Below are 70,575 nucleotides of genomic sequence, written 5' to 3'. Positions count from 1 at the left end.
AATAGCAACTAATATGCAGAGAGGTACCTTAAGAGCCTTCAAGAATTTGGAAGTACCACTCTGAGCAATAGTTCCAAGGCAGTCTATAAGTTCTTCCTTTGTCATTCCAATACCAGTATCACTACATTATTCACATCAATCTCTTTAAGTAATCATTCTTATATAACTAACCGTTAATACTCAAAAGAGAATTAAATCATTACGTAATGGTGATGGTGCCGTTATCAGGATCAGGCTTGATACGGATCTCAAGGTCACCACCATCTCCAAGCAAGGCAGGCTCCGTCACACTCAAGAACCTCAGCTTATCCAACGCATCACTTGCGTTACTGTAAACATACCACAAAACACACAATCAAAATCATATTTTTTTTACAGAAACACACACACAATCCAATTCTGAAAACGAATCCATTAACTCACCTTACAAGCTCCCTGAGGAACACCTCCTTGTGACTGTACAAGCTATGAACAATCAAATCCAACAACCTGCTAACCTGCGAACGAGATTCAAATCCAAAGTCTCAAACTTTATCCATTTCGAGACATGCCCACAAGTAAAAGATCGAAACTTTTTTTTTTTGAGGGAGCTAACCTCGGCTTGGTACTCGAACTTCTCGCCGGACCCTTCTTCATCAGTCGTCTCTTTCTCCGCCACGGCGGCGTCGCACTTGACGGCGAAGCGGTTACATCTCTTCTCCAGATTCCAGCTGCAGGAAACGCCGGTTCTTAGACTGCCGCCGCGAGGGAGAAACGAGGTTCTGAGATGAGAGAGGCGAGGTTGGTTTGCTGGAGTGAATGGAACAGAGGTCAAAGGGGTCGTGTAGAGGCTTCTACTCAGAGCAGGGGCCATTTTAGATACACAGAGAGAGAGAGAGAGAGGTTTGAAGATCTCAAACTCTTATCTGTAGGGAGAAGAGTTGTGAAAAAGTTGAAGGAGAAAACCCTACTCGAGGTTTAAGAAGCGTTTACCAGAAGAAGGGTGTTTCGAGAGTGTGAGAGCATTATCCGTTCGTTTCGCACGCGCCTCTTGGTCACATAAAGAAAAATTAGAAATACGGTGGTAGTCACGCTCTTACGGTGCGAGTATAAGGTGACTGACATGTAGAAAGCCTATTGGGCCTTGTATGTTTAAAGAAACTGGGTCTGACTCTGAACTATGCTATGATCCGAAAAACTGAACCAAATCCGAAAACGAAAAAACTATTCGAAATTTAAATCGAAACATGTATATATCTAAATGGATCAAAAATTTAATATCTAAATGATTTAGGTCAACTCCAACAAAACATCAAATATCTAAATGGTTCAGGTCAGTCAAACTCCAACAAAACACTAAAATAAACTTTATATCACCAAATTTGGTGTAATGTGGTATAACACTATTCATTACAAAAAAATATTTTAAATATATATTTTATTATATTTCATTTAATAATATAGTTCAATTACTATTAAATTTATAAGAAAATTTGCCACAAATATCACATTCATAGTATCATTTTTCATGTTTACACTAACCATTTTTACCATTATTTTTAATAAAAGGTAAAAAATATTTATACCCCTAGGGTTAACTAATCTAGACTTAGAGTTTAGAGTTGAATGGTGGATAGGATTTTTGGAATGTAAAAGTTAGGATTTAATAAATATATAAATAAATACTTAAAAATATAAAAAAAAAATTAAAAATAGTTTCAAACATAATTTCCGATTTTCAAAAAGAAATTTTGAAGAAAAAAAATTCAAACAAAAAAAATTATAAAAAAAATCAAATTTGAAAAAGTATAATTCGAAAACATAAAAAATTATTTTCTTATTTATTATTTATTATATATATATAGAGAACAATGGTATAAACGTCTTTTGCCACTTAATAAATAATGTACTTTTGAAAATATCTACTTAGTAGTGGTAAAGATGAATAATGCTACCTTGAAAATGGTAAACATGAAATTCCCTCTACTTTATATTACAAATCAAATAGTTTATTAAGTTTTGTGTATTATTATAAAAATATATGAGAATTATAATCAATTTTTAAAAAATATTATCAAAATTTTCTAAGTTTTTATCGGGTCAACCTGTGCAAGTTCACGGGTTAATGGCAGGATTTTTGGTTTAATCAGATTTTTAATTAATAGGTTTTCATTAAATCTAAATTTGTGGAAACATATCAGTTGGTAGAATCATGATAGAATGTTACATGAAGAATATAAGCCCGTCCATATTATATACGGCCACCACTTTACTGGTCCAATTGAAGGTCCGAATCAGATATGAAAACAATGCGTATATCTTAATTCGTCAATAAACTACACATGTACTCCTACTAAAATGAGTTAAATAATTTTCAAAAATAAATTTTTTTTTCGTACCATTTAAATGTTTCACGATTGGTTTCAGTTTTTTCGTTCTAGAAATATAGGATTTGCTTGATTATTTATGAAATTCAGTTCAATTTAGGTTTCGTTTTTTTTTTCCAGTTTGCTACAGTTTAGTTCACGGTTTCGGATAAATGTACAAAAATCTATACACTATATATATTATGTAGAAATTCATTTTTAAACAAATCTATACACTATATATATTATGTAGAAATTCATTTTTTAAAAATATATTAAATTTTGAAAACAAATCTGCGCTTTCCAAGCGCGGATCAAAATCTAGTTTGGTGTTATTGTTGGAAATGCTCTTAGAATTGAATTTGATTTCAACTAAGGGCATGACTGGTTCAAACGCAGCGGTTGCAGTTGCGGGAGTTTGCGGATGCGGGTGGTTGTGGTTTCTAGCGGTTTTAAGAGATTTGTACGATTGGTTCAGCGGTTAGAAATTGGTGCGTTTGCGGGATACTTATGACTGGTTAACTACCAAATACAGCAGCGGTTAAAAAATAAATTAAAAATATTTACATTTTATATAATTATAAAAAATATCAAAAATCATAATATTATAATAAATATGAAAATTATATTTAGAAAGTTATAGTTTAAATTTTTAATATTATAGAAAATATTTTTATTTTAAAATTTTATAATATTAATTAAAATATAATAGATATAATTTAGTATTTTTATAATTCTAATTTAAAATTTTTATTGAATATTTTTATTTTTGTATTTATATGGTTTTTGAAAAAAAAAGAAAAAAAAATATCCTCCCGCAGCCGCAAATGCTAGCTGGAAGCAGCTTTTGATTTTAAGAGGTTCTGAGCGGTTTAAAACGATTTGTAGCGGTTTGTGTGATTGTTTCGAAACGCTGTCAGCCGCTAGCAACTGCAAAAGCTGTGTTTGCAGGTGGTAGCGGGGAAACAAGTCAGACCCTAAAATATATTTTGGATATGCATAAAAGATCTAAATCACAGTAATTTATTTTAAACTGAACCGAATACGTAAAGAGCTGAACTAAATTCGAACTAAAATTCATAATATTCTAACGAGGCAAAAAAAAAACTCTAGTTCTAAATATCTGTAATTCAAATAGACCTGAACTTGACTGAACGACACTACTCCCCCTAGCCTGAACAATAGGGTTTGATTAATATTATATTAAATGTTTTTGTAAATGAAATACTCTGGATGTAGAGTATGAGACGTTTACACTGAGGGACACTTTTTCTCTTTTGTTAACGTCTGAAGACACATTGTGTAGATGAGGCACAATATTGGGACAGCTGTCTTTTCGTTGGACATTAAGGCCCTCCGCGCGAGTTTGGAAAGAGAATGTTACCTTTAAGGAACCAAACCAGATAACACTCTGGTTGGAATAAATGCAGAAGGTGAAAAAGTAAAAGTAGGTATATGAGTTTTAGGGTCTCTTGTTTGGGCCGTTGATTTTTTTGGTGAAACAAGATCTAATGGTTCAGAAGAGGCGTATAGTTTTGGCTCTAATAAATGTTTTTCTTTAACGTATAGTTTTTGTTTGTGAGAGTAGTGTGATGTCATGTGAACCACACGGCTTTAACCCTTTCACTGATAGATTTTTCTTTCGGTTTTTAAACAAAAATGTATCTGAACAAAATCTAATTGTTTAATACGAAAATAAATACAAACATTTACAAAATGCAGAAACTTTCATCTTATACAAATCTCGTAAATACCCAGAACATGGAAGACAAAGGTGGGATCTTCATTGTTATCCATATCTCATCTGACCACCTCTTATCTGACCATTGCGCACTTGACCCTCCCCCCCCCCCACTCTCATGTCGACAGCCACCAGATCCACACAACTGCCGTCCACACCGATCACATCCACACGTCACGACATCAACAATATCAACACAACCACTGACCATGAGAACCCCGTCCACAACTCTTCCGACCACATCAACAATATCCACACACACATTGACCAAAAGAGCTACCATCACCTCCATTAATCACCACCTCCAGTATCTCATATCCCTCTATTACCACTTTCGTATCCACCACCGAGAGCTCCATCCACAACTCTTCCGGTCACATCAACAACATCAACACAACCACTGACTACGAGAACCCCGTCCACAACTCTTCCGCCCACATCAACAATATCCACACACATTGACCAAGAGAGCTACCATCACCTCCATTAGTCACCACCTCCAGTATCTCCTCTCCCTCTATTACCACTTTCGTATCCACCACCGAGAGCTCCATCCACAACTCTTCCGGTCACATCAACAACATCAACACAACCACTGACTACGAGATCCTCATCCACAATTCTTCCGACCACATCAACAATATCCACGCACACATTGACCAAGAGAGCCACCGTCACTTTCATAGGGTTTGGCCGAGAAAACAGAGTCAACTAGTTGTTCTAAGAAGCGGGGTCTAACTTTCCATGTGGAGTTTGTCTGTGAATCAAAGGAGGCGGAGAAGAACAGAGATCGATATCGAGATTGAGAACTAATCGGCAAGAGCGTTGAAGACTACGCGGCGGCGGTCGGGGCCAAGGAACGATCCAGATACTGAAATCGAGAGGTGGAACACGGTAATACGATGTCGAGAGAGACGAATCAAGAAGATTTAGAGCGGCATCGAAAGTATCTTTCTCAGATTACAAATTTGTCGCACGGGAGAAAGGGGGTAGGGTTTCGTCGTTTCATAGTTTTCTCAGATTAGGGATTTTGTTTGAAAGAGGAACCGACGCCAAAGAGATAAAGTGATGTTATATTTTGATTTTTAATTTATCTTATTTGTCTAGGTAGATAGTGTAACGAAATGAGATGTCTTATAGTTAGAGGTTATGTTGGTAATTTTGTTAGGGTGATGTGTCTTGTATGTCCAATATGTCTCTTAGTGTAATTGACAACTTAGAATGTGTCTCATAGGGTAAAAATTTCGTAGAGTATTATCGTCTGTGTGGAAATGTGGAGAACTACAACATTAATTCTAAAAAAGATACACAATTTTAAGTTATGGAAATTACCGAAATTATAGGTGTACATCCATTACATATTAACTTATTTAATTAAATACTAGAGTCTGATTGGTTTTTGGGCGTGAAAGTTTGATTTTTACTTTTTATAAATGGCGTAGTGACATTTTAAACACATAAATTATTTGTCTAATTCTAGGTTTTTACGAACTTACCCGGACATAGAAGAATCCGATTCGAACTCATCTAGAAATTTATTATATTCGAACATAATTTAATTTTAAAATTAAAAAAAAATATCCGAAAAATTGATATATACTCGAACGTGTACCTCAATTATGTAAAAAAATATTTTTTTGTTAACCGGTTTGAATTCTCGTCACGAATATAACATTTTTATTCAAATTTGTGAAATTATTAAGGTTAACACGTAAAACAAATGATGAATTATTATGGTAATGCAATTAATGAAGTTGAATTAATTAGAAAATACAGTTTATAATTAGTTAAAAAGGAACGAAAATCTGTAAGAATTTATTTAAAAATAGACAAGTGTTATTTTGTATCTATTCTATTAAAAGAGAATCATTATGAAAAAAAATCTACTTATGAAAGGTTGTTAGACCATTTCATTTACTAGCAATATATTTGGTCTTACCATAATATTTGACTAACAATATCTAACCTAAAATTTCTCTAACAATAATTTATTACACCACATCTTTTTGAACATAACAAAGTTATACAACAAATAAAATTTTATTTATTAGACCATATCACACGACAATGATATACACAATATAGTTTTTATACTTTATTATACTCTTTTCTAAACATACAATATAGTTTATATACTTTATTACACTCTTTTCTAAACATCTATATAGTTCCAAAAATTTACAAAATCAAATTTAATACAAACACTTTAACAAACCATATGTAAAAAAATAAAACTATATATTTTACGTTAAATTATTTTTTTATAGTTTAAAATAAAATTTGTTATTTAATACAAGATTAAAAATTATTAAAAAATTTACAAATCTATACTACTAAATTAGCCAAAATCAACCAAGCAAATCTTAAGGCTCACAAGTTCAACAAATGTAACTCTTATAAAATGCACACAAAATATAACGTGAGAGAGTAGGCATGGGCATCGGGTCTTCTGGTTGGGTATGGATAGGTTCCTTTCGATCTAAGTATTTAAAATTTTCTGGTTCGGATTCGGGTTGATTTCTTTGGGATCAAGGTCCATAATTCAAATACCTACAAAATACCTATAGTTTTTGAGTACGTAACGGTCCAAATTGGCTTGGGGTTTTTAGGACTCGAAAAATATTCGAAGTACCCAAAAATTAAAAAAATACTGAAACACAAAAAAATCCGAAAACACAAATAAATACCTGAAAAATATTTAAATTCCTAAAAAAACCCAAAGTTTACGGTAAATATGACACGAGGAACCTAAGATACCTAAAAACATTTCTTCATACCCAAAAAAATTTGAATTTTACCCGAAACTATAATCGGAAATCTGGATCCGAAACTTAAAAAAATATTCATAATACTGAAAACACATTCGAAATACCAAATACACATATGAAAAAATCAAATATACCTAATATACTTAAAACATTTAATATACTTTGAATACCCAACTGGGTCTCGGATAGGACTAGGAATCGAATAAAGACCGCAAGTCGACGAAAAAATCAAATATGTACTTTGCCCTAAATCCAAACCCAAACCACAACTATATTTCTTGATTGATTTTGGTTTGGTTTTTCGGATCCGGTGAAATATCTAAGACTAAAAAGAATTATATAATAGTGTACATACAAATATTATATAAACTAATATATTTTGAATACCCAACTGGATCTCGGATAGGACTAGGAATCGAACAAAGACCGCAAGTCGGAGAAAAAATCAAATATGTACTTTTCCCTAGATCAAAACCCAAACCACAACTATATTTCTTGGTTGATTTTGGTTTGGTTTTTCGGATCCGGTGAAATATCTAAGACTAAAAAGAGTTATATAATAGTGTACATACAAAATATTATATAAACAAATTCACAAATTATATAATTTTAAACAAGTGCCCTTCTTCGATATAATGACTTTGTAAGAGAATAATGTACGCCAATTCTAAAATACTAATTCACAAATTTTGTTTATAATCCAAAGAAGAACCCGCACTTTCGAAGCGCGGATCAAAATCTAGTTTAAGTTTTAATAGAATATATAGATTGATAAATAGATAGATGCGTTTATATTGACCAAAAAATATGTGTTTACCCGTGTCAAAAAAAAAAACAAAAAACATGCGTTTATATGTTGTACACTCCACTACATACACCAAGTTTTCTCCGTCTTCTACTTGTGTTTTATAAGTTGTCCCTTATTTATGACTATACAAAAATAAAACTAGTATATTAATGCAAAAAGTTTGACTTTTTAGAGATAAAGTTGTAATTTATGAATGATTGTCATCGAGTGAAACTATTAATATATGGTTAGTTGGTTACACGAACTTAGAACACATGGTCAATAATGATCTTCTATATTTTAATTATTATACTCTTCTCTTTCTTGTAATTGTACCCCTCCGCCTTAAATTAAGGAAAAAAAATTTAAAGAAATGAATTCATATAAAGGCTTATTTGTGTAATAACCGTAAAAAAGGGAAAATTATATTTTTAGTAAAAAAGTAGAGAGAGATAAGAAAAAAAAAAAAAAAGAGTGAGGGTGAGGTCGTGGTTATTTAGTGAATTATATTTTGTTTGTTGGTTATTTGGCTCAATTTCCCCTCATATAAACGTATAGACTTTTGAAGAAAAAATTGAGCTAGCCTAAATTATCTTCAACATTAGATATTCCATACCCCCGAACAGATCAGCGTCGATCCAACACTTTTTAATGCTCCATACAAATTTGTAACATGCTTTTTATATTTATATCTAATTTATACTATAAGAAATCATATTGAAACTTCATCAACTATATCAATGGTTAATAAAGATAATTTTATAAAATTAACTGTATAGCAATCTTAATCAATATATTATCATAAACATATGACTATAATTAATTATAATTTTATTAAAATCATTTGATTGTATTATATTTCACTCTTAAATTATTATTTAACAAATTTGTTTGTGTTTCAAAAAAAAAACAAATTTGTTTAATATACTAGGGTCGGTCCGCGCTACGCGCGGGATTTGGATTATGTGTTATTTCTATTTGAACAGAATTGTAAAAGAACGGTTTGTTAGGTATTATTTAGTTTCATGTTGTATTGATTATTTTACATTATGGGATATTTGAAAGAGATGGTGGACTTCACCTTGTTAGATATGTAAGTTCGAATGTATTTTGGGTTATTACGTTTGTTAATGTGGCCTTGTATGGACTTGATGAACGTATATAACGTTTTTAAGCGGCTGAATATGTTGTTGGGTCAATTTCTTTCTGGTTTTATTATCTTCTTCTCGGTTTAGTGATATCTTATCAACCAAACAATCAATGAAATTTATACTAATTTTAGTGAAACTTACTCCACATGTTTTCTTACTAATTTGCATATGTTTATATTTGTTTTAATCTTTTTTTATCCATACTGTTTAAGGATCCGATAAAAAATAAATGATAATCTTTTTATATTAACTTTTATTGCTTTTAAAATACTTCTTAATAACTGGAGAATAAATTTGATGTTTTGCATGCGAAATTGTAAGATTCTGAAGTTGGTTTGTTTTATATGATATTAAGGTTAAGTCTTTCTTATAGGCGGGCAAACAAATAAAAAATAATTAAAATATATTATATGTTAATATACGTGTAAGAATATTTGTTTTGTTCTAAACTAAAAATAATTTTAATCTTTACTATTTGTTTTTGTTGTTTTTATTAAAATTAAATGTTATAAAAATTATTTTTCATTAATGTAATTATTTTTACCTTTTTAATGTTAATTGTACCTTTATTATAAAAGTAAGTAAGGTACTTTTATTACAGCTGAAATTCAATGTATAAATCATAAATTATTTTCATTCTTTTATGTATATATATTTTTTAATCCACAGTTACTTTTCTTGTCTTTTATAGGTTTTTAAACCTATTGATGTAGATAATATAAAAATTAAAATTTTGTTTCTAAAGCTAGTTAAATAACATAACAATAAAAAAATTGATTATTTAAGAATATATACATTTTATTTAAAAAAAAAATCAAATAAACCATATCATCCAAGCTGGTTAAGATTATTAAAAAAATATTATTGTTAGTTTTTAGAGTATAATTGGTTGTTGTTTTATTTTTATTTGATTACCTTTTGAAAATGATCTTTGTACATTGGATTTATTATATATATATTTAGTTTATTATTTCCTTAATAATTACCATAATTTTTATTAGTAATTTTTTATGAAATATTGTTATCTTATTCATAATATTATATTTTTCAATAGATATATTGTGTACCACATTTTATGATCAAGTAATACTGACACTGAATAGCTATTTTGAACAGGATTTTGTAAAAATATATTATTATGAAATTAATTATCTATTATAGTCTTCTACTATAATATAAATTTATGAAAGTAGATTCAAACCAATATTACTTAATCACAATTTGCAGATGATGCTGCAAAAAGATTTGGAAAATGAATTTAAACCAATAATTCTTTTAGTTAAGTTCATAAAGAACATTGATAAGCAAAAATCAAAAAGAACTTTGATAAGCATATAAACCTTCGACCAACGGTGGTTGGATACGAAGAAGTCTTTAGGACGTAAATCATTGTATTGTTGTTTCTACACCCACTGGAAGTAGGTTCGAAAATTTCTTCTTTTTTTTTAAGTTGTAGTGGGTGCTTTTCTGATTCAATATACGAATTCGATGGTTCGTAAGATGTTGTAAACTTGCTCTGTGCAGCTAACATATCAATTGATGTAAAACAATTTCTTCCAAAGTAGCACTGTAACTGATAATTTTCTAATGACTTGAGTAGAAGAACATTCAGAGAAGAAGATTAAAGAAGAATCGTAGTCTAGAGACAATACTATATACAAGAACACAGAGACCAAATCCTTGTGTACACTTGTATGCTTTTTCTACATATGGCCTTATATATTAGTAAATATGATTGGACCCTACTTGCTGTTAAGACTCTTTTTATATTTAGACAAAGGTAGTTGTTGATGTTTCCAGTTTGTGAGAAAACTACACATCAAATCTAGCTTCTAATTCACCAAAGTACTGCAGATCTCTGGTTTTTTATATATCCTCTTTTGTGTCCTCTCTAAGTAGATGTACAACTGCAGCTGATACCCTCTTTTGCCTTAACCACCAGCTTGGCCTCTGCCTTAACCACCTCTCACAAAACCTCCATGTTGGTTTTGGCTGCCACTAAGTAAGATATAGTTAGATGATAAAAACCACCACTACGTTGATACGAAAGCGAGCTCAGTCAATAACACTTATATTGGTATGTATCTCACTTAAGGAGCTGCATCACTCCCTTGCCTCCAACTCTTTGTTGGCAATAATTAGTGGCTTGTTTAAGACCTTTTAAGTGCAATCATCAAAAGAATCAACCCTCAATCTCGACTATTCTCTTGTAAATGAATAAAGAAAAAAGACAAACATGTTGCAAGACTTACCCAATGGAAACAGCCAGGGAGATCAGAGATGGAGGAACTTGATGCTCCGTTACAAATGATGAACCTCAATCATTACCTTGTATGGGTTTTGAAGTTCATAAAAGCTTCAACTACTATCTCACTCTCCATACTTTTCGTGATGGACCAACATCGCCTAACAAAGCTTACAAACTCAATATACGTTTTTCTTGGTTATATATGAGTATACAATAACTAATAAAGGTATAGAGACATTCATTTCAATGAAGAAATAATACTGAGTAGTGGTGAGTAGATTCAAAAACCGAGCAACATCATCTGACATAACTCCATGCACAGTAGACTGCATACAATGTGATGATAAGCAGTGAATATTTAATGCTAGAAAAAACACTGCAATAGTTTGAACCTTTAGGTTTTGGAACAAACAAAGGAAGCGTTTTTACCTTTTATCAAAAGCCATTTCTTTGATTTCTCCATGTCTTTTTTTTCTATCTTCCTCATCATTTCTTTTATGGCCTCTACGTACGGTTCCACACCATCATACTTGTGCTTCTTCTGGGCCTGCTAAAAGACAAAAAATGGAAGTGATTTTGTAAGTTAAAATGTAGATACCAAAAACAAAAACGTTCGCAGCAGGAAAAGACAGAGAAAACAATATGTTCTTCAATTGGTGAATCGATGAGTAAACAATAAGCTTTCCTTACAGAAACTAAATGGTTGGATAAGTTGTGCAAAAGATCTCTACGAAAGCGTTCAGCTCCTTCCTCTATGCTTTCCTCTTTGGCAATCAAGACCTTGTTGGCAAGTTTTGTGTCTGTCTCTGCTGGATATACAACAAAAAAAAATACATATTTATAACACAAAACAGAAAGAACATCAATTAATTTGTTGCCTAAATCTCTCTGTAACTTTTTTTGGTTTTAGAGAAGATGGTTTTGAGAGGAGGAATGCTTATCTATTTATACTCTTAGTTAGACCGCCTCGCCGAGGAGAGATCGCATTCAAGGCTAGATCATGGGTGCTTGGATTAATAAGAGATTAAACACGATGAAGAAACAACTTGAAAGTTACAGAGAAACATGCGAAGATCAGAAGTCGCGGCCGAACATAGAAGAGAGACGAACCCTAATCTCTATCTGTCGCGTAAAGCCCATAAACACAGCGTAAGAAAGCTAACGAAATAAGCCCAAAAACACATTGTCTCGCGAATTAATGATACGGTGCGGATCGTGGAGAGACACGCGTCGCCTCTATACTGAGATAGTTTCCACGTGGCCTCACAGGAGAGTCACAAACATTTTTTTATAATAATAGATTTATTAATAAACGTACTTTGGTCAGTACCTGACATAATAAAGTTTTGGTACATTAGAAACGTTGATCCTGAGACCAAAATAAACAACAACAACAACCACAACAACAAGTAAACTTGTGTTTCTTCATAAGATTGTCGTTGAGTTAATTTAGTTCATTTAATCTCTCACCACATGGCAAATTTTTCTCTCCTGGAAACACCCAATCGCGTACATGAAATTCGCCAACTGAGTCGGATGAAATGGATCAAAGAAAATATGTGTATTTGGCATCTTACACGAGCTCGAATTGGCTCTGCAACCCGTCAATACACCTCCATCATAAACGCTAGGGCAACATGGGCTTGTCGAGTTCATTAGATTCGAACTAGCATGATTGCTCGAAGGTCCTCGAAGTCCCAACATGAAGTTGAAGTAATCTGAGTACAAGAAGGAAGTCTTTGAGAACTTTTGCTTCATATGACTCAGGCTTCTTCTTAGCTTGGCGTTGTAAAGGGCAACTGCTAGGTTTAAATCATCGTCACAGCTTCCACGTGGAACGGTATGAGCTATTATGTTTGGGTAACATCCTAATGGTTTAAGGTTGTTGATGAAAAACTTCCTTTCTCCTAAGCCATGCAATCTCTACAACAACCAAAAAAAAAAAAAATTTAGTAGAATGCATCTTTGTTAATGATGAAATTAAAAAAAATAGGCAGAAACTCAGACTACTCTATAGATTGATTTTAAAGCTGTGTTCGACAAAGTGTATGTGTTAAGCGGACGGTGATTCAAAAACGCTTATTTAGGAGCCTAAATTGCTAATTAGGTAGCAAGCTAAGTGTTTACAAATTATAAGAAATATCAAATCTATGTTATAATATATTAAACAATCTAATTTACAAATAATAACATTTATATTATATTATTTTCATAAATTCTATAAATAAGATATCAATTTTAACTTTTAAATAAGAAATAATTATATATTTATTTCAAAAAAAAATTATATATTATTATCATTTTAAACTGTTTAAAAGATGATATTCCCTAGGTTTCAAAATGATGTATGTTTTGTAATTTTCACACGTACAAAAAATATTTATTTTGATTATGAAAATATTTATTTTGTGATTAATTATTTCAATCAAAATTTAATAAATACGATCAATTTTTCAAAATTTGTAACTAAATTATTATCTAATAAAAAATATATAATATATATAAATAAAAATTTTAATTTTTTTTTTTAAATATGGATCATTTTGAAATAGAATGGCAGAAAGAATCTAATCTATTAAAACAGAAGTACAAATAGTAATTAGCCCTGACTTTTTAAAAAAATTACCATCTCATACCCCTGCATAAAACACGGCCGTTTGAAATGTATTACCATTAATAATAGTGTTCATCTCTCGGTTTAGTATCGTCTAAAAAGTCAAATCATATCCATCCAAAATTCAATTAAATACTTTTATATACTAACTGTGTACGTGTTTCAAAACTATTTTTTCTAGGTTTAGTGATGTTTAGACGTCAACAGAATCAAATTCAACCTTTAGAAAATTATGTTGACTACTTTTATACCAACTTCGTAAAACGTCCATTATATAATTATATATCATTATTATTCAAGCAGGCAATTATACAGTATCTAAGTTTAGTTTGAATAGATATAACTAAACCGATTAATGTTTTAGTTTCTATTTTTGTTACAGTTGTTTGTTTCTCGGTTTTTCTTCATATAGTATTTACAACCATTTTTGACAATAACTCTTTTTTTTGTTTTATATCCAAAATATATTGAAAATGCTAAAATTGATTATAAGAAGATATTTTCTGTCCACCAAATCTAAACTAATAAATTCATACCGCAATTAAATTACATGTATCATTTAAAAAAATCTTTCCTATTTTAAAGCAATCATGATAACTAAAAGGATAGCTTCATATTCTGTTATCAAACCTTGCAAATCACGTCTGTTCGTTGCCCCTGAAAGTGAATGTAATGTTATCTCAATCCAATTCCGATTAATTGACACACATTCCTAAAATCCCGTTTGACTTGCCTAAATAACGAATATACTCTTTTTATTCTTTTAGCAATAATAGAATGTATATTAAATTAATCACTAAACGAATATTATGTTTTATATGCATTCAAATCACAATTGGATATAGTTTAAAATATAACATTTCATCAAATACCTATCTATTTATTATGGAAAATTGCAATAAATACCACATTTATAGTATTATTTTTATGTTTACACTAACCATTTTTACCCTCGTTTTTAGTAAAGGGTAAAAGACATTTATACCCATAAGGTTAAGATTCTAATAAATATGGGTGGAGTTTTTGAAATGTGAAATTTAAGATTCTAATAAATATATAAATAAATACTAAAAATATAAAAAAATAAAAAAATAGTTTCAAACATAATTTTTGATTTTCAAAAAGAAATTTTAAAAAAAATCAAATTTGAAAAAGTATAATTCGGAAATTTTATTTATTTAAATAATTATTTATTATATATATAGAGAACAAGGGTATAAGAGTCTTTTATCAATTAATGAAAAATGTATTTTTGAAAATATCCCTTTAGTAGTGGTAAAGATGAATAATAGTACCATGAAAATGGTAAACATGAAATTCTCTCATTTATTATTAAGAACCAAAAAGTATATTCGACATAAATAATGAGTTATTATAATAAAGAAATAATATATAAACAAAAAAATAAATAATAGCTCAAAAATTAATAGATTAGATATCTTATTTCATTTCGAAACTATTATATACATATAAACAACTAAAACAAATGATAATTTAAAACAAATAATAAAATTGATGCATATAAACTATAAAATTATATTAAACATCTATTAAATATTGCGAAGGTGTAAATATACATTAAAAAATTAAAACAATTTTAAAGTTAAAAATATAAAAGTTAAAAAATATCCGTCAAGATCTAGTGTTGTTATATTAAAAAACTTTACACATAAATGCTCCCAAGTGGCCTAGGACGAGTTGTAAAACACTGGTTTGAAGTATTCAAAACATTACAATTAATTAATGTAGTGGCCAACAGGCCAAGTCAAAAGTGGTGAAAACATAAAGACTTTTCTTTACCTTAATTTGTATTAAGAACTCATGAAGAAGCTTGGTTGCGAAATCATTTGCATCGATTGTCTTATTATAGAAGAAAGAGTAGTCGTTAATTCCGATCGCAGTCATGAACAACGATTCAGCCAAGTGTTACTGAGCTCTGACTGCGTCTTAAACTTTTTCTTCAGATTCTTGTCAATGGTTTCTTTAAATAGATCGACTTGGACACTCATTGAGAGACATTTTCCCTTGTTCATTGAAGAATCATATAACACTCATTAGGTTTTTCCGAAACTGATATTGCAAAGATCGTTAGGTAGAATATTGAAACGTACCACTTGTTTTCCTGTACCAGGCAAAATCCCACAGCTAGCAGAAGCATAATTAATACCAGTTGAGGTATTGTTTTTCTGTTCTTCTGATAATTCCATATAAGCAGGAACCAAAGGAAGCCCATAATAAATAGCTGAAAAACATAAAAAGACATTTTGACAATTTTGACAAGTTTTAGATGTCAGTTTAAAATTTTAGCCAGCATTTTGTTTTCTTATTTTCTATACAATTTACAATCATATATCTTTCTGATTGCCACTATTTTGGTTATCAAAATTATACAATTTCTACAAATTACCAATCATATATAGTTTTAGATCCGATTTACTAAGTAGTACTTCCTCAGCTTCATATTAATAGATTTTTCCATCTTTTCACACATTAAAAACACATTAATTTTTAATCATAAATATATCATTTAAGTAACTATTAAGTTTATAATTTATTATTATTAAATAATAAAAATTATAGAAAATATAGATATAATATGGGCAAATCTCCAAAATAGCACCTATCTAAGTTTATATCACAAAAATAGCACTCAAAAACTAAAATGACCAAAATAACACCTTTCAAAGTTTATCCTTTGAAAATTTTAATTTTTTTATTTTTCAAAATTTGAAATCTTATCCCCAAAACCTCATTTCTCAACTCTAAACCCTAAACCCTAAACTCTAAACCTTAAACCCTAAACCATAAACCCTAAATCCTAAACTCTAAACCCTAAACTCTAAACTCTAAACCCTAAACCCTAAACCCTAAACCCTAAACCCTAAAATCTAAATCTTAAACCCTAAACTGTAAACCCTAAACCCTAAACCCTAAATCATAAACCCCACCCTTTAACTATAAACCCTAAGTTTGTGACTTTTGATAAAACATTAAGTGCTATTTTTGTGACTTTTGATCTTGAGTGGTAGTTTGGGAACAAAAACTTGATTCAGTGCTATTTTTGTCTTATTCTCGTATAATATTTGTGAAATATTTTTTTCTTTGAACATCTATCTTTTAAGATGAGAGCGTATTATTCTGCGTAATTAAATATTATCCTACCTATGAAACACTTACAACATAAACCATCCCTATACAGAGATAAATAAAACATTTTTATTGTTCTTACCAATGTAATCAGCAATTGTTTTGCCATTGCTAAAACGGCCAGTGGGTTTGCCTCCTTCAAAGTCGGAACCGTGAGGAGGAAAATTTGATTTGGCTATCGTCTCAAGATGATTATTGTTCCCTGAATCAACCAACGAATCCCCTATAACATACAATGCTGGAAATTTCGCGCCAAAAAGCACAGTTTCTTGAGTTAGTGGCTTCGATTTGATGGTGGAAACATTGAGAAGACAGAGAAAAAGCAAAAGAAGGCATGGCTTTAGAGAAGAAGGCAAACTCATTTCTATCTTTTGTAGGTTTAGAGAAAATAAGAAAGAAGAGGAAATCAACCATGCAAGTATGAAAGCACGACGACGGAAAGTTTAGTTATAATTAAGCGATTTGGAAAGCATCATACAAGCTTTCTTTCACACATACTAGAAAATAAATAATAGAACATGGTAAAAACTAGGATTAAATATTGTTAACCACACCTACATATAAATTGAATAATAAACTATCGAAAATCTTGAAAATCTCATGACAACGAATAGGATACCCAAGTTTTATAATAAAACATCATACTCAGTACAGCTACATATAAATACAATCTTGCTTTCGTAAATTATTTGTTTATTCCTCTTAATTATGCTGGCAGTAATTATTGAGGAGATACGTATGCATGGAGGTTTTATTTATATATATATATTTTTTTTGATAAGTATGTGAATTTCATTATCATGGCAATGGTAATGACACAGAGGATACAATCAGGTTTTGAAACAAATCCTAATGCATCAAGGATGCTATCTAAAGCAGAGGTCTAAACAAAGCCCCAAAAAAAGTTAAAAAAAACATTGCAAGACAATAAAGGTTTAGCCATATCCCTAAGGAGATGAGTAAAGCTTAGCTAAGTAGGAGCTGTGTGAAGCCATCTATTTCCAGTTGAGTTTCACGTAGCCTTCGCACCGGACCCTGTAACGAAGAGTGAGCATCATAGGAGAAGAACAGCCGGAGAACAAACCGAGGAGCCGTGGTTTGTCCCGAAGGCGACCCCGAGAGGAGGACAGGCGAAGCGGGGTTGACCAAGTCCCGGTCCGGCCATCAACAACCAATAGAGTCCACTCCAGACGCTGCAAGAACTCCAGAAGATGACAAATCGACTTCCCAGAAGTCCTAAACCGAGCAAGAGAAGCGAGCATTGGAGGCACAGAGATGATACTACCTGAGACAAGCAGAGGTTTAAGCTCTCGACTCCTGTCCCCTCAAAGTAGCAAACACTCAAGAAGATTCAGCTTCAGATACAAGGAAGAGGCAGGACACACGAGAATCAAGAGATAGGGAGGAGACGACGGGAGAGACCAAACCAGATGAACAGAGGCAGCGACGCTCTACAAGCCGGCGAGCACTCCAAGCTGAGAACTGACCCAGATCCAGCAAATCAAATCTCAGTTCTACAACTGAAACGAAGCTTCCTGCGGAAAATCGACCATACACCACCACGCCAACACTCCGGAGGCGACGAGCACACACCCTCCGCCTGATTTGAAGCAAAGAGGGGATAGAGAAGCCGAAGAAACCGCAAAAGAAGAGGCAGAGAACACTAAGAGGGCCAGAGGGGTGGCGACCGACGGCTAGGTAAGGCACCGCCGGCCACCGGAGCAACAAACGGAAGGGAGAAACTCGCGGCGAGGTGATTTGTGGGAGAAAGAGTCGAGAGAAAACGTTCTCTCTCCTCTCTCTAACTTTCTATCACTACCAGTTCTTTTGTTTTATATATGCTGCTGCCTTATCATATCAAAGCACTTTATGGTAACAATAGTTTATTAATCAAGATGTATATACTTCTTTTTTGTAACTTATCAAGATGTATATACAATAATAAAGGATTGTATCTTCATCGATTGCTGAATAAAGTATATGACCCTATGTATGTAAAAAATATTTATATGTTCATCTGTTCAACAAAATTGTATTAACTATTTTTACTCTATAGTATTTGTATTTTGAAGACGTATAGAAAAAAAGATATATTTAAAATGGTCGAAAAAGCTTGGGCTAGTCTTTGCGTCTAAGTTCTAAATATACGTTTTCTAATGCTGCAGTAAATACACTGCAGGTTATTAGTCAAAAAAAGATACGTACTGCAGGTTAGCCATTAAATATTTACATCCACCCTATAATCTCATGTAAAATCAGCAATAAGAGTAAACTTGAGATATGGACCACGGAGCTACAATAAATGTTACTCCTCAACTATACTGATATAGTCATATCAAGTTATCAACTATATTGTTTAAGCTTAATCCTAAAAAAAATATGTGGGAATTTATGAATATTGTATGAGTAACATCACCTTATCCCGAAAATCGGAAGAGTAAAATAACATTAGACAAGAAAGGAAATGATTCTTGTCCGGTTGCTGGTTTTCAGATTCGTGTTAACTAGTATTCTACCCCTACGAAAAGAAAATGATCTCATCAACTTACGGTGTGTTTTTGCTATTCAGATAGCATTTAAACATAAATCACAAGAAGTATTATAGTAATTATAGTATGGTATCATCATAACTTTCATTTATCATTGCCAGAACAGAAATAAATAAATATCAATCTGAAGGAAACCAAACAAAAGTGCATGACAGTGTAAACATCATGGCTTCGTAAAAGAACTCTGATGCAGAGGATATCTACCAATGAGGATACAACATCTTACCCCGTAAAACTTCAGGGCACTATCAGCTCTCCATATTACGTGTACACATTGTATCATTGACTCATGTATCATGTCCATAGCTTGGTAAAGAGGACGATACCAGAAGATGTAAGCCCCAAGAACCCCAAAAATGAAGTAGATGATTGACATAAACCATATAGTGGGACCTGATTGCATCAAAATCAGATGAGGGAACATATTAGTGGACATAACAAAATCTGATCATTGGGTAAAAATAGTAACCTCGTCCTTTGATCAAAGCTACGGTTAAGTTACTGCCACTATATTTCAGAAGAGCCATGCTATCAATGTCCCTGCATAGTTCAATAGTTTAGTCTGTTAACATTGGACTGGACTCTTCGCAGATCCAATAAATGTTGCAGAGGTCAAAACTAAACAATACAAATGTTTATGCTAAATTTTTTACTCCGTCTTTTTCGAAAATGTTTCATATGAATATATTACACACCACCACCATTAATACCTGCAAATTCTGGAATCGCTTCAGCAAAATCTTGTTCTCCAAATCTCTCCAATATCACTGTACCAGTGTCAATCTTTTCCGGCGTGATTTTAAACTCACCGCCACAATCCATATCAATCTAAAAACTTGTCTATGCTGAACTTTAAGTATTAATCATGGCTATGAATAATAAAAGTTTTCAAATTGGCGCAGAAAAAATAGGTAGATATGAAGGAATCTAGATCAAAATTGAAATTTAGGAGAGATGGAAAGATCTTTTGTTTTGCTTCCTTGATAATGGAGAAGATAGATAAAAACTAAAGAAAAAAACAGAGCATAAATTTGTAGATAAAAAATCATATAAGAAAACAAACAGTTAGAGATCGTGATCAGGAACGTGGACGTAAAAAATTGCTGAAAATTTGGGATCGAAATATCTTTTGTTCTTGAATTTTTTCTGATTTTTCAAAAATATTTTTCAAATGTTAAAATCTGATTGATCAATTGACTTGTGCTTTAGTATATAAGTGAGTGAACATAAATTATTTGTCTAATTCTAGGTTTTTACGAACTTACCCGGACATAGAAGAATCCGATTCGAACTCCATCTAGAAATTTATTATATTCGAACATAGTTTAATTTTAAAATTAAAAAAAAAAATTAATATCTAAAAAATTAAGGTTGTGGTTATTTAGTGAATTATATTTTGTTTGTCGGTTATTTGACCCAATTTCCCCTCATATAATTAAACGTATAGACTTTTGAAGAAAAATTTGAGCTAGCCTAAATTATCTTCAACATTAGATATTCCATACCCCTGAACAGATCAGTGTCGATCCATCACTTTTTAATGCTCCATACAAATTTGTAACATGCTTTTTATATTTATATCTAATTTTATACTATAAGAAATCATATTGAAACTTCATCAACTATATCAATGGTTAATAAAGATAATTGGGAGAATTGCCAAGTGTGACTCAAAACTTGGAGTCAAACCCAAAACAATACCCCAACTTGGGTCAAAGGCAAAAGTAACCTAAAAGGCTATTGAAATTACAACTATCCCCTTGTGACCAAACAAAAAAACGGAATTCTTTTTACGTTTCTACCCCTCGCAAGTCGTCTGTTTAGACGACTTGAAAATAAGTCGTCCAGACGACTTAACTTAAAGTCGTCTGGACAGTTAGTCTTAAACATAATTTAAAAATTTTGTAAAAAATATTTTGATAAGTGAAAAATGGGAATTATGTAATTAACATATGTCTTAGGAGGTATAAATTAAGATATAACAAATTTCAATTGTTTTCAGCATAGATGAGTGAAAGTAGTGAGTCATGATATTCTTAAGTTTATGTTTCATCAACATATGTTGTAGTATTGTATGTGTTCTTAGGGTTAGATTTTGGAAAGCATTAAAACCGTTTTTGAAAATTTTTAAAATTACTTATGCGTGTTCATTTCTGTGTATAGTAAACACTATTTAAGTATAATTTGATTTTATAACGTGGTTAGTTAGTTAATCTAGTCATTTTAGTTTAGGGGTTCATTTTAGGGTCTAGGACGACTTAATATTTTGTCGTCTGAAAACAGACGACTAAATATTAAGTCGTCTGTTGTACATTATCAGCCAGAATAAGTCGTCTAAACCGGACCAAACCTTAAAGTTTACCAATGTAATTTTAAAGCTAACCGGATTATTTACCCAATATATAAGGTGATTTTTTTTTTTGTTTCATTTTTCGCGATATTCAGAAACCCTAACAGTTCTCTCTCAAAGGCGATTTCGAATTCCCACGATTTCCGAACAAACCATCGTTCTCAACATCGGCTATCTATCTCACTTCATTCTCACCGTTGTCGCCGCAGCTTCTTCTAACCCTAGCGCCGCCGATTCCTCTAAACCCTAGCGCCGCCGATTCCTCTAAACCCTAGCGCCGCCGCTTCCACTATTTCCGAACAAACCGTCGCCCTCGCCACCGTGGTCACCAACGTTCTAAACACTAGCGCCGCCGCTTCTTCTAAACCCTAGCGCCGCCGCTTCTTCTCTGTAAACCTTAGCGCCGTTTCTCTGTAAACCCTAACGCCGCTAAGTCATCAATCTCGAGGAAAAGATGAACATAAAACGTTGTCTCTATCAATTTACTCATTCTCACCGTTTCACGTTTATTTTTTCAGATCTATAACCGCAATGACGAGTACTCCAACTCCTTCTGCGACTGGAAGACTTGTAAGTAATTTAAGTCGTCTACTAAGTCGTCTGGACTTATATTGTTGTCTTTGATTATTTTGCAGACAAAAAGGATGGATATTCCAGAACTCCCCCGTAGGTTATACACATCAGGGGAAGAACCAGAAGCCCACAATAGCATTTCGTATCATACGGATAACAGCAAGTTGCATACTGCTCTTAGGAAAGCTCTTACTGATGACGAATTTGAAGAGCTCAAGGAGTCGAGTTTGGGAGTTTTCATCAAGTTCAAGGAGCAGGGATTTGGTTGGGCTTCAAGGCTGGTTCACTACATGCTCAGTTTCAAGCTGGACATTAAGAAGAAGTATGAGATGTGGTCTCTCGTTGGTCCAGAACCTTTGAGGTTTTCACTGTTAGAGTTTGAAAACCTCACTGGTCTAAACTGCGAGTACATCGAGGACCTTGAGACACCAAAATGTGACGTTACCCCAGAGATGGTTTCTTTCTGGGGGATGCTGGGAGTTCATCTGGAAGCTGGGCCAACTACTGATCAGATAATAGCAGCACTGCAGAGATGCGGGGATTGGTCCAGGGAAGATCGCAAGCGGCTCGCGTACCTCTCCATCTTCACTGGATTCATTGAAGGGAGAAAGTTTTCAACCGCTACACGATCTACTCTGGCAAGGCTAGTGATGGATTTAGAACGGTTTGAGAATTATCCATGGGGGAGAGTCGCATTTAAGGTGCTGATGGACTCTTTGTGGAACAAAGAAATTGCTGGCTGTTACACCGTGGATGGGTTTATACAAGTTCTTCAGGTCTGGACGTACACAGCTATGCCGGAATTGGGTGCTAGTATTGGTGGTCCCAGAGCAGACAGTCCGTCTCCACCGATACTGGCTTACGAGGGCAGCAGAGGCCGCAGATCAATGAAAGCTGCTATCTTGAGTCAGGTATTTACTTCAATCCAAAAGACTGCGCAGACGACTTATTATAAGTCGTCTGGAAGGTCGTCCAGCTGGACGACTTATCGGACGACTTAATTAAGTCGTCTGGAAAGTCTTCCATCTGGACGACTTATTAGACGACTTATTATAAGTCGTCTGGAAGGTCTTCCAGCTGGACGACTTAGTAGACGACTTATAATTAAGTCGTCTATTTAGTATTTTTTTTCAAATATCTAACTCGATTCTTCTATTTACTGCAGACCCGCGTGATCAACTTTGTTGAGAAGGACATTAGTGAAATGTGGCCAAAATGGGACTCTGAGGTTGAGGACCTGCCCGCGGAGAACATCATTAAAGTCATGTATGAGCGGAGACCGTGGAAGTGGACCATGGATTGCTGGGAAGTCACTGGTACTAAGGTCAATACAAAACCTAAGGTTGTGACTCCATCAAAGAAGGCCAAAGAGATGGTTGTGTTGGAGGAGGAGGAGGAGGAGGAGGAAGACAATCCAAGACCTCGGAAGAAAGCTCGTAAAGAGGCTCCTAAAGTGGCTAGTGAAGAGGCTAGAGAAGAGGCTAGAGGGGTGACCAGAGAGGAGTTGGAAATTATGTTCAAGGGCGTAGCTGACTGCATGAAAAAAGGGTTTAATAAGTGCATGAGGGAGTTTAGGAAGTTGTCCGATAGATTGGAAGCTGTGGAGAAGAAGGTTGGTGTCACCAATCAGGCTACCCCTCAAGATAAACAGCCTACCCCTCTTGCCAAAGAAACCGGGGGTAGAAACAAACAGGCTACCCCTCAAGATAAACAACCTACCCCTCTTGCCAAAGAAACCGGGGGTAGAAACAAACAGGCTACCCCTCATGCCAATGAAACCGTGGTTAGTAACCAGCCTCCTCCTCATCAAACCAAACAGCAGCCTCCTCCTCCTCAAAAGAAACAGCAGCAGCCTCCTCCTCCTCAAAAGAAACAGCCTCCTCCTCAAAAGAAACAGCCTCCTCAAATCAAAGAGGTTAGTATCAAATCCAGGGTTAACTAGTTGTCCAGACGACTGTAAAAGTTGTCTGGACGACTAGTTGACCCTGGACGACTTAAACGTAAGTTGTCTGGACGACTAGTTGACCACGGAAGACTTAATTTTAAGTCGTCCAGGTCCAACTAGTCGTCCAGACAACTTTTGTTTAAGTCGTCCAGAGTTAACTTGTGTGCAACTTTTATTGCAGAGATGGTTGCCGGAGGATACAGCAACCGAGGCGAACTCGGTAAATAAGACCTCCAAAGAGATTGTTGCTGTCACTTCCACCGATCACCAACCGAGCCTCGCTTCCACCGATCAACAACCGAGCCTCGCTTCCACCGAGCCAAGCGATCCAGTTTCAGAACCGAGCCTGGTTGTATTGGACAAGCGTGCAAAGAGTAAACGAGCGAAGAAACCTGCTCCCACTGTGAGATCTCCTTATACGGCAGAGAAAAAAAAGATAAAGTGGCAGCCTATAATCCATTTCCGCCAGTAAACAAAGATCGGTTGAAGGAACTCGCTGATTGGTTGAAAACTGATCCGTAAGTGATTGCTTTACCCATAATAGCTTGATTTAGTCGTCCAAAACTGATTGCTTTTTTTGTTTGCAGTCATTATTTAACTAAGACCGAGGACAAACCACGTACATCACCAACAAGGTGGTACCACTTCCTCCGGACAGCCAGAGGATGGCTGGAAGACTGCGTAAGTCTTCTGCACACGATTTAAGTCGTCTACAAAGTCGTCCAAGTAGACTACTTTCCAGACGACTTAAAGATAAATCGTCTGGAAAGTCGTCTACTTGGACGACCACGTAGACGACTTATATTTAAGTCGTCTGGTAACTTCTAACTTGTTATATTTAATATGCAGCATATAGATGCTTGGATTAATGTGCTAAGGCAGAGGTATCAGGAGAACCCACAAGCTTTCAGGAGCGAGCGAATGTGCTTCCTGGATCACAACTTTTCCCAGTCTTGGAGAGAGCAGTATCACCTCTTCAAAACATCGGAACCTGATCACAAAGGTTTAGGAAGAGTTCTACCTGGTGGGGCGTCGTATTTTTATGACGGATCAATACCTTCATTTTGCCAATCAAACAAGAAGTGGGGGGAGGACATTGATGATATCTATGCGCCAGTGAACTTGGACGACAAGCATTGGGTTGCTATTTGGATATCGATCCCTAAGAGGCACATAGTCGTCTGGGACAGCATACCTTCATCTAGTGTACCAGACGCATGGGATGCGATAATGGAGCCTTTTCTCCAGATGGTCCCTTATCTGCTTGTTGAGTGCGCAGCCACCGACGAAATACGGGTCAAATACGGGTTGGAGCCATACACATATGAGAGACCGCTGAAAGGTGTACCCACGGCCAACAATGGTGATTGTGGCGTGTACACTGTAAAGTACATTGAATGTCATGCTCTCGGTGTCTCCTTTGACCCTAAAGACTTTGCTAGGTGCAACGCAAAGAAAATGAGGGATAATATGGCGGTGGATATATGGAAGGAGCTTGTTGATCAGCATCTAAAAGAAAATGTGGATGGTGATAAGTTCGTGGGCTTGTATGATTAGATTAGTGTTTGTATTTGAACTTGTCTTTGTATTTGAATATATAAGTTGAACTTGTAAATATATAAGTTGTAAATATATAAGTTGTCTGGAAGATTAGTGTTTGTATTTGGACTTGTAAATATATAAGTTGTCTGGAAGAAATAAGTCGTCTGGAAGGTTTTCCAACTGGACGACTTACAAATAAGTCGTCTAGAAGGTTTGGACGACTTATTATAAGTCGTCTGGAAGGTTTTCCAACTGGACGACTTACAAATAAGTCGTCTAGAAGGTTTGGACGACTTGAAGGGATAGTAGAAGGTAGTCTAAAAATAAAATACACTTGAAGGGATAGTAGAAGGTCGTCTAAAAATAAAATACACTGGACGACTTAGTAGAAGGTCGTCTAAAAATAAAATACACTGGACGACTTAGTAGAAGGTCGTCTAAAAATAAAATACACTGGACGACTAAAAATTTAGTCGTCTGGACGGGTAATCAAGACTGGACGACTTAAATTTAGGTCGTCTGGACAACTAGTCAACTGGTTGTGTACATTGTGGTTTCGTATGGCCAGTTTCCTTGCAGTTTGAGCATCTCCGTGCCCTGTGTTTCTTCCTGGGTTTGTGTCCTCTCATCCTAGATAGCTCCAACCAAGATTGCCATCTTGATTTCTTCGGTCTCCCCCGACCACGCTTTAGTTCTGGAGGAAAGCATTCTCGTTCCTCAATATGTTGTGACACGATAGGATATATATTCTCTGAGTATCCTGCATACAGATAATTCTTTGAGTACAGTGGACATACAAGTGTGGAGATATGCAAACCAGCATGTATTCCAGCAGCTATAGCATGAGAGCAAGGTATTTTCTCCACTCCATAGACACCACAATCACACTTTGCATGTTCCAAATCAACCACACAGTCCATTTTGCCACCTTTGACAAAGAAATGCCATCCATCAATTGGTTCGACCGTCATCGTACCCGCTATCTCTTCTCGAACAGCAAGCAAGTATTCAACACCCCCGCTATGTTCAGTTGTGAGACTCAAAGCATCTTGTCTCCTTTTCCAATACCATTTTCCTAACTTCTGCCTTATGAACTCCAGCAGGAACGTAATCGGAAATCCTCTTGCTCGCTTCAGTGCGGAATTAATAGATTCAGCAATGTTGCTTGTTTTTATGTTGAACCTGTTCCCCTTACAATAAACCCTTGACCATAGCCTGACGTCGGCTTTCTCCAAATACGTTGCAAGTTCCGGGTTTGCACTCCGTATCTCAGCCATGTACCGGTCAAAATCGTAAACCGTGTGAGCATAAGCAGCCCCTTTCACCAAGTACATGAGATGTTTCCCTTTAAACTTTTTGACAATGTTATCTTGAAGGTGATAATAACATATTCCTCGGGTTGCCCAAGGAAACACCTTATCACACGCACTTTTAATGGCCTTGTGCCGGTCGGAGACTATCACCAGAGGCTTGTCATGAGATATACAACTAGCCAATTTTGTGAAAAACCATTCCCAAGAAGGTATATCTTCCTCATCCACGATCCCAAAAGCCAATGGGAATATCTGAAAATTGCCATCTTGTGCGGCTGCAACTAACATAGTTCCTCCATACTTTCCACTTAGGTGAGTTCCATCCACCACAATGACCCTTCTCTGATACTTAAAACCTTTGATAGAAGCTCCAAAAGAGAGAAATAGATACTTAAATCTTTTCATAGAATCAAGTTCTATCGCCGTGATAGAATCAGGATTTGCAATGGAGATTTGCTCGAGATATGATGCCAGACGCGAATACCCTTCTTCTGCTGATCCTCTCACCAATCTTTGTGCATATAACAGTGCTCTGTATGAAGTGGTGTAATCAAGCGCCATGCCAAACATGTTCCTCATTGCATCAGTGATATGCTGCGGAGTTATCCCATCAATGATTCCAACACGATCAATGAAAAGACTACCTACATACTTCGGAGTACAGTGTCTCCGCTGAGCGATTCGGTCTCCCGCTGAGCATAAATGTTTTTCCACATACTTTGTTACCCAAAACGTGTTTGTCCCATGTTTGACACTCGCTCTGACCTTCCATCCACAATAGCTAACCGGACATGTTGCCACAACGAGAGTTTTCGTTGATTTGTATAATTTGAAAGAAAACTTACCCCTCACTGCTGCCAACCGCAGCTCTGAAAGCAGAGCACCCTTGCTAACAAAACTCTGGTTGACATAGATACTGGTACCATTCGATTTTCCTCCTTCAATAGCATTTGTCTTAGCATATGTCTTTTGGATTTCTTCAAAACAAATATTATCATCATCTTCCTCGTCCTCATCTGGAACCTTTCCATAAAGACTGTAATCCCCACCATTCTGATCCGTTTCACCAACAATAGAATTATCAGCATCCTCCTCCCCATTTTCCTCCTCCCCATCTTCTTCCCATTCACCAGCTTCATCATTATCACCAACATCTTCTTCCCATTCACCAGCTTCATCATTATCACCAACATCTTTTTCCCATTCACCAGCTTCATCAATATCCCTTTTCTCTGAAACCGTTTCGACCTTGCTGCGGCTTGATACACAAAGACATACTCTATGGGTTTTGAGTATCTCCAGCAAGTTTCGAACTTGTCTATCACTTGTAACATGAATGGGAAGACTGCCTGGAGCCATCATCATTTCTGCTGGTAATGAGTAGCTAATCTCCACACTCACTGTTCTCATGTCCAGGTTATAATCTTCTTGAGCCATTGCAACAAGTTCAGCATGTGTTGAATCTTCATTCAATAAAAACAATCTTCCTCCTTTGAGATCATCAACCACAAAATCCCAACGGAAATCTCTCAACAACCATTCTCCATACACTGCATGTAACTGAAAAATCATCTGCAAATATTCAAAATAAAACACATTAGTAAACATAGAGAAAAGGGAAATGAAGAAGTTCAATAAACATTGCCGCAGACGACTTAGCATTAAGTCGTCCAGAAGACTTAAAGGTAAGTCGTCTAAAGAGGTCACTTTTGCAATTGAAAATTAAAAGGGACGACTTAATTCTAAGTCGTCCGGCTTTGTTTGTTAAAAAAAAAACTTCAGACGACTTATATATAAGTCGTCTACGAGAAACGGGCTAGTTTTGCATTTGACCGAATCGTGTCAGATCTTTGACTATTTCTGGACGACTTATAATTCAGTCGTCTCTGGGAAAGTTAAAATTTCAATATTTTATGAAAACTTGACGACTTACGTGTAAGTCGTCCTAGGTTAGTTTTGTAATTGAAAAATAAAACTTCATAATTTAACTTTAACCAGACGACTTAATATAAAGTCGTCCCTCCAGAAGACTTAATTTAAAGTCGTCCGGGGAAAGCAAAGTCGTCCAGAATTTTTCCCAATTTTCTGGTCAAACCTTGCTTATCCCGGACGACCTTAAATTAAGTCGTTTAGCTGGACGACTTTCATCTAAGTCGTCTGGAGAAAGTTAAATTTCAAGTTTTATTTTTCAATTACAAAACTAACCTAGGACGACTTACACGTAAGTCGTCAAGTTTTCATAAAATATTGAAATTTTAACTTTCCCAGAGACGACTGAATTATAAGTCGTCCAGAAATAGTCAAAGATCTGACACGATTCGGTCAAATGCAAAACTAGCCCGTTTCTCGTAGACGACGTATATATAAGTCGTCTGAAGTGTTTTTTTTTAACAAACAAAGCTGGACGACTTAATTTAAGTCGTCCGTTTGACCAGAAGACTCATCAGTAAGTCTTCTACATACAGATGACTTACTAGTAAGTCTTCTACGCGAACAGATCTTGAAAAAAAATTCAAATTCGTACCTTAAACTAGGTGAGATGACTTCGTTTGCACACAGGGTCTTCTCCAACCACCCAGAACCTCAAACGAAAGCAACCGTAAGTCAAAACGAAAGAAATATGGCTCTGCAACCATAGCCCATATTTTGAATCAAAAGCTTGAGTTTTTTGGATGAATATAGAGAGAAAGTGAAAGAAATGTTGTTTTTAGTTCATAACAATTGAAACAGAGAGAGTGTAAAGAGATTTACGTGCATTAAAGGGCATTAAAAGCTCCAAACAGTTCGTACAAGGTTGTTGCCACTATTCATTGCAGTGGCAGTATTGTAAATACTTGAAGAAGATGAGGTTGAGACAGTAAAGAAGCCATTTTCGAAAAAAAAAAAAAAATGTTAATGGCATTTTCGTAGATAAAGTGCAGGTGTGGGGTTAAAATCTCAAAAAAAAAGAGTCAAAAGAAAAGGTTAGTTTTCTGTTTGACTCCAAGTTTTGAGTCACTTTTGCAAAAAGCCCAAGATAATTTTATAAAATTAACTGTATAGCAATCTTAATCAATATATTATCATAAACATATGACTATAATTAATTATAATTTTATTAAAATTATTTGATTGTATTATATTTCACTCTTAAATTATTATTTAACAAATTTGTTTGTGTTTCAAAAAAAAAACAAATTTGTTTAATATATTTATTAATAAACGTACGTTGGTCAGTACCTGACATAATAAGGTTTTGGTACATTAGAAACGTTGATCCTGAGACCAAAATAAACAACAACAACAACAACAGCAACGACAAGTAAACTCGTGTTTCTTCATAAGATTGTCATTGAGTTAATTTAGTTCATTTAATCTCTCACCACATGGCAAATTTTTCTCTCCTGGAAACACCAAATCGCGTACATGAAATTCGCCAACTGAGTCGGATGAAATGGATCAAAGAAAATATGTGTATCTGGCATCGTACACGAGCTCGAATTGGCGCTGCAAAACGTCAATACACCTCCATCATAAACGCTTGGGCAACATTGTGTGAAAAAGCTTAAGGTTTTGAGTGATTTTCCTTAAGAGATTAATAATAGAGATATTCTTATTATTTGAGATCATACAATTGAGATTTTCATATCACAATCATAAAACTCATAAGCTATACCACACATTGGTATCTTCTTATATAGAGATTAGATTACTCCTAAACTCTATGAACTTAACATATTTCATATTTCCTTTTCCTAATCCTTTTACTAAACCATAACTCGGTAGGATTAGGTCTTTAACTTATATCTCAAGTTTCTTTTTCTTTCAAGCTTAATCCAACATTCTCCCCCTTAAGCTTGAAATCCATTTTCAACAAGTCTTCATCAATACCTCTTATCTCCTTGAGCTTCAATTTCCCGAATGCTTTCATCACAATATCGCTTCTCTGTTCACTCTCGGTTGTATGCCGATGTAATTTTTGAAGCCATATAGCTTGTGTTGGACCAATTTTATTATAAGCCCAATGGGCTGTGTAATAAATTGGTTGTGTGAATAGAAAATCTTTTGCAAGCCTAATTGGTTGAGTAAAAGATTGATTTTATGTGAATGATTATGGGGATTATTGGACTCATTTTGCAAGCTCAATGGGCTGAGTAAATTTAATGGGTTAAGGTTTCAATAACTTAAAAAAAAAAAGGAGCCAACTTGGTGGCCAAGTTTAGCCACCTCGGTGGCCAAGTTTAGCCACCTCGGTGGCCAAGTCTAGCCACCTCGGTGGCCAAGTCTAGCCACCTCGGTGGCCAAGTCTAGTCACCTCGGTGGCCAAGTTTCTCTATAAATTCCACCATGATCTCTCCATAATCTTACATCTCACAACTCACACAATCATCTCTCTAACTACCACTTTCTCTCACTAGAAAAGAAAAAAAAAATACTCTTTAGATTTTATTCTTTAAAGTAAGTGTCTCGAGAGTATATCGTAGTAGTTAGTTCGTAGATTCTGTTTCGGGTGTTGCAAAACGGTCTCATCACGGTTGTATCCTGGGATTCAAAAATCGCATAAAACCGTCACACATTACGGGCAATTTATTGAGTTAAGGAAAGAGATCAAATCTCGACTCCGTGAATTCGTCTATTTCCTTACGATTTCTTAAACGTTGTAAGTCTTTATATTATCGTTTATATGCTTTTTGTTTCGTAATTTTCAATCAGGATTTTCGCGGTCCTACAATCTTAACTCAATAAATCCGCTTCATGCTTATCGCTTGAATCGGATTGAATATTGCGAACAATATTTTTAAAACGATTTTATAAAACAGTTTTACAAAAACATTTTTTAAATCAATCTGAAACGGTTCTAAGAACGCTCTTGAGCTATTCTTTAGAATGTTTTGGAATAAAAAGACGAATCATAATTAGAAAATGATTTACGCGACATTCTCTGAAAGGCTCGCGATCTCATTTTTCTAAAGAAAATAGCGTTTAAGAAGGCCTTTTGGCGAATTCTGAAAAACGACTATTAAAAAGTTCAAGAACGCTTTTGTGCGATTCTGAGAACAACTATGAAAAGTTCAAGAACGCTTTTGTGCGAATCTGAGAACAACTATTAAAAGTTCAAGAACGCTTTTGTGCGATTTTGAGAACAACTATTAAAAGCTCAAGAACGTTTTTAGCGATTCCAAGAATGATTATTATCGTTTAGGAACGCTTTACACGACTTCTGAGAATGCTTATTTGATTTGAGTTCTCAATAATTACTACCATTTGTATTTTGTGAACATATTCAATAATAACAATTGATGTCAATGACTTCAAGTCAATAAATAGGTTACTAAGTTTAAACTCATAAGATAAGTCTTGTAAAATATGAACAAATCTTAAAAGATTGAGTTCATTATAATTTTGAATAAATCTTTGAAGATTAAATTCATAATATTTTTTGGATAAATATTATAAGACAAAGCCTCTTAGTACCTTTGGATAAATCAAAATTTAATGATTGAGTCCAAATAACTATAATGGATAAATCCAAATATAAAGATTGCGTCCATATAGATAAATCTATATATAAAGATTGTGTCTAAATAATTATAAAATATTTACTTTTTGAATAAATCAAATCTATATTTAGATTGTGTTCAAATATTTTCTTTTGAATAAATCTAAATTTAAAGATGAAATATTGTGTTCAAATAATCATGAAATATTTTATCATACGAATATAACCAGTGAGACGACAAACTTATTGGGAATGGTCATCCACTTGGACCGTCTTCATGTGAAGATTTGTCTATGCCTAGTAAAATCACTACATAGGTCTATAGATAAATTGGAAATTTTCAGTAAAATCTATCTCTCATAAAAATTGACTTTCAAGTAAGTCAAATATGCAAATCACAAAACATATGATATTCACAATTGTGAACATAAAACGAAAGTGATTGAGCAAAAGAACAAAGAAAGCCTAATGTTCAAAAAGCTGACACACATCGTAGCAAGGCTGACGAATGTTGTAGCAATATTGGTTTATATAGAGATAATGTGAAATCTCAAACCAATTTGATAAAAACTAAAACACGAAGTGTAGTTTTGGGTCAATGTTCCATAACATAATGAAGTTGTGGAACAAAAGTTTTAAACTCTTAAAGGATGAATGCAAGCATGCATGATCCTGAATTAGCTCAGGAAGTGTGGGGGGAGTGTTGCTTACCACATTCAAACATTGGCAAAAAGCTATGTACTTTGAAAAGGTTATGTAAATTCATACAAATACCTCAAAGTGTGGGGGTGCTTAGTAAAAGTCCTTGTAAGTCTTTATATTATCGTCTATTTCCTTACGATTTCTTAAACGTTGTAAATCTTTATATTATCGTTTATATGCTTTTTGTTTCGTAATTTTTAATCAGGATTTTCGTGGTCCTACAGCTTGTTCCATAGCTTCAGTCCCTGCCATGTCTTCAGCTTCACATGACGGTAACACAACAGTCTCTTGTTTGCCTGAGCCCCACGTAATTGAACTTTCACCATCATGAAAGATATGTCCTGCCACGCTTTTGCCATCATCCGAGTTAATTCTATGACCGCTAACAATATCTCCAACAATTGGTATCTCAGCAGTTTCACGTATCTTCATTGCAGTTTCATGAAACTCTTCAAATATTTGCATATCTCGTCTTATCATCCTCACACACAAAGATAGCTCCGGTCTGGTCATCAAGTAGCCGACATTCCTCATGTATCTTGTAGCATTGCTGTCCTTTTCAATTTCAGACCTTGATAGCTTCAACCCATATTCCATCAGTGTACGTATCATAATGTAATTCTCCATTCCATTCTCTTCCAGATCAGACATGTCGAATTTCAACGCTATCTCCGTGATAAAGTCTTCAACGAAATTCTCCTCTTGTTTAAACCGCAGCTCAAGAATCACTTGATTCCGTTTGTTGCTCCAAGCTCTCGTTGCGTGTCCTAAACCATACGTCACGTTTCTTCCTTTTGCTTTGAATCGTTTGGTCTTGTATGGCCACTGTAGACCACTCTTCTTTACTCCATACAGAAGATCCGCTAAATTCCATGTCTCGTGTTTTATGATGGAATGTGTTTCATCTTCATAAGCTAGCATCAATGTCTTTAATTCACTTCCCTCTTGAAAGTGTCTTGGCTTATTATTTAAACTTAATAATAGCAACACATAATCTTCAAAGCTTTTACGTTTGTAGCTTTGTCTTCGTGGCCTTCTCAATGTCATCTCATCATCCGTCATTTTCTCCTTATCACCAAGAAACAGAGCATTATACGACGTCGTCGCAGCCTTGCTTCCGTTGTTTGAAGCTATGCTGAATATTACTCCGAAGAATAATTCTTCAGCGACCACTTGCCACCTCGAAAGAAACTTGTTGCCCTCGTCTTGTTCTAACGTTTTGGTGACGGTGAAAATTGTTACCGTTTTGGGAACAGGAACAAGATTGATCTTCCATGCTAGAAATATCCCAAAACTCGCTCCACCAGATCCTCTAGTCGCCCAAAACATATCTTCACCCGTAGAAGCTTGGTCGAGTAATTTACCATTGGCATCAACCATCTTTGCGTCTAACACGTTATCTCCACCAAGACCGTATTTCCTCATCATTGAACTGTACGCACCACTTGTTATATGCCCACATATGCCTAAGCTCGTGCACAAACCGGCCGGACCGCCATGGACTCTGCTCTTCTCTGTTTCTGTGTCAACGAGCTCCCGCTGTACCATTGATTTATTCGCCTCGAGATTTATGTGTCCCAACCTTGTGTGCTCTCTACTTGAGTCACTCTCCATCGCCAAAGATAAACATATAGGTTTATTTACTCCCATACGAACTTTGTATAACCGTTTCTTCGATCTTATAGCTCTGACCAATAGTTTGCCGTCACAATCATGCATGGTTAGATATTCATCTTTCAATCTCACATCACATCCTGATTCCGTTGCTTGTCTGAGACTGATTATGCTGCTCTTCAAGCCTGAATGAAATAGACATCGGCCATAGTTCTTATCTCTCCATTCTGGTCAATAAGCTCGATAGATCCTTTCCCTTTGATGTTGATACGCGAGTCATCACCAAACTTGATTTTTCCTGTAATAGACTCGTCGATTTTTGCAAAGTATCGTCGATTTCCAGTCATGTGATTAGTGGCTCCAGTATCAAGATACCACATATTATCTTCTCCATTAGACTCGTACTTGCTTGGCATCACTTTTCCTTCATTAAGATAGACCTCTTCATGCATCATAAGCTCGTCTGCTTCTTGAGTGTCAGCTTTATCTTGCTCTTGTGTCTCTTGTAGCTTGAGGAGTCGGTCTGGACAGGTAGAGGCGTAATGACCCATCTTGTCGCATCGAAAACACGTTACTCTCGACGTATCTGTTCCTCCATTATAGTAACCTCGACCTCTGCCCCTGTAGTACCGTCCTCCTCTTCCTCGATATCCTTTATAGTCCTCATGGTAATTATGAGCGGATTGCTGTTCCATATTAGAGTACATAAGCTTGCTTTGGTCCTCTTGATTATTATCTTCTTCTTGAACCCGTTCTTCATAAGCCATTAAACGTCCCATAATATCTTCAAAACTCGTGTTCTTAAGATCAAGGACTTGCTCAAGGGATGCTACAATGTGTATATATTTATTGCGAGGGAGGCTCTTAAGAAACTTTTTGACAATTTTTGATTCTTTAATCTCTTCTCCTAAGGCAAAGGATTTTGATGAAATTTCAGATAGCTTGCCGGCGAAGTCATCGATTTTCTCGGTGTCCTTCATCTTCAATCTATCAAATTCTGCCATTAAGGTTCGCAGTCTAGCTTCTTTTACTCTCTCCGCACCAACATGTCTATTTTTGATAGCATCCCAAACCTTTTTTGCTGTATCTAACTCTCCGACTTGTAGTACTAAGGTTTCGGGTATTGCTTGAAACAACAGAGCAATAGCCATGTCGTTTTTGTCATCCTCTTCCGTTGCCGTCTCTATAATACTCCACACCTTATGAACTTTAAGCATGTTCTTCATTCTAATGGCCCATACGGTGTAGTTTGTCGAGTTTAACATCGGACACTTGATATAAGATCGCTCTCCTACATTTGTCTTCATCATAACAAGTTCGTCTCCCATTGCTCGAGTTTGACGTTAGGTTTAAAGATCTTTTGATGAACAGTATTCGTCGTGAACAGTATCCGTCGATTAACAGTGCTTCGTTGATGAACAGTGTCCCGATATGAACAGTGATCTTGAGAACCTAAAGCTCTGATACCAAAGTTTCTATTGTGTCCAGATAGACCTGATGAATTTAAAACTTTAATGTCACCAAAACGTGTGAAGGTTGTAAAAATGTAATTTGGGCCACTCGGCAGCTTTCATATTTTCTTCTTTTACACAACTATACTGTGAACCTGAAATTTAACTAGTAAATTGAGTGGTTTATAGAATTTTAAGATTTTTTTGGGTCTTACATGATGATTTACAATTTGGGACAAAAAAAAAGAAGAAGAAGAAGAGGAATTACGATAGAGTCACCTCTCTTTGTCGAACGATTATTTGTCAGTGGCCAAGTGTTGTTATCATTCACATCAAATCATACACCGAACGAAGACCAAGTTGTATGATGATAACTCATATCCACAGCCAACGAAAAAAAGCATCAAAGTATCCTACGTCAATTTTTTTAATTGTATTGATAGGGAAATGTTAACCTTTTAAGACATTTTCCATTGCTTTATATATGAAACTTCACAACAAAAGATTCAGGAGACTGTTTACCCACGGAACAAGAAATCATGCTAGCATATATAAATGGTCAAAATTATTATAGATACTCGAATTTCTTTGTATATGAATATGATAATCGTGAACTATAGAAAATTCATATTAGTAGTAAAGTTGGGTTAATCGAGAAAGAGAGATACAATTTCACCATTAATTACAAACTAGTAACTTTGGTTTTGCATAGAACAAGTCAAATCTCCTCTTAAGATTGATTGGTCTTATATAGAAAGACAGTCCTTTAAACGATACAGAGTATAGATAAAAGAGAGAAGTTAATGATGAGAAAGGAACTGCCAATACATTCAAAAGCACTATGTATATAAGACGACCAGACAATACAAGGTAACATAGAAGATTTGTCGAATGCTAAAACATTAAAAGTTGTTCAATGAGAAAATTAAAGGAAAACCCCTCATACATCATCAGTCATCACACTTCTAAAAGGAAAACAAATGGTGAACTCACAAATAGTTTCTTGTTAGTGTAGTAATCGATCATATGAAATGTATTTGTAAACTAAACAAATACCCAAATATGAACATCCCCCTCCCCCCCATCAAAACGATGTACAGTATGCATTCACTTTCTTATGTATATAGTAATGATTTTGCATGGTTTTTCTCCCTTGTAATTTGAATCCAATAGTATGAAAATTATTTTAACATTATAATCATCAAAGAAGTATATCATAGATATGAACTTTAAAAATATGTAAATAGTATATTGGCTCTTGATAGTACATATGGAGAAGTACAACGTAAGAAAGTGGAATGTTTACTACGTTAGTTTGATGGACAAAGGGTCACAAACAGGGTCCCACTTCATATATACAAGCTTTGGTAACCTGAAGGGATAAATGGATAATGGATAATGGAAAATATGGGTCGATGATTATGATTGCCCATTTCGCTTTCTTCGCAGCATCCCTGGGACCACCACGCTTACGCTTTACCACTTTCTCTTGTCTCTCTCTCTCTCTCACTTGTCAAACCTCATAGATTGAGCTCAAACTAGTTAGGCTATTATGAACGCTGATACCAATAAAGACTTCTAACATTTCACGTTCAATCATAGTTCAACTATTGTCCTGCTATATTCCACCTTCTTGTTTCTACCATGTAGTTAAACTTGTAGTTGATGCCTCTCATATAACAGAATCATTTAGTAACGATCAAAACCAACAAAGACTAATATTATTTATAAGACAAGGCCAAGCCACAAGTACATAACAAAGGATAGAAAGAAAAAAGAACAAGAGAAAGGCGATACAGGGGCAAGAAAAACAAACAAACAAAGAGAAAGGTAGAAAGCAAATATTTACAAAAAGGGTGAAAAGATCATAAAAACAACCAAACCCCCCCCCCTCTTTCACCTTGCTGCTTGTGTCATAAGCCAAACCTTCCAAACGTAACTTTTTTATGTTTACTACTACCATAGAACGACGACAACAAGACTCCTCCAGTTTCATACTGCAGATCCTGCCTCTCTCCTACTATATATGGTTTCTCAAAACTGGCATGAAGTGCCAAGTCTCTGCCTCTTGCTCAACGTTGCCGTTTTGCGTTTCGCAAAAGCCGGTCCAAGCAACTCCTGGAACCTCTCCAAGAACAGAACCCACTCGTCTTCTTTCATGTCTGCTACTTTCACAAAACTTGCGCTCGCTTGAAGCTGTTCGTTTGCGCTTTTGTGACCAGACGATGTGTTCTCTGATTTGCCTCTCGTTAAAGGCTTTGTGTTGTTTTTCCTTCCCGTGTCGCTAAGATGTGTGTTCTTCATCGATGTAGAAAGCTTTGAAAGAACTGTAGAACTAAAAAAGCTGTCTTTCAATGTGATCATAGGGACAGCGTTTTCAGTAATGTCCTCAACTTCGTCTTCATCTTCCTCTTCTTCCTCCTTGATGCTTTCTTCAAGCTTCCCTAGTGAAGAACGTCCGTTTGAAAAAGGGTTCTTAGTGAAGTTGTCATCGGTTAGTTGCAACTTGGAGCCGTAGACTGATTCTAACTCATCACAGTCTAGATCAAACTGAAACTCTGCCTCTCCTATCACATCCGACCTTGGAGAGAACACATCTCGTTCAGTGACTGATCTCTTGGCTTCAATACACACAACCTCGAGCTCACTCGGCTCCTCTTCTTCCGCTCGAAACTCTCTCGTCATCATCTCACCAATCTCCGCAAGACACAGCCCATAAGAAGCAGCTTCTTTAAGGAAAACAGTGCAGAGAACAAGTACCCTCAGACAAGCTTCTCTAATCATCGGAAGCTCTCTCTTAAGCATCTCACAGTCCTTCACCGGATCAAGCTTCTGTATATATTCAATCTCTTCATCAGAGAAAGGTATAGACGCCTGAGGCCAATGAATCCACTCGAAATAAGGATCCTCAAGCGTCTCCGGCAAGCAGAGACCATGATCAATCGGGATAAGCTCAACTTCACCAAACGTCCCGACCTTCTTCACCAAGAGGTTCCCACCGTGACGGTCCGTGTTGAAGATCCTCACGTCCAGTATCCCAATCCTGTGCACTGAAGCCACAGGGAAGCTCGAAGTGCCGTGATCGCTAGCGTCGAAGTCATGAGCCACAAACTTCTGGAAAGAAGCAATCTTACTACTCACAAGCTTCTTCTCCCTCATAGCCTTGTTCCCCTTCACACCGTCGTTGACATTGAACACAGAGTGAGTTATCTTCACAAGGGCAGTTGGAGGGACGTTAGCAAAGCGGTTATAATCAAGAAGGTAAGCTGCAACTTCTCTAAAACCCGTTTCACCGACACGCACCGAAGACTTTAAGCCAGGCTGTCCGAGAGCTTTCCCAACGAACCCTTTTGGGTTGTTGGGAGCAAAGGGCTCTTCATCAGTTGGTTTGACAATGGCTACGCTATCACCCTTCTTGTTCCGGAAATAGTAAGCTCCTCCAAGCCCGCTGTGAACAGGGAGAGGATCAACGCCGAGCTTCATGGCTTTGACAATGTCTTTCACCATTTGTTTCACAACGGAGAAGCACTCTGACTGGCCGAGGATCTCTATAGGACCGCTTCTGTCTTTCTGCTGGAGATCTCTCCCGGTGGGTGAGAGGCAAGGAGTGGAGGAGCTTCTGTGCATGAAGTTGCGTTTCAGGAGGAGAGGAGAGTCGTTCCTCACGGCGCTGAGATCGTTTGTGAGGACCATGTCTCCGTAGGTCAAAGAGCTCTCTTCGGTGGGGAAGTTGAGAGCAATCTGAAGCCTCCTCTTCACTGTGTGGACGTTGTCGCTGCGGTCCAGCTCCATCCCTAGAACACAGCCAGTTTCGGTTTGGACGAAAACTCTTCTCCCAGAGGACTGTCTCTGTAGCTTCTGCTGCTGCTGATGATGTTTATGCTGATTCCCTTCCATCTTGTTACCCCCAGTGAGGGGAGTCTTGAAGACCGCCACTGCCATTTGTGTCTGCACAGGACTGTCTAGGTTCCGAGACATGAAACAAAAGGAGAAGCCGAAGAGAGAACTCCAAGACCAGTGCCTTTGTCTGAAACCAACACAAACCGAACACAGCAGAAGCAGATAACAACACCTAAACCGATCATGAAACGGTAGACGACCCGAAGCTTTTCTCTATGGAACAGGAGCTAGTTATCACTAAAAGTCTGGAGCTTTGAGAAAGAATGATGATCCAAATCGTTACATCAGGTAAGCCATATGTTATTTGATCGACTGTGAGAAGATATCTACAAAAAAGATCACACCTTTATATGTCACCAATCTATATCAGATCTGTATAAAACGATCTCAAATCTCTAGACATCACTCCAAAGATTAGATCATGATCCAAGAAAGCTTACACAAATCATATAACACAACAAAAGCGATCTTACAGCTTTAAATAGATTCCACAAAGATAATAACTTTTAAGAACACATCAGTTCAGAGATCAGATCTTGATCTACGAAAGTTTACACAAATCATATAACACAACAAAGCAAAAAACTTTATGTGTAAGCAAAATCAATGAGCTTTGAATATATAACGGTAATCAAACATGTATACAAGAAGAAAACTCACAAAGATCTGAAGAATAGAGACGAAACAGTGGCAATAATGAAGAATAAGTCAGTTCGAAGGCATCATCCTCATCGTCATCTCTGAGAAACACATGGAGGAATAGGAGGAGAATCCTTCGAAGAGGGTTCAATGGAGGCAAGGAAGCAAAGAATCAAACTCAAGTGAGAAACACTGATCCCTGTGTGTGTTTGGGGCTGTCTCCTTTTGCTTGGGTTTCAACTCTGCGAAGACGAACGCTTTTTAACTCTGATCTCCACTCTGGTTAAATCGCTTAACCATGGTTTGAGTTAATATGTTTTACTAACCTATTTATTAGGGGATTGATCACAAATCTATCTTACTCACACGTCATTATTCTATTTTAATCCTCATTATTACTTTAGTTCAATTTTTCTGACATTTTTGTTTTATTTATTTCCACTAGTTTATTATTATGAATTTGGTGTTGCCGTAGTTTTTACTTATTTCTTTGTTTTTAGAGTATTATTATTTTGTTTTCTTAGCAAGTCCTCCAAATTATTGTACCTACAATTTTTTTGCTAAACCTATGATGGAATTTAAATTTAAATGTGAACTTAAGTGTAAAACTCATTTTTATATGGTAGTTATTGCTTGATATGATTGATAGATAATCATAATAAACATTTTTAAATTTTTATTTTGTAGTGTTGAAATTAATTAAAATTTATTTGGAATAAGAGTACACAAACTTCAAGATTACAAAACGATGCGAAAATAAATTAATTATTTGTCTGTAATTTTCTTAGTACTCCATTGATCACTATTGAAAGACGTGCGATCCACCAGTAAAGAGTTCAAATGAAATTATATACTGTATACTTCAAAAGAAGAAGAACAAAATTTTAAAACGAAAAATAACTAATTATAAGTTCAACAAAAAAAATTACGATAGAGAGACATTAAAGTGAAGGTAAAATAGTAAACCAGAAGATTCATCATCGTCTCCATCTTTTTAGAAGAGTCTAGAAAAGGCATAGAGAGCCGTCCGATTGTAGATTCTTATGGAATCTTAACCGTCCGATGTGGGAAGGTATGTATGTGTTCAGTCAGTTCAAGGATGAGAATGCCGACGTGGTGTAACAGCGACATGGAGGACCTACGAAACTGGGCCTCATAAGTTCCAAAGCCTATAATAACAGTGCAGTAAAAATTAGGTACAAGTGGAAGTAATTAAAAGCAAGTTCATATTTTACAAATTGTATATTGTCAAAGCTTTTAAAACAATCCAAAAGAGATAGGATTTTAAGATTTTTATCTTTGCATTTAAAAGACTCACCAAACTAATTTGATACTATGAAGAACATTCCACTTTATTTGAGTAAATTTAATTAATTAAGATAAACATTGTTTAGGGGGTAAATAAGATAATATAACAAATTACTGACAAATTGAACTAACAATGAATTTGCATATTTAGCTGAATAATTATCAAAAGTTGCTTTAAAACAATTAAAAATGAAGAATCAGCTAGTGGCAACTGAAAAGTAATTAACAAGCAAGTTCGTATTTTACAAATGATCACATCTGTATACACTTAATTTCTCATAAACTTTTGATATTATCTAACAGAGATTTTTGATATAAAAAAAAAATCTAACAGAGATATGATTTAAAGACTTTAGTCTTAACAAATACAGCACCAAAATATTTTGAGAAAACTTTTATAAATCATATTTTAAAATATGAATTAACGAATATAAAAATTATTTTGGATAGAATACTTTTATAAACCAATTAGCAATGGATTTTCATATTTCAAATGTTCAAAATCATTACCAACTTATTTATGAGTTCCATTAGGTCTCATATGAGTAAAGCCAGTACAATGGCACTTTTAAGTACACATGAAAGTAATAGTGAATCATAATAATAATAGACAATGAGATTAGACAACTTTGGACATAAAAATCTTGTCTCCATGATGCAACATTTAGCTTTGAACACTTTTGACTATTTTAATGATTTTGTATTTTAGAAAAATAAAAAATAATAAAGAGAGATTAAGCATATATTATAAAAACATGGCATGATCCAAAACCCATGTGCAGTAGTAGTGTCTTCCCATTAACTCGACTCATATTCATGTGAAATAATTCCCAAATACAAAAATACCAAAAAAATTGTATTAGTTCCAAAAATCTGTAATCAAATTGATGAATATGAATATATGATTCATTAATCAACTTACACTCTATTGCATTGTTACATAAAGCCATCCGATTGTCACCAGTAGTCGCCACATGAGCATTTTCCATCTTCAAAATGATGGTAACGTATTGGATCTCTTATAACCACACTGCGGTTCTCTAGCTTTGAAGCGAGCTTGAAGAACACATGACAGTCCCCACATATTCTCAGATTCTTTCTAATCCTAATCACTTTCCCTAAAGGCAACGTCATCAATCCAAAGGCCAAAGCCAGTTTCTCACTGTGATGTCTAAGAGAATCCTCCATCTGTTCTCCTTCAAGATCCTGTAACACAAAGTTTGTCTCAGGGACATAACCAATGCCAATCATTCTATCAATCAATTGCTTCAGCTTCTCCTTGACTTCAACTATCAAAGGGTGAGATTCGTCTCCGATGATGAAAGCATGAATCTTTTTGTTTACTTCAATCCAGCTACATCCAGGTTCTTTCTTGATTCCTCTGTCTCTCATCCGTGTCCTGATCTCTTCAACACTGTCCCACTTCTGAGAGTTTGCGTATATGTTAGACAACACCGTGTAAGTCCCCGCGTCGTCTGGATCGAGTTCTATGACCTTTTTAGCTGCGTATTCGGCTAGCACCATGTTCCCCTGAACCCTACAAGCACCAAGAAGTGTTCTCCACGTCACAGCATCCGGCTCACACTCCATTTCATTCAACAACTTCACTGCATCTTCTAGCTTCCCAGATTTTCCCAACAGATCAATCATGCAACCGTAATGTTCCCTCACTGGAACGATTCCGTAAAGCTTCTTCATCGATCTGAAGTAGTACCAACCATCTTCAAGTAGTCCCGCGTGGCTGCAAGCAAAGAGAACCCCAACGATGGTAATGTAATTCGGCTTGGTCCCAGAAGCTTTCATGGACTCAAACACCTTCAGCGCCTCTTGACTATAACCATTCTGCGCCAGCCCTGATATCATTGTGCTCCATGTAATCACATCCCTCTCCTTCATCCCGTTGAACACGCGGCGAGCATCCTCCAAGCTCCCACACTTGCAATACATGTCAACAAGCGCGTTGTTGAGTATCAAGTCTTGGTCGTACTTCACTATATGAACATGAGCTTGCATCCCAAGCTCCAACAGAGTCAAACCAGTACAAGCCCTCAAGACGCTAGTCAACGTAGCCTGCTCAGCGGTGAAGCCAGCTATCTTCATCCTCTTGAAAAGCTTCAAAGCTTCGTCATTTTTACTGTTCTGAGCAAACCCACCAATGATGGAGTTCCAAACAATGGCATCACCAGTAACCATCTCGTCGAAAACCGAAAGCGCGTCCTCAGGCTCACCGAGCTTGGCAAATACATCAATCAAAGCACTCCTAACGAAAACATCAGACTCAAGGCCTTCCTTGATGATCCCACAATGAAGCATTCTCACATCAGACATCTCCTTGCAGGATCTCAACACAGAGGAGTAAGTATACACGTTTGGTCTCACACCTTCTCTCAGCATCGAAACCAAAAGCTCCAAAGCCTTTTGCTGCTGTTTGCTCCTGGAGTAAGCAGAGATCATAGTAGTCCAAGAAACAACGTTTCTCAGAGGCATTTCGTCGAACACGTTGTGAGCGTCAGTCAGAAGATTGAACTTTACATACATATTGATTAGAACATTAGCAAGAAAGAGCATTGGCTGGCGCCCATTGAAGTATAAGTGACGACGAACGAGGTTTCCTTCGTGAACAGCTCTATGAGACATGCAGCATTTGATGAGCTCAGAGTAAGTTGCAGAGTCTGCCCAAAGACCATGACTTTGCAACGTATCCATCGCTCTCAGAGCTTTGGGAAGGTCTCTTTGGTAACAGAACCTGGTGAACTCATTGAGAAGAAGGGTTTGGTCGGTGGAGCTGTAAGAACACAGTGACGTCAGGACAGGTCGAAGGAGTTTGAGCTTTGTCGTTAATGACTTCATCTTGTCCAAAGACACATAAAAAAGCTCTAATCGCAGTATAATGTTGAATTTGAAGGCATATGATGTGTTGAGTTTGGTCGGAAAAGTTACTTGGTTTTATTACAGCAACTGGATTCAAGTTTGGTCGGAAAAGTTATAACAAAGACACGAAGAAGAGCCTATGATGTTCCAAAATAAGTACATAAATAATAAAACATCTGTTTCCAACGTTATGGTAGATACTCAGATGCATAACTCTCTAAATTCCAAGTTAAAGTAGTAGAGAGAGAGAGAGAGAGAGGGGCATAATGTTTTTGGGAGAAACTCTTTAGACAGCTTCTGGTTGATTGAAAGGGTTAGCGATTTCTTCAGTTCCATCAGTTGGTGAGACGAGCATCACTGCAGTTCCGCGGCAAACCTAAAACCAGGAACAAACAACACACAGTGGTTGAGAATCTAATGGGTTTACCGTTTAACTACTAACAATGTTACCAGAAGTTACATTATACGATTGCACTTATAACTGTAAAAAAAAAGGAAGAAGAGAAAATGGGGCATACAATTAAACCGAGGCGTCTTGTCTGGTCAGTGGTCTTCAAAGGATCATCATGATCTGGTCAAACATCAGACAGGAGTCATAATTTTGTTTATGGATCATGCAAATCAACAAGACAACAACAGCTCTAGTTTCATATGAAATTATTGTACGCAGGAAGAGTAAAGAGAATCGAATCAGATACAAAGACTCTCTTATTCATTGGCGGGTTTAACTAGAGAAACTGTGGTTGAACATGGATCTACACGACTAAATGACCTAAACTACTCAACTCATGTTCTGCACTAATCATATACATAAAAAAAAAGATATACCTCGCACAGACTCTAGAGCCCCATCAAGAACAAGGTTGAGCAACTGATCGTAGCCCTTGAGAGTTCCAGTGACTGCACACAAAAATAACCAAACCTATCAAATACCAAATGCAATAAACTTTGCAGAATCTAATATAAATAACTCTCGTCTTAACTACCTTGTCTACCACCGGTGAGCTTAACTTGAACACCCTTGTCAACGAACTTGGCCAAATCCAACACCGTTTCCTTTCTTCCTGACTAAAAAAAAAAACAGAGTGAATTGACTCAAATCATCATAACAAAGATGAGACTACTTTATAGCTTACCATGGTAGAGCAGAGTGTGTTCCACAGAAGTTACCTGAAACAAAAAAACAAGTTGATTCAGAATACACTAAAGCCTTATACTTTGTGAAGCATTTCATCCGCTCAAAAATTAGGGTTCGCAATTCCAATTAAAAACTAGGGGTATGCAAAGATGCTTTTTAAGAAAATCAATGAGCTTCACAAAGCAAACAAACGTTGCTTTTCACCATTGAAGAGAGACTCACCGGAGAAACGAAGATCTCTGAAGAAAACTTTGGCGGCGAAGGGACGATGATGTTAATTGTGAAAGTCGGAGAATCTATAGTAACTATAAGAAAAAGGACTCTGGTTTAAATCTCTTAACCATAATTTAAAGATTGGTTTCTCCAGCACGATTTCGGTTCGCGTTTTCTTAACCGGACTGGGTATCTCTATAAATTAATTTTGATTTTTGTGATCCAAGTTCTTTATTTTATGATCCAGTTTCTTTTGTGTATCAAGTTTAGTATTGGCTTAACTGATTAAGTACATGAGGTATTAGATATCTTGTAATAAAATACAACAACACAAAGTAATATATACATAACATTTTTGCTTTCTGCTAAGAATGTGAATATCATTAAGTGAATAATGAACAAATGATACAAGTGTTAACTTGGATCTCATTCTGTTTATGAAGCTCAATGGTAGTGCCCAAAAAAAGCTAAAACACACACTTAGGAACCAATGTTACAGATTCTAGTTCTGCTTAAACACTTTCCGTCTGCTTAAACATATATGTTACATATTCTAGTTCTGAGTTTCTCAAAGGCGCCTTAACCAAGCAAAGCAACCGACTGGAAGCATAATTTGTATAATGTGTTTGCTGAATTGTTCCATGTCTTGCAATTTTGTATAATCACGGCTTTAATTATGTGAATCGCAATGGAAGCATATAATGTGTTTGCTGAATTGTTCCATGTCTTGCAATTTTTTTTTCTTGGAACACTATCTTGCAATCGTCTTCTAAATTGTTTATAAATTTTGAAATCGTCCAAATGTTTGGTTCTCGTACTTAAATCCACATGAAAGTGGTGATTTGCAGCAACCGGCTGTTAAAAAAAAACAAGCAAATAAAGCAATTTTATATGATTGGGTTCGTATGCAGATTCGACGTACGTATAGATTTACCTGTATAGGAGTTACATTCATACAATACTCAGAACCCAACATGTTTTGGTTAGAGAATAGCTGGTTACTAACATTGTCCTTAACATGACATCCCCTAGTACGATACCATTGGCATTCATCTTCTTTGAAGACCAATCTACGAACCCATCCCCAGTAATCCTCCTACCTAAACTCATGAACTTCTCTTATCTTTGGTCATATCCTCCATATAATTAACTCAGTTAAAAATGGAATTCAAACATCGTGTTTCTCTTGCAATATAACATAAAAAAATACAACCAAACCAGCCATCATGTTACAGTGCGTGAAACGAAGAGCAGGTAAGCTCAAACCCCAAACCAGAGACTTAGGGTTTTGCTTAATTCTTGTCGGCCATTACCATAATATAAAAAGAATTAACACGAACACATTCCGTTAATTACAATAATATCGCCAAAACTTCTTATACCAACCACTTATTAGCCATCCATCCTAACTTAATCTTAGTTAATTGATTAATCTGCTTAAACTAATAGTTGTATTGAACCCAAAAAAAAATCATGGACGTAGAGACTTGTTGTGAACTGGCCGTCTTCTTCTAAACCTTGGATAATCCATCGATAGATATTTCGATAGAGCTTTCTCCTCTTCTTCTTCACCTAATCTCTTCTCTTCATTCTTAGATTTTCCTGAGATTAAAATATATACAAGATTTCAAAACCAACTTCCTAGTTCGAATATTTCAAAGAGTTGCCTAATAATATTTTAAGTTTTTTTTCTTTTATAATTCTTTAGCTAGATGCTCCTGCAAACTAAAAAAAAAAAAAAAATCTGAAGAAGAGAGGAAAAATATTGGTAACTTAACATTTTATACTGACATGGTCAAAGATTCACATGTTTGACTTACCAGAAGAAGAAGTGACTCGAGGTTGTTCGCTTGAACTTTCCTGAGCACCTGACTTCATCACCTATTATTTTGCAAAATGGTAATTAGAGATGGCAGGTATAAGATTTGATTAGAAACTTTCCATATATAAACAGATGCACTAATCTCTTACATTTTCATGTTCACTGGAGATGATCATTAGTTTCCGTAGCGGCGCCATTCCAATAACAATCTTTTCGCTTACACCTGTTGAATCATTATAGCTTAAGTTAGTTAACACAATCGCTTACACCTCATGATCAGCCCCAGCCATTCCTTAATATTCAAAACATTGTGGTTTATAAAAAAAAAAGAAAAACTTAGTTACCTTGGCTAGGAGATGAGAAGCGAGGATGGAGTTGTAGAGAACATGTTGGAGTTATAAGCAATAAAAAGGCCAATGCACAAAACAAGAAGGTGACTCTAATTAGCTTCATTGTCTTCAAGTGATTTTAGCTATGAGAAGTTTTTCGTTTGTGCTATTTTTGTTTTTGGTTCTTCTCCTCTTCTTTTATATCAAAGAAAATGAACTTACACATATGTATGTCTATCTACATACCACTATGTTATATAGTATAATATATTAATGTGTGTATTTGAGATAGAGAGAGCACGAAACACAAAAGTGAGAGTTTCAAAACAAGTTGAAGAAACTATTTTATTAAAAAAATCAAAAAGTTTATTATGTCAAGGTTTAAAAAGGGGTTCACGCCATTGAGGCTCGTTCTCGGGGTTGTCTGTATTGAGACAAGCACAAGTTTGGCATCATACTTCATCAAACCCAATTTGTCGAGTCTTCGCCTTTCTGTCTTTTTTTGTCTCTTTACTCGCACATATCCCCCAAGTTCTATATCTAATTATCTACCATTGTCCATTTACCTTTTTCATACTATATATTATCATATTATACGTATATTTGTTTAGAAAGAGCTTATAGTGAAGCATCGTTTGGAACCTTTCATTATTCATATGTACATTATTTTCATGTATTGTTTTCCAAAATTGGTTCAACTATATATGTCGAAGCTCGCGGTGATCAACTGATCATTCCCTATTGAAATGCTAGATGACTCTTGCAATCTAGTATCCCAATCAGTTGAAAAAACCACGAAAGTTAACAATGTTAAATCAACGTTAAAATGTGTGATTGTGTATATATATTATTAGTGTATGCGTGCTTCTCTTTGCGAGTAGGTTATAAACAAAGTTGTTGAGAATATCACATCATATTTGCCAATGCCCTTTGCTCGTTGTCACACTTTCTTGACATTCACACGCCTAAGTTACTTATTTGAAAGAACTACCCAAATGAGGTTAAGATGAGAACATCACTTTCCAGTTTGTTGCAAAACACCTTTGGTAGCATCATTGATCTTATCACGTTTTGAAAGAGTACTAACTCAAAACACTAGTCACTTACAATTAATATATGAATGTGTTTGGACCAAAAGCTTGTAAATCAATTTGGCTCTGTCCGTACCGTATCAAGGTTTTTATGTTTTGAACAAAATAATCAAATATCAGATACGTTTCGATTTTTATATGGAGCAAAATAGGTCATATACTCATAGCTAGAATAGAATAGGCCACGCAAATCCTGTTAAGTTTTTGTTTTTGATTTTGTGATTAACAAGGAGCTGGCTAGCATGACTACCTACAAAGTTGAGCTTGCATTTTTATAATGTTAAGATTAGATTGGCATTATATTCCATCATGACATCTCTAATCACAATCATTGACCTCGTGCAAGTACTACAACATTATAAATAACTTGACCAACGGGTGAATGACCCATTAATTCAAATTCGGCTAAATAAACAATAATTTAGATTAAAAAGAAAACAAGTAGAATTCATCAACAAATATAGGTTGATGACTAGTATGTCAAATAAATGGTAGAATAATGAATTAACGTAATAATACAAATACTTACATTTTCAAAACATGAATGGTTGGTATGTCATTACTAAATAGAATAGCAACAACACAGCAACACAATGGTCTGGAAATCGCCGAGAATCGAGACAAATATCTCGGAAACATGGAAATTAAATTGACCCAAGTCGCTGATTACGTTTGACCAAAGGCCACTGCAAGTCTGCAACAAGTTGTAATACTTTTCTAGTTTTCTTTAAATAAACCACTCAAGGATCAAGCTGAAACCAAAGAGCACGTACATACAAGAATGAAAATGAAGTTATAATAATAAACTCATCGGTTACATAACACCGACCATGTTGCATCTTTAACCAATCTCAAAAGCCCCTAGCTGTTAATACTACTACTACCAAAATGCCAATTACACACACCATGTCATAACTATAAACCACCCAAAAGAGAGAAAAAGAATATTTACTTCAGCATTTAAAATATAAAACATCCCTTTTAAAGAAAAATACTGTAAAATCTCATATCTCCTTCCTCCTCTGTGCTTCAAAGTAAAGAAGCTTTTGAACTAGTTGATCAAGAGGATCTACAGCAAAGAAGAATCTGTCTCCATCCTTTGTGTCTCCTCTTCTCTGGTTTGGCCATTCTTACAGGACTACTGTTCCATTCTGACTGTAATCTGCACATTAAAACCATCAAATCAGACAAAAATTTCTCTTTGAAAATTTGCATCAAAGTTTGATGAAGAGTCATATATGTATTATTACACTGGGAAAGCAAAGGATCTTCCACTTGTTGTGCTTGCATCAGAACGAACAGAGAGGCTTCCAGAGAATGCAATAGGTCCTGTGTACGTTATATGACCTGAGATTGAAACTGCTTCTGCTGCTGAGAAACTCGTCTCTCCAAATCTGCTAGAGATAAGTTTGTTGTCTTCCAAAGTATCTCCCACTAACAAGTTTGGTTGCTGATTGTCGTTGAAAGTTTTGTTTGGCTCTTGAGAGATTGTTGTGGGAACAGAGGAAAGCTTCTCCTCCTCTGCTTCTTTTGGCTCATGTTTTTCCTTCTCCTGCAAGTAACACACATCAACAAGTTACAAACTTATAGATTGAAAAATTTGGAACTTCATTTGATTGTATATTACCTGAAGCTGAGGTGGAGATTGTTCTTCACATTTATCACTACTGATGTTGTTAAGAGGTTTTGGTTCATCTGCTTCCCATGACAGAATGTCTCCCAAAGTTTTAGATTCCTTTGGAACATTAGTCTCCAATGTAGCCACTTCAATTCCATGAGAGTCCTTGGCCTCTCTTGTCACAATCAAATGATCTTGATTGCAACTGCTAGAAGAACCTTCAGCATCAGCAAAGTCTTCTCTTGAAGCTTCTTCAACATCTTGGTTTGTCTTAGGATCATTACAAAGCTCAGAATCATCATCAACCTTACCGTTTCCGTCTTCTTCTAAGGACTTAGTTGTTTCTATCCCTTTATCTGCTTTCATCAAATCCTGTGACTCACACTGGTTTGAGTCTGAGCTGCATTTCACTGAGCCTTTCTCACCGAATAAGAACTTCTCCTGGACCGGCACGCCTTCATCAACACATATGTCCTTCACGACATGGTAGTAAGTGTTCTCGTTGTAACAAACCACAATCTCAGGCAAGTCACAGGCCGTAACGTTCTTGTCCATAAAAAACACCGGATCAACTGTCTCAGGAGAACCACTTTTAGCATCTATATTATTCTTTCCAGCCTCATTAGAATCTTTTCCATCATTCTCTTTATCCCATTCGTCGCCGGTTCTTGTATCATAGAACAACTCGGGCACATTGCTACCGTTCTTCCCATTTTCTTGGATCTTTAGCTCTGCATCTTCCCACTTCTCTTCAGGACATTGATGAGGCTTAGACTCATCTTTGCAGCTCTCTACCGAGTTTCCAACCACATGATCATTATCTGAAAATTAATAAAACATGCAACTACCATCATAACATCTTTAAGAGCTACAAAGAAGAAAGCAGTCTAAAATTCAATAACTAAAAAATATTTGAAAGCTAAAAAAAAGACTTTTGTTACCTGCTCTCATGGTTTGTTAATCTTGCAGACAGAGAAGTCAATACACCAGAGCTATATCTTCACGCACCAGTCAAAAAAACACTAATCTACATGTCCAAGGGCAAATAGAGAACAACAATGAGGAGAAGACAAGTATAAGGAAACTTCATTCTAGAGAATGGAATCCGTTAAAGTTTAATTTAATATATCTATCTGTTTCTCTCAAAGTAGGATACAGACGCAACCTCCATATGACTTATAGATACAATAGTTGTTCAACGGAAGCAATGGGCCAGGAAGATTGTGACAGAAACAAAACTAATCTTTGAGGAGAAACTATTCTATGGATACACACATGTGAAAGATTCTTTTTCATTTATTCTTTCCACAAGTCCAAAGAAAACTCATCATGAGGTCTAAGCAAACAGATAATAAAAACAGCAAAAAGAAGATGCAATCAACCACTACCATGACCACTTTCCCCAACTTTTTTCAAATGTGGAGAAAAAGACATTTAGATAAAAGCTGTAACCCCAATAATACTAAGCAAGAAAGTTTCAAAAAACAAGCTTATTCTGAATAACTTGTGACAATTGTAATAAGATCTATAGCAATCAATTATATATATAGCTTCTATAAGTGTGGCTAGGTGTTGCAAACTACAAAGAATGAAGAATCTTTTGCAGTCATATAAAAGAAGAAAAGAGACAAAAAGGATAAAGCTTTAAACTTTATTTTTGCAAAGCTTTTGTTCAAAACAAATCAATCAGTCTCATTTTTTTCTCACAGGAATATCAATAAACAATTGGAATTTTGCAGGACAGAAGGATCTAGAACTCAGAATCCCAGAAAAAAAAGTATCAAAAATTATATAAGGCCTAATAAAAACAAAAGGGTATGTAGAACTAGTGGAATATATACAGATCTAATAACTAGAATCCAAATGAAAAGCCTTGCATGAATCAAAGATTAAGACTTTTTAAGAAGAATCTTGAAAGTAGATAACTACAACAAATAAAAAAAGCTTACTTGATCAGCAGATACAGAGAGAATCAACCTTCTTCAGCCATTAACTTCAACCTAAACTTCACAATAAAAGCAGAACAGAATTAAAAAAACCATGGATCAAACACCCTATTAGGTTGAAGAAGACAACCTAGGATCACTTGTAAGAAAAATCCAAGCTTTGGATAAGAAAAGCCACATACTTTGAAGCTGTTGAAAAATCACTGTCTCTGCTATTAATTTGAAACACAGAGAGATATAACCAAAAGAGTAGAGCCAATCTCTCTTTCTTCTTTATTGCAATTTGGTTTCGGCATTAAATTACAAACATTTAATGCCACCATTTTTTAGAAGTGTTAATACCATTTTATTTATTTTTATGTTTTAAATGACGCAAAAAAAAATAAAAAAATATTTGTAGGATTAAGAGATTCTAAAGGAGAAGAAAAATGAACTTACCAATACTCTCAAAATCTCTTCACTTTCCTGGGAAAAATGGAAACTTCTCTTCATAAACATGAGATCATCAGCAGATAGCATTCGAAACACCCTTTGGCTCTGTTTAACTCTCTGTTCCAGTGTGTTTGAACTTTGAACTAAAACTGGAAAGATCGATGAAAACTTTATTTTCTCGGAGAAAGTGAAAAAGATAGGATTTTGATGTATTTTCCAGGAAAATAAATTTTCCAGGAAAATAAGCAGGCGGTTCAAAAGTGGAGAAACAAATAAAAGCTTTAGAGAAATAGGATCTGTGAAACTGCACGAGAGAGTATTTATCTCTAGCGGATTTGACTTTTTATTTTGAGGGATTCAGTTTATAAAAAACAAACTTTGGGGGTTTATAATGAAAACAAATAAAAAGTCAACTATCTGCCAAAGGATTTGGGCGAGGCGGTTTGCATTTTTGTCCCTTGTCCAATCTTTATTTTGTTATCTTTCTCTTTTTTCCCTTTTATTTAGTTTTTGCATTTAATTTAATTTTCCTTTTTGTTTAATTTAAACAAATTTCTAAGTTTTGTCATAATTAAAAGTTGGCTAATTTTTTTTAATGCCAGTTGGCTGATTTTCCTTCTTTACTTTAATTTGTTACGTATATGGTGGTGGTTCATATAGTATCCATGAAAATGATATAGACGTGAGTTCTAAGTCACAACAATCTTTAGTTTCATATATTTCTTGTTTGTTCCCAACTCTGCTCCACATATTTCTTATGATTTCATATAACAAACAACAAACATTATAATAACTCTTTTATAATCATATCCTCAAAAATGTTTTGCAAAAGAAATGAAAATAAGAAAATCACGTCCATAAAGGAAATACTTTGTATCGCATAATAACCAAAATATTAGTTTACAAAATGATATAATACCCAAAATATTTGTAAAGCTCTTTTAGTCCAATTGCTTGATTAAAGATTTATTAGTGCCAGAAAATGAATTATATGAATTAATGAAGAAAAAATTTATAAATATTTACGGCATTGTGAAATGAGTACTGTCAAGTGCGGACAATATAAAACGGTTTAAAATGATATAGTAAAACATAAATTCTCATAATGTAATATAGAATTGTCAGTTATAATATTTTATAATATTTTTATAATTTATAATAACATAATTATAGAATATAAAAATGCAAATAAAGATTAAAAACAACTTGTCTTATTGCTTTAGAAAATAACTAAAAATTAAAGTTTTTTTAAATAATGTTCTAAACTCGTAAGTTATGCCATAACTTAATATCTCTTTGTACATATATTTGGATAATTTTCTAATTTTATTAGGTAATATATATTTAGATAACTTTTAAATATTCTATCTAATCCTATTTTTTTAGAAACCATGATTCGATACGATTACAAAACTTGGGACTCATACTTGAGTCAACAGTAATCATTCAACGTTACTAAAACAAAACAAAAACGTTACTAAGAACAAAAAGAAAGAAAATCTTTGAAGGAGTTGGAATGACATAAAGATATTAAGCTAATAAAATAGTTTTTTTTAATTATGTAAATCGAGGCATTGTAGTAGATTAACATTGTCACGGTACGTCGCGTTACACCCGAAAACTAGTTCGTGGTGTTTAAACTATTGTTTTGATTTAGGGATCGGTAAATAAAGAATGGTGATCCTAGAAGGTGAACAACCACTTATTACATGACACGTGTACAGAAATAGTACTGTGCAGCTAAACTAAAAAAAGAAGAAGTAGCAATTGAGGAATGAAACAGAAAGCCTATTTCGTCGTTATGTTATGTCGAGTAGAAAAAGTCGGAACAAAAAAAATATATTAAAAGGACAAAGCTCTGCGTACGTGGTTGTGTTTTGTAATAAAAAATGGTCCAGCTAATGAGTACCGTACGATGGCAGCGGGTGTCTGCTTGTTATGAACTGTTCCTACTTAAATCGACGGCTATATTTAGTTGGCTACGTTGGACCTACGTTTTCATCTCCAATTAATGTGTTGTAAATATAAAACAAATACTACAGCCTTTTAGTTGTCATCGATTCTTAGTATATCATTAAATATTCATTTATTTTGATAGTTAAATATGTCCATGTATGGCCACTGTTGATTTCTTCGAAGGACTCATGACTCCGTTTCTTCTGTTACAAATATAGGGAGCAATATGTCTATATTAATAAAATAGATGGTTATAGTAGCAAATTTCACATCGGAAGTGCACATATACTTAAAGTAATATACTCTCTCCGTTTTTTAATATAAGTCCTTTTAAAATTATACATATAAATTAAGAAAATCACTAATTTTTTATATTTTCTAAACAAAAACATCATTAATTATTTACCTAACCACAAATCAACCAGTAATAAAATAGAATGTATATTGTCATTTGTCATATAACATTAAATGTTAATAAATTTTACATAGAAAACCGAAAACGTCATATAATTTGAAACATAAAAATTTCTCTAAAACGACTTATATTAAAAAAACGGAGGGAGTATCAAACATATATGTTAGTAATAAAACATATATGTTAATTTATATACGTGTTAATAAAAACATATATGTTAATTTATTTACTGCTTAAAACATATATGTTAATTTATTTACTGCTTACTCGTTTCATATTGATAGCTTATGTATTTTAATTACCTAAAATAACCTAGTATATTTTTCATAGAAATAACATATGTATTACTTATTTAAATCATTTTTAAAGAAGGAAAATGTATCTACTATAATCTATTTTATTTTAGAAATAGCTAGAATAACTCGACGCAAATTTGTTACTTAAAATAATCTAATAACCATTTTCACTATCTCAACATTATTCTATCTGAGTACAATATGGATATCTACCAAGAACAACATTTTTTGTCTATTCACGCCGAGATCCAACCGATTAAATTTCTAGGGACTGTGTGCCAAAAAGATGTGATTGCTGGTAAGAGGAATTAGTTACACATGTCGCCTGACCACATGGATGGATAATCTAAGTGTGAGATTTCGAACTCGGGTCTCTTAAGAACTAAGGTTGAAACCCACATTTTTATTTTTTTCAGTTATCTTATAGTGTGTTTTAAAATCTTAAGAATTTTGAATCTCTTATTTTCAACAAAAAAAAGATAAACAAAATATTTAACCCAAGTCTCGAACGTCTTTCAATCAAACATTCCTTTTACCAAATTCTGTGCTGGTTAGCTCACTATAAAAAATCAGTAGTTTTTGTCGATTCCATATCATAATAATCAGTTACTTTTGCCTTATTATCAGTTCATATGTATTTTTTATAAAAAAATCTGATGTTTAGAACCATGATTACCTCGATAGTTTTCTCACATTTGTTAGTTACTTTCTGGTGATCACTTGTCTGAAAGCATTTCTTCATTCGTTCGGTTTATGATATGTTGTTGTTCACACAATATCCACTCAAACTGGAGTTGAAATGGTTTCGAAAATTTCTAAAATAAAATAAGGGAAAATAATACTAAGTGCATGCATTAGATCATGTCATATTTTCTATAAAATGCGCAGAAGTCACGTTATCTTCAGTTCCCCTTATTATACGCGAAAACGACCAATCTACTAAGCGTTCAGTGTAGATCACTTGGTGTTAAATAACATGTTTATTTTGTTTAATACATTTGCTTTGAACTTAAAGAAAATAATCTAAAGAAAGCTTTAGGTGTATTTCAATGGTAACTTGGTTGAAAATAATCTAAACCCATCAAATGATAGATTTGTTATAAAAGTAATGGAAAAATCTATCTTTATTCATAACATAAAGGTTTCTTATATAGGAGATTACACCGTCATAGATAAATGGAAAGATTACAAATCATAATCTCTTGGTTATGAGCCATCCACAATCTGGTTCATAACACTCCCCCTTGGATGCCATAAACATTTAGAGCTTGTAATGTGCTTTAATGTTGCCTCATTAAAACCTAACCAGGAAAACCCAATTGGGACAAAATCATGGTGAAGAAAAAAGAGTACAACACACATTACTCCTTCTGATTTGGACATTACTGAAGGTCCCTTGGACCTCTCCAATTTTATGCAATCCGTGGGTGATAAAGATCTTGGGCAGAATATGTTTCGTCCTCGAACATGATATTTGGTTCTTCTTTACCATCGGCCATCAAGGGACCTCTCCAATTTTATGCAATCCGTGGGTGATGAAGATCTTGGGCAGAATATGCTTCGTCCTCGAACATGATATTTGGTTCTTCTTTACCATCGACCATGCCACAATCTGATCGAACATATTGAGTCATCGACCTCAAATACACACACGAAATCTTGGATGATGTTGTTGTGATATGCGTGTACCACCATGTGTAAAACATAACCTGTCTGAAAACAAATCAACAAAACCAAATAACCCCTCTTTGGGCTGGTTTGTATAAAATAAACCAAAATCAAAGGTTTCTTCATCGTCCTTCTTATGGACTAATCAGATCAATATCTAAAACAAGACTTCTGCATCGTCTATCTCAGGACTAAATGGACTTCTTTATCGTCCACCTTTGAACTGAATGGATCAGTGTCCAAAACAAGTGATCTCACGCCCATGTACTAGATAATGGGTGAGACTGGTCCATATTAAATCTCTTGAGTACCTTTTTCTGTATATACTATTTGATGCACAAAGATTTCATTGTTAATGTACTCAAGCTGTAATCCCAAACAAAAATTTGTTTTCCAAGATCTTTCATCTCAAACTCTTTCTTGAGATATTCAACTGTTTAAGAAATTGTATCCAGAGGTTCCTAGGATATTCAGATCATATACTTTGATGATTATCAATATTGTTCTCGAGAACTTGCTGTACTTTCAGCTCAATACCCTCTAGTACTTTCATTATCCAGTGGACCATATAAATATGCAGTCACTACATCAACTTGCTGCAAGTCTAATTTTCTCTCTTATATAGCCAGACTTATGAGAAATCTAAAAGTAGTTGCATCCACCACATGGGAGTATGTCTCCTCATAATCTATTACTGGTCTTTGTGAGAATCCTTGTGCAACATCAGCTTTATATCTCACGATTTCTATTCCTCACAAGACCCATTTATATCCACTGGTTTTAACATCATATGACGTCTTAATCATATGGTCAAATACGCATTTCTTCCTTAAACTATTTAACCCCACGTTTCCATTAAATCCAATCTGTTCTACGAGTGCGCACTATTGACGTGGGTTCATGATCTTCGCTTATATTCATAATTCAAGTGCTACCTTGTATGCAAATAAATCATCTTATGTCGACATTCCTTATTGGTTCCATTATGTTCTAGACATGATATAATCGATTGAGATTCATTAGGACTTTTAATACTTTGCAGCTTGGCGTCCCAAGCTACATTGTTTGGTACCTGTATCTTAGAGCCGGCCGGCCTTATCTCTATGTCTGGGATGGTTTCCTTAGTAACCTCGGATTTGGATTTTGATTATCATTCTCTGCACCTTTCTTTTATTTCCAAGGATTATTATCTTTTGGAACCTATTGGTCTACCACGTTTCATATGTTGTCTAGACTATGTAACAACTTGATTGTGTCTCTTCTTGGACATCAAATTCGTTGGTGCTTTACAAGCTGGTTTATATATGACTTAGTCATTCTTTTTCGGGTCAGCAAATGTGTCTGGCATTTGATTAGCTAGCTTAGTAAATGTATAATCTTTGGACGTCTATTTCACATTTTTTAGTCCGAGGACCTTGTCAAGACATTGATGGTTGATTCCATTCTATTTCTTTTACCATTCTTTTACCAGCTTTATTATTTTTTTCTCCTCCTGGTCTTAAAATAATCCGTGTACCTGACCTCAAATATAATCACCCATAGTTGGCTCAAAGTACTTTATTATTGTGGGAGAGTCATATCCAACATATATCCCCATCCTCCTTTTGAGGTCCCATCTTAGTTCTCAGTGGTGGAGCAATTAGTACATAGACATCACATCCAAATGTCTTATGATGGGGTATGTCTGGCTCTTGACCCGTTAATAATTGTGATAGGGGATATCTATGCTCACTAAATGGCCTGATGCGTATTAACTTAGGTGCATGTAAATTTCGCGTAGCTCAAGCTGTGAATGGGAGTTTTGACCTCATAAGTTATGGTCTATCCGTTCTTGGTATGGACATGTATCACAGAATTGTGCACACTTACCCCCATGGACATACCATAATCATTTAAACGCTTGGGACATGTATTCACCAGTATTATCTAGACATATATTCTTTATTATGAAAAAGGGGCTCGTAGCCGTTTTACTGGTGATGGCCTAATGAGTTTCCCTTCTGTACATGATACACACGTGAGATTCTTTGGGATAACTCTTCTTATCTTTTAATGTGTGCCTTTTGAACATCAATTTTCGCATCATGTTTGGATCAGGATGGCCAATCCGGTCGTGCCATAAAGTGTATATTTTCGCAGGCTTTTAGCCTCTATCATACTAATCTATGCATAGTCTAGGTCAGTAGAGAATACATGTATAGTCTTTAGGACTTATTATGGTCTTGGGCGATTTTATACATATATCTGAAGGAACTCTTTGTTTCTTTCGCCCATTGTTTCAATATGGAAACCATTCATTCTTATATCTTTAAAACTCAATAGGCTGCTCTTGCTCTTAGAGCTGAGTGAATATAATGCATCAACGATTTCTAGATGCATACCCTTAGGCAATAATATATTAGCCTGACCATAATCTTCTTTCAGACTGGTGATACCTGCTTTAGTACTTATATTGGCGTTTTTCAGTGTATTCATATAGAAAAATCATTCATTCATTTAATCTAAGCAGACAATGTAATAGAAATAAATTCAAGGAGATAAAAACCAGAGAAAACATACAAACAAAGCAATCACACAAGTTTGATGTCGAAATCAGATTATCAACTTGATTCTTTTAGGCAATCATAAGTCTCATATTCCATAAGATCATCTTGATCATGTTCGAAATTATTTTCACCATCTTTATAGACCAAGTGGGTTTCAGGATTCTTCTCTTTCAGACTCTCTTTGATAGAGGTCACAAAAATGTTTGAGAGTCCTTCATATCTTAGCCCAATGGTTCCCCATTCCACATCTATGGCACACTGATTTGGTCGAGTTTTGTGGTTTAAAGAATATACCACGGCCACTGCATTGACCATGGCTCAAATTGAGTTGATACCCACAGCCTCTGCCATAGTGATTCCCACGGCCAAATGTGTTATAGTGGCCATGACCACGTCCTTTCCACCCTCCACGGCCATTACCGTGTGGTCTATCATTCTGGACGTGGTTACCTTTTTTTTTCTTCTGCGGCCTTATTGGTATCAGGTAATGAGGTTAATCCAGGAGGTCTCAATTCACTGTTTCTCATCAGTAATCCATTATTTTCCCAGCTAGCAATAGACTCATCCACAGACTTATAGTCCTGGATTCTGGGATTCCTCCAATCAAATAGGGCCTTTGGTAATAACACCGTTCTTTGGTGATCATATCTCGATTTTTTTTTAACTCTGTCCAAAGGTCTAGAAGATTCTCTATAGTCAGATACTGATCTTTGAGACTCTTAATAAGATGATGACTAATAATTAATATTGCCCTGTATCAATCTTTATCATTGACATTATTGCCTTCTATGATACATTCACCGAGTCTTTTTGACTTTAGGATAATCTTTGTATCCAATGCCCACCGTAAATAATTATCTCCAGAAAGATTTAGGGCAGCAAAATCCAGGTTGATTTTCGACATCTCAAATCATATATCACTCAATATTTAGGTATAATTTTCATGCGGCCTTACTCTTAAAAACAATCAATTCGGATTTCAATCTTGTGAGGACAATGAGACTATCAATCTTAAAGGCATTTAATCAATTAGTCAATTACTAGCAAGTCTTAGCAATACTATTTCTATGTGCTCATAATATTATGGTTTATCAAGACTAGCAAAAACAGATTCAATTAATCATGCAATTAGGGTTTAACAATCAATGGATTTTAGCTAGACTAGTAAAAATATTTATTAATCACTCAATCAGTTTCAAAGCTGATTTTAGCAATACTAGAATATAGATTTCAAGCATGAATTTCAATGAATCAGTTTCAAGGCTGATTAATATTTAGCATAAACCTGTAAATAATTTATCTAGTATCCGAATTTATCAAACCTCAAAAACATATAATCAGTTCAATCAATTTAATCGAACTTAGCATACAATCTTAAACCTCAAGACATTAGATTTTATCATGAATCTATCAACCTAGCATACGGATTCTCAATTCTCAAAGACATCCAAATCAGATCAATATAACATATCATACAGATTATTTAGGGTTTTTTATTTAAAACAGATCAGATTACAAAACTATCAACTCTAGCAGATGATATTAAACCTCAAGAATCATGCAATCAGATCATTCAGATTTTAAACAAGTAAACCTCAATCAATATATCAACCTATCGGATTATATAAGCAAAGCAAACTAGCAACCTATCATATTCAATCAATGTTTTAACAGGCTGGTCGGTTTAAACAATTTTAAATCAGATGAACAATTAACCAAGCATGATGAGAAAATAAATCTATCAATTTAACGGTCAAACAATTCTAGCAACATAGCATCAGATTCAATCAGATTTAAAACCTCAATGATCAAAACCGAAAACAGTTTTGATTTCAAAATATTCGATTATGGTTTTGATATGTGATTTGATAATTATAGTATAATTAATTCTGATATTTATATTATTTAGGATTTATAGATATAGGGTTATGGCTTATCGGATTTTAACTTGTAAAAACCGATTTGGGGTTCTAATCATGTATGAACATGATTTAGGGTTTGGGGTATTTAACTTTTAGAGCTTCGATTTACTCAATTAGGATTTTTGATCTATTACCCTATGGTTTTGATTCATAAAGATTAGGGTTTTAGGGTTTCATTCTTTATCAATCAATCCATGTTTATGTGTTCTTAGGTTTTGAATTACCTTTTAACCTTAGATGATTGTTGAATCAGACCACCAAAGGAGTTGAGCCGCGAGCTGGACACGAAAGGGACGCGAGCTGGAATGGATCGAGTCGCTTCTATCGGGTCGCATACGTCCTTTGTTGCTTGATCGGGAACGCCTTGATCGTCGGACGCGAGTTGTCTGATGCTGTCGCGAACGAGGAAGAGGTCGCGTGCTGGAGCTGCTCTCGGGTCACGAACGTCTGAGTTAGGACCAGGAACGCCTTGGGCTGAAGCTGATCGGAGACGGCTGATCGGGGACGCGACCTGGAACAAATGCGAGAACAAGAGACGCGATCGGAATTTAGGGTTCGTCGGATCACCGGCTGAGGTTAGAGTTTTAGGGTTTTTCGATTTGAGTATTAGCTTAGGGATTTAGAGTTTCGTACTGATAACGTGTTATAAAAGTAATGGAAAAATCTCTCTTTATTCTTAACGTAAAAGTTTCTTATATTGGAGATTATACCGTCATAGATAAATAGAAAGATTACAAATCATAATTTCTTGGTTATGAGCCATCCACAATCCGGTTCATAACAAGATTCTAAATAAATAAACCAAAACTCAAACCATATGTCTTTATGGGTCTCACAGTTCAAGTGAAATCGTTTGGCTTCCCAACATTGATGTTCTGTTCTGCCAAGAACTCTGTAATGGCTTTCTTTTGCCATCCTTTGAAGCTCCTGTAACAGAGAAAACTATTTACTTGTAATCCAAGCCCAGGGATCAAGGCAACAATATCTAGAGGAGAATGATTCTAGAGTTTACTTGTGATCAAGATGAGCCACGATCTCGCCTCCTGGGAATGATGCTATAGTAGCTTCAAATGCTGCTTGGATTGATTGTCTCCAAGTCCCACCAATGTGTTTCTCTCCAGGTTTGGGTTCCTCCATTGGCAATGAGTATCCAGAAAGCAAATGGCCTACCCAAACATCATCTTTCCTGATGAGCGCAACAAAACAAAAAAAATCAGCTAGAGAGAGACAGTTTTAATGTTAATACTCAAGAGAGTTCTTGACAACTTACAAAACTACATCCATGTGGCGAGGAGCATAATGTCCACCTCCAATCCCTAGAAGCACTTTCCTCTTCCCCGTTTCACTGCCACAAAAATTGTGATTCACATTAGTTTATATAATTCTACTTTATTCTTTATGTGATGTAACGATTAAGCTACCATGGATATATACCTGTTCCAGTCCCCCACAGCTTCACCACCTCCAAGCCCAAGTCCTTCCCACATTAACTGAATACACATAACACCAATGCTTATAATAAATGAAAGCAAGGTTCAGAATAATGACAAGCAACTTCATAACGAAAAAACAAGGACATTGTTTCTACCCCTGAAAACATAGTAACAAACTTTTATTCACTTACAAGAGCCATGACTTGAGCCGCGTCTTGTCTCTTCCAGTATTCCTCTGTACTACCTACATATACACAATAACCAATGATTAAATCAGAGCCTAGAACTTTCCAAACACTCACGAGCTAAGCATACAATGAACAAAAGAAAGAAACTCACCAATCTCCAAAAACATGGTTGGCTTACTAGTTATTGGTCCATGATGAGTACCTTCCAATGTTATCTACACACCCACACACAGAAAAAGCAATCTCCTTCACACTTCAATCTCCACAGAAAAAAGCAAACAAACAAGAAACAAAACCTCAAACTCAGGAACTAAGCTATGAGCTTCAGCCATTTTCTTCAAAAGTCGAAGCCATGGACCAATTCTAGGGCTCGTCAACGCCGCCCACCCTGGCTTCCCTCCTTGCGGCGGCGATTCTCCTTCCTTCAGGTGAAGCACTCCTACACTCAAATCAACAAAAGCATCATCCTTTACACAAAAAGGAGAAGAACCCAGATGGAAAGTTTTGATCTTTAAGCATACCAATGGGGTGAACAGTCAGAGCAGGACGGTTCGAGACGGCGGTGTGACGGCTGAGGAAGATGACTTCGTCAACAGCTTCGCCGGTCGCTTCTTCCCACCGTGAATCCAGATCGTCTTCTTTCACTATCGATCCGTCGTGTTGGATCACTCTCGTTTGCTTGTTAACGAAACTCTTCATGTCCTGAAGTAAGAATCCGACAAGAAGTTAGTTAGTTAGTTCAGACGAGAGAAAAAGCTAAAACGGCGGCCGAGAAGGATTAGTGACGTTACCGGCGGCAAGATGGGTCCGGCGGTCCATCCCGGCATGGCGAGAAGCGCGGCCGCGGGATTGATCGATGCTGGGTCGGATGTGGTGGCTACGATCAGTGTCACCATCTCTCTCTTTGTTACTGTAACGCGACAAGTGGCGTTTAGAAGCGATTTGATACGAGTTGCGTTTGTTTTGAAACTGAAGCGTATAATGTTTTGGCCTCTTATTTTCAGAATCATATTTCTAGATTTATTTTTAACATTTGGAAACTACTACTAAAAAGTTTATTTTCTGTTTGGCGAACAAGCAAGTTATTAAATTTTTTTATAAGGCGAGAATCAATCACGTGTTTTCTTTTCTTAATAGCATTACAAATGTGACTGAATGCAAAAATTACTGGTGCTGACCTAGATCGAACTGGAGACCTTTTGCGTGTAAGGCAAACGTGATAACCACTACACCACAGCAGCAGATGTTTAGTTGATCTCCGATTTTATAAATAACTTTGGTCATTGTAAAATGAGAAACGAGAGAGAGTGGTGAATGCAAGACGTGTCTTTCAGGTCCACAGGTAACGTCATCAAGCCTCTACTTTTGGTTTCATGTATTTTATATTGCTATTTGGCTTGAACGCTGTCTTCTCTGTTTGCTTTGGGTTACAATGTGTGTGGAAGACAACAAATATGAGGTTTTGGAGAAAGCTGAAAAAGATTCAGAAGCAATGAGAGTGCAACAATTTTCCCGGTTAGTGAGAGAGTTTCAAGGGAATGACTTTTGGAAGTTGTGGGAAGTTATTCCCCGAGTAGTCTGTGAGATATACAACTCATTCATCTTTAATTTGTAACCATTTTGTTTAACCATGTGAACTGATAGATGTGTGTATTTTGGCTTAACTTACAGGTGCAGCAATATGTTGGAGCTGCAACTTTCTGTAAGTTATGTTTGCCCGGAACACTATCTACTCTCGATTAGTTCAGTATCGTTTTAGAGTCTGCAGATCAATATCTTCGGAGGTGTTTAATTAAGCTATCTTGGTGACTTGGTTTATGTTTTTATCTATTAAAATATCATTATTATTAGTTTTTCTAAGCTATTGTTGGTTATTGTTTGTTTACTTGCACACAACTTGTAGATTTGACCGGAGAGCTGATCTCATTCAAATTACCCTAAGAAGTGAATTACTCTCTTAGATAAGAGGTTCAGTTATAGTATTTAGGGATCGAATCCACAGAGAGCTAGAGAACTTAATAAGTCTAATCAGATATGTTAAGCTATGTTGATTTAATGATTTAAATGTAAAGTTGCAAGTTTGTGAGCAAAGTAATTGCTCGATTGATTGATTGGAGTTTTGGTACTTAGATGAAAATAGCTAGACTTACGGTTTTTATTCAGGTAATCAGGATTATAATCCTACATATGCCTAACAAGTTGTATGCATGATATTATAGAGCTCAACACTTATAAACAAACCATTAGGCTCTCGCTTTCTAGGTTTGTCTAATGACCTTATATTAGTGTCGATCGATGATTCTATAGGAATATCGATCGATATACTTGTTGAACCATCGACCGATTATTCGATTGGAATATCGATCGACGCTTTTGGTCAAGCGTTAATGCGCAGGTTGAATGTGCTCACTAAGATTTCTAGATCAGCTCTCGCCTTACTTTAGCAATCTTAGCTCAGTTAGGATGGATTCAGGGTGAGATGCAAACTATCGCTTATATCTACAACTCTTAGGGCAAGTTCAAGGTAGCTAATCTAGAAGCAGGCATTAATGACAATCCTAAAGATGAATATCACAACTTAGCAATCTATAGTTGGGGCTAATCCCTCATAACCTATTTAAACCCTAAAATCTAACAAGAGAACTACTCAGACATGGTCAAGCAATTCATAACAACAATAAGGTATAAAAACTGCATAGATAAATAGATAGATATCAATGGAGTTCCAATCACAAATATCTTTGGATCTTCTCTCCAATCTAATAAAAATCCTAGAAAACCTTTTGCTGAGAAAATAGTAAAATAAGAAAGCACACTTTGCCTTTAACATATTGGCAAATCTTATATAATTAGGTTAAAACTCGTCAGGAGTAATCTTGTAAATTGGTGAAGACTTGGGCTCTACGTCGTCTGAAGCCAAACGAGCTTTCTGCGCGCTTCGCCGTCGATCGATGTCACAGGATGTGCATCGATTGATTATTGTCTTTGAGTGTCGACCGATGGTCAGCTTGATGGTAAGCTCGGATGCTTTCTCCAAACATCTCCAAAATGCGCCAAAATCATCACTTTCTCCCAAATCACTCTTGATCCTATAGATATACTAAATAGACTCTATAATATAACAACCAGTTATAAAAACACCTATAAACCATGGCTAAAGGTGGGTAAAATCCATGGCCTATCAATTCCCCCAGACTTACCATTTTGCTTGTCCTCAAGCAAAACATACAGGCAGTCTCTCTGAAAGAAGTTTGAAAACAGCAGAGACTTACACAATTTTAAACTTACTACTTTTACCTCTGCAATGTTGCAAGCCACATCAGATCAATACCAACTTTAGAGGCACTTCATGTACTAGACCTCAGCTTAGCAACCAAACCTTCCAGCCCGCAGCTTAGCTGATTCCGCCTGACATACCCCTCTACTGACTTCATTTATGCATATAAATGTGTAGGCTAAATCTTGGGAGTATCGATCAAGGGACACATGGACTCTTACTATAGCAGGTATCTGAGTAAACATGTAGTCTTATTCTAGTTTCCTTTCTCCCTATATCTCTCTTCTCTGAATCTCTATAGTTGCAATTTCAATGAATGTTGATGCTGATACAGTCCATCTTGTTCATCTCATTGACTTTTCTACTTTTGTAGCTTTTATTTGACAAAGTGTAGCGAATACCGGGGTCACATGAGACACTCCTACCCCTTGTTTCCACAATGTGTGATCATTCCCTTCGGACTTAGAATAATGGGGTCACAAGAGACACTCATACCCCTCTGCCTCTTCTAGGAAATCATTTCAATCTTTTTTTTTTTATCTTAAGATGCTGAAGAAAGGAGAGAAGAAACCAAAAATTTACAGACTTGTACCTTTCAGACCTGAAAGATGAATCCGATCCAATGTATACCAAGCCCCAAAACAAGCAGGTTGAATTGATTAAGGTTGGAAGTCAGCTTCGGTTCCTTCAAACTTTCTCAGCTAGTGTGGATGTTATTGGCAGGTGATCCGCTTTGGCGTTTCCATTCAGTACACCCTGCAGTCAATAACCTCAAAGAATGGTGCTAGAGAGTGGTTAGATAGTAAGTAAAATTGAAAAAGTTCATCATCCCCTTCTTGACTCGATAAAAACTTTTTGAAAACTTTTTAGAATAAGAGTCATGAATAAACTAATATCAGTAAACCTCCCCTAGACTTAAACTACATTGTCCCCAGTATAAATTCAGCCGGAGTTATGGTGATAACTAAAACATAAGGACTCAGTTTAACAAGTAAGAACGATATACCAGACCGGAATTGATGTCGATCGATGTCAAGTTGTTGTCATCGGTCGCGGCAGGTGATGTTCTGTCGATCGATGTCGGCAATGTTTTGTCGGTCGATTCTCATGGCAAACGTCTACTCGGATCTTCATTTTTTTTTTTTTTAAACTGCAAAAATTTGAAATAACATAAGTACTAAATTAATAAAGAGAAAATTCGCTATTATGCCTCACTTTGACATGACATTGTGGAATCAGTACCAGTGGAAAGGAAATTTGTGTGATTAGTCCCATTATTGCATTTGGTACACACATACCGCCTTTTCTCCTTCATTGTTGATTGACTTCGATGGGAAAGCGTTGGCTTCTTTGATTTTTTTTTTTTAGCACCCTGAGTTGGCTTCTTTGATGTTGGGCTATTCTGGAAAAGTCATTTTCTTACCCTGGGGGATGGAGTGGTTGGTGCTGTAATATTTGCCGAGTATTTTGGTTTCTTTCTTGATGACGTCCTCCGCGTTATATTGGTTCGCTTCTGTCTTATTGGAGTTCTGGCGGCTTGATTACGACCACGTTTCTTTGTTGATGTATTATGTGAAGATTGATTACCTTCCGGTGTCGCTGGAGGTGGATTGCTCGTACTCATTGTTTCGTTCTTCTTTTTAAATAGTTTACGCTTGAACCGCTTGGCTTTTTCAATTGCAGATAAGTATCTCTTCATCTTCGGTCTACCACGCTGTTTGCCAATTTTGGGTGGCAGACACACTTGAGTAAGTACATCGACTGGTGGGATCAAATCTTCATCTGTAGGGTTAATAGGTTCTGTGTACGCTTCAACCAAGTAGCCCTTTATGTAAGCAGGATCCACTAGGATAGCTTCAACAATTTTCTGAGATTTAGCCACTTTAATTGCGTGCTCACAGGGTATCTTATCGAGATCATATTGCTTACAAGTACAACTCCTCTGCAAAAAAGGAAGTCTTTGAATCAAAACTGAGACAAATGAGAACATGTAGAAGTGAAAGTCTATTTTTTTCATACCTTTTCTAGATCAACCAAACAGAGCAGATCTCCACGAGTAACATAGCTACGGTTTGAATCAATATGTTCAACAGTTAATATACCAATGTTGGCGTGTCTCATATGCAGTGTGAGTTCAGCTGCTTCTGTGAGGTTTGTTTTCATTGAGGCAGCTTGCTCTCGCCTTTCTGCAAACCATCTTGAAAGCATCTTTCTAATAGAATCCACAAAATATGCAATAGGAAACGCTCTTTCCTCCTTAAGCACGCCATTAATGCATTCGCAGAAATTGCTTGTCATGATATCATATATGTCTCCTGGAAAATGTGAACGAGCCCACATTCTAATATCTGCAGTTTCTAAATAGTGATGTAGTTTGCTGTCTTGACGTCGAATGACTTCAAAAATTTCGTCAAATTCCACCTGTGGATATACTCGTGCAGCCTTTTTCGCCAAATCTACTATTGGCTTTTTGAAACCTGTCATGTTTTGTCCAAGGTGATATAAGCGTATGCCCCTATCAGCTAAAGGGAAAACATTCGTAAGAGCCTTGGCTATTGCTGGGCATCGGTCAGAGATGAAAGCCATATTTTTACCATCACCTACCACACCACGCAGCTGAGTAAAAAATCATTCCCATGCAGCTGCATCCTCTACATTTATAATCCCAAAAGCTATAGGATATATACCCCTATTTCCATCCTGACATGTAGCCACTAACATAACACCTCTGAACTTACCATAGATGTGCTCCATCTATAACAATAACCCTCCTCATGAACGGAAAGTCTTTGATACATGCGCCAAAAGCAATGAATAAATACTTAAACCTTTTCTCAGCATCAAGTTCAAGCTCTGCTATTGTACCTGGATTTGCCTGTTTTATTTTGTGTAGATACAAAGGCAAGTCCTGATAGCCACTAGCATGAGTGTCTCTAACCATCTCTCGTGCATATGCTAATGCACGATGAGCCTTTGTATAACCAATGTCAAGTTGATAAACAGCCCTTATACAGTCCATTATATGTTCGGGCCAGATTCCTTTAAGATCACTGCCACCACTAAATCCCTCAACATACATCTTGCCAATACATTTTGCATTTGCATGTCGGTGGTGAGAATACCTAATGACTGCAGAGCATGTATGAAGATCAGTATATTTACGAATGAGGAATTCTGGAGATGATTTCAACATAGTTGTAGTACGTATCCCCTAGGAACATCCAGCAACGAAGCACTTTGCGTAAAAT

General features: G+C 35.5%; 9 protein-coding genes and 2 pseudogenes across 13 annotated transcripts in view; 1 reads left to right on the top strand and 10 right to left on the bottom strand.

The window, feature by feature from the left end:
- The window catches only part of LOC106452909 (heat shock protein 90-5, chloroplastic), a 4,108-nt gene extending 3,110 nt beyond the window's left edge, over nt 1–998 (bottom strand). Inside the window, exons 1-4 of the mRNA XM_013895102.3 lie at nt 596–998; nt 424–497; nt 204–329; nt 28–121 (exon numbers count right to left, since the gene is read on the bottom strand). Coding sequence (XP_013750556.1) covers nt 28–121; nt 204–329; nt 424–497; nt 596–853 — 552 coding nt within the window. The 5' untranslated portion in view covers nt 854–998. The remainder of the gene's footprint in view (nt 1–27; nt 122–203; nt 330–423; nt 498–595) is intronic.
- Nucleotides 999–10,406: 9,408 nt separating this feature from the next.
- On the bottom strand, nt 10,407–20,836 carry LOC106349388 (annotated as a pseudogene).
- Nucleotides 20,837–22,344: 1,508 nt separating this feature from the next.
- LOC111208268 lies at nt 22,345–25,775 on the top strand (annotated as a pseudogene).
- Nucleotides 25,776–35,047: 9,272 nt separating this feature from the next.
- LOC111208054 lies at nt 35,048–36,196 on the bottom strand. Its single transcript, XM_022706757.1, has one exon. The coding sequence runs from the start codon at nt 36,194–36,196 to the stop codon at nt 35,048–35,050; it is 1,149 nt and encodes a 382-aa protein (XP_022562478.1).
- A 1,825-nt stretch (nt 36,197–38,021) lies between these two features.
- On the bottom strand, nt 38,022–41,153 carry LOC111207405 (phosphatidylinositol 4-kinase gamma 7). Its single transcript, XM_022705404.2, has 2 exons — nt 40,880–41,153; nt 38,022–40,545 (listed from the first exon to the last, which is right to left on the bottom strand). Exon 2 carries the CDS (start codon nt 40,295–40,297, stop codon nt 38,354–38,356), a length of 1,944 nt encoding a protein of 647 aa, XP_022561125.1. The 5' UTR covers nt 40,298–40,545; nt 40,880–41,153; the 3' UTR covers nt 38,022–38,353.
- A 1,598-nt stretch (nt 41,154–42,751) lies between these two features.
- LOC106349385 (pentatricopeptide repeat-containing protein At2g03880, mitochondrial-like) lies at nt 42,752–45,018 on the bottom strand. Its single transcript, XM_013789343.3, has one exon. The coding sequence runs from the start codon at nt 45,014–45,016 to the stop codon at nt 43,124–43,126; it is 1,893 nt and encodes a 630-aa protein (XP_013644797.1). The 5' UTR covers nt 45,017–45,018; the 3' UTR covers nt 42,752–43,123.
- A 162-nt stretch (nt 45,019–45,180) lies between these two features.
- On the bottom strand, nt 45,181–46,582 carry LOC111208307 (sm-like protein LSM7). Its single transcript, XM_022707347.2, has 6 exons — nt 46,398–46,582; nt 46,174–46,207; nt 46,024–46,105; nt 45,866–45,937; nt 45,556–45,608; nt 45,181–45,413 (listed from the first exon to the last, which is right to left on the bottom strand). Exons 2-6 carry the CDS (start codon nt 46,174–46,176, stop codon nt 45,324–45,326), a joined length of 300 nt encoding a protein of 99 aa, XP_022563068.1. The 5' UTR covers nt 46,177–46,207; nt 46,398–46,582; the 3' UTR covers nt 45,181–45,323.
- A 979-nt stretch (nt 46,583–47,561) lies between these two features.
- On the bottom strand, nt 47,562–49,268 carry LOC111198944 (protein GOLVEN 6-like). The gene is made up of 4 exons (XM_022688297.2): nt 48,555–49,268; nt 48,360–48,433; nt 48,209–48,269; nt 47,562–47,990 (listed from the first exon to the last, which is right to left on the bottom strand). Exons 1-4 carry the CDS (start codon nt 48,661–48,663, stop codon nt 47,860–47,862), a joined length of 375 nt encoding a protein of 124 aa, XP_022544018.1. The 5' UTR covers nt 48,664–49,268; the 3' UTR covers nt 47,562–47,859.
- A 1,136-nt stretch (nt 49,269–50,404) lies between these two features.
- LOC106349383 lies at nt 50,405–53,990 on the bottom strand. 5 transcript variants are annotated; one of them, XM_013789338.3, is made up of 6 exons: nt 53,633–53,990; nt 53,198–53,248; nt 52,190–52,275; nt 51,258–52,069; nt 50,881–51,182; nt 50,405–50,792 (listed from the first exon to the last, which is right to left on the bottom strand). In XM_013789338.3, exons 3-6 carry the CDS (start codon nt 52,197–52,199, stop codon nt 50,690–50,692), a joined length of 1,227 nt encoding a protein of 408 aa, XP_013644792.1. In that variant the 5' UTR covers nt 52,200–52,275; nt 53,198–53,248; nt 53,633–53,990; the 3' UTR covers nt 50,405–50,689. The 5 variants fall into 5 exon arrangements, with proteins under 5 accessions (XP_013644792.1, XP_013644790.1, XP_013644794.1 ...); XM_013789336.3 differs by having other exon boundaries at nt 53,198–53,253; nt 53,633–53,978; XM_013789340.3 differs by lacking the exon at nt 53,633–53,990 and adding an exon at nt 53,377–53,428 and having other exon boundaries at nt 53,198–53,253.
- Nucleotides 53,991–63,081: 9,091 nt separating this feature from the next.
- Nucleotides 63,082–65,100, bottom strand: LOC111213388 (D-aminoacyl-tRNA deacylase). Its single transcript, XM_022715136.2, has 9 exons — nt 64,842–65,100; nt 64,572–64,752; nt 64,347–64,489; nt 64,202–64,265; nt 64,054–64,106; nt 63,864–63,919; nt 63,700–63,774; nt 63,442–63,615; nt 63,082–63,356 (listed from the first exon to the last, which is right to left on the bottom strand). The coding sequence occupies exons 1-9, from the start codon at nt 65,058–65,060 to the stop codon at nt 63,269–63,271; spliced, it is 1,053 nt and encodes a 350-aa protein (XP_022570857.2). The 5' UTR covers nt 65,061–65,100; the 3' UTR covers nt 63,082–63,268.
- A 2,924-nt stretch (nt 65,101–68,024) lies between these two features.
- On the bottom strand, nt 68,025–69,913 carry LOC106350919. Its single transcript, XM_013790748.1, has 3 exons — nt 69,347–69,913; nt 68,915–69,269; nt 68,025–68,083 (listed from the first exon to the last, which is right to left on the bottom strand). The coding sequence occupies exons 1-3, from the start codon at nt 69,911–69,913 to the stop codon at nt 68,025–68,027; spliced, it is 981 nt and encodes a 326-aa protein (XP_013646202.1).
- Nucleotides 69,914–70,575: the final 662 nt, after the last annotated feature.

This window comes from Brassica napus, chromosome C7, assembly GCF_020379485.1.
Source record: "Brassica napus cultivar Da-Ae chromosome C7, Da-Ae, whole genome shotgun sequence".
Lineage (NCBI taxonomy): Eukaryota > Viridiplantae > Streptophyta > Magnoliopsida > Brassicales > Brassicaceae > Brassica > Brassica napus.
The sequence above is the reverse complement of the archived record's forward strand: the minus strand, read 5'-3'. Positions and strand labels throughout refer to the sequence as shown.

Bases quoted from the DNA above. Each gene is read 5' to 3' on its own strand.
- LOC111208054 (XM_022706757.1), bottom strand. From the start codon at position 36,196: ATGGGAGACGAACTTGTTATGATGAAGACAAATGTAGGAGAGCGATCT.
- LOC111207405 (XM_022705404.2), bottom strand. From the start codon at position 40,297: ATGTCTCGGAACCTAGACAGTCCTGTGCAGACACAAATGGCAGTGGCG.
- LOC106349385 (XM_013789343.3), bottom strand. From the start codon at position 45,016: ATGAAGTCATTAACGACAAAGCTCAAACTCCTTCGACCTGTCCTGACG.
- LOC111208307 (XM_022707347.2), bottom strand. The intron at 45,938-46,023 runs GTAGTTAAGACG...TTTTGTGTGCAG, and splicing joins GCTCACCGGTGGTAGACAAG to TCACTGGAACTCTCAAGGGC. The intron at 45,609-45,865 runs GTATATCTTTTT...ATGTTTGACCAG, and splicing joins GGCTCTAGAGTCTGTGCGAG to ATCATGATGATCCTTTGAAG.
- LOC111198944 (XM_022688297.2), bottom strand. From the start codon at position 48,663: ATGAAGCTAATTAGAGTCACCTTCTTGTTTTGTGCATTGGCCTTTTTA. The intron at 48,270-48,359 runs GTAAGAGATTAG...GCAAAATAATAG, and splicing joins TCTCCAGTGAACATGAAAAT to GTGATGAAGTCAGGTGCTCA. The intron at 47,991-48,208 runs GTAAGTCAAACA...TTTTAATCTCAG, and splicing joins TCGAGTCACTTCTTCTTCTG to GAAAATCTAAGAATGAAGAG.
- LOC106349383 (XM_013789338.3), bottom strand. The intron at 51,183-51,257 runs GTAATATACAAT...TGTTACTTGCAG, and splicing joins AATCTCCACCTCAGCTTCAG to GAGAAGGAAAAACATGAGCC. The intron at 50,793-50,880 runs GTAATAATACAT...TTTAATGTGCAG, and splicing joins AGATCCTTTGCTTTCCCAGT to ATTACAGTCAGAATGGAACA.
- LOC111213388 (XM_022715136.2), bottom strand. From the start codon at position 65,060: ATGATTCTGAAAATAAGAGGCCAAAACATTATACGCTTCAGTTTCAAA. The intron at 63,616-63,699 runs GTAAGTTGTCAA...TGCGCTCATCAG, and splicing joins CGCCACATGGATGTAGTTTT to GAAAGATGATGTTTGGGTAG. The intron at 63,357-63,441 runs GTAAACTCTAGA...TCTCTGTTACAG, and splicing joins GTGGCTCATCTTGATCACAA to GAGCTTCAAAGGATGGCAAA.
- LOC106350919 (XM_013790748.1), bottom strand. From the start codon at position 69,913: ATGGCTTTCATCTCTGACCGATGCCCAGCAATAGCCAAGGCTCTTACG. The intron at 69,270-69,346 runs GTATGAAAAAAA...CCTTTTTTGCAG, and splicing joins GTTTGGTTGATCTAGAAAAG to AGGAGTTGTACTTGTAAGCA. The intron at 68,084-68,914 runs GTAATCAATCTT...TATTGACTGCAG, and splicing joins ACCTCCAGCGACACCGGAAG to GGTGTACTGAATGGAAACGC.